At 47.4% G+C, this 71,559-nt stretch overlaps 1 protein-coding gene and 1 non-coding gene across 5 annotated transcripts; both read left to right on the top strand.

The window, feature by feature from the left end:
- The first annotated feature begins 11,039 nt into the window (after window positions 1-11,039).
- Window positions 11,040-11,114, top strand: TRNAT-UGU. The gene has a single exon. It is a non-coding gene; the product is annotated as a tRNA-Thr (tRNA).
- Window positions 11,115-29,364: 18,250 nt separating this feature from the next.
- LRRC3C (leucine rich repeat containing 3C) lies at window positions 29,365-55,324 on the top strand. Of its 4 annotated transcripts, none has more exons than XM_048517761.1 (4): window positions 29,365-29,760; window positions 33,216-33,374; window positions 46,947-47,059; window positions 50,911-55,324. In XM_048517761.1, exon 4 carries the CDS (start codon window positions 51,015-51,017, stop codon window positions 51,795-51,797), a length of 783 nt encoding a protein of 260 aa, XP_048373718.1. In that variant the 5' UTR covers window positions 29,365-29,760; window positions 33,216-33,374; window positions 46,947-47,059; window positions 50,911-51,014; the 3' UTR covers window positions 51,798-55,324. The 4 variants fall into 4 exon arrangements, with proteins under 4 accessions (XP_048373718.1, XP_048373717.1, XP_048373719.1 ...); XM_048517760.1 differs by lacking the exon at window positions 29,365-29,760 and adding an exon at window positions 29,780-29,931; XM_048517762.1 differs by lacking the exon at window positions 29,365-29,760 and adding an exon at window positions 29,953-30,187.
- The last annotated feature ends 16,235 nt before the right edge of the window (window positions 55,325-71,559 follow it).

The following is a 71,559-nucleotide window of genomic DNA, read 5'->3' as shown; positions in this document are numbered from 1 at the left end:
CCACGCCATTGCTGGGGTAATAAATTGGCCATAGCCATTTTATTCAGCAGAAGCGTGAGGCTAAGCATAGGTCTGGATCTGGTCATACGGGTAACGTGCTATAGCTCAGCAGGGTGGGTGCCCCATCCCGAGCTTCATTCTCCTGCGGGGCTCTGCCGGGCAGACGATCCTGGCCAGAGATGTTCCCCTTCGGCCCGGTTCAGCAGGGGCGGTCGCCTCTTGCCGCTGTTGCCGATCCCAAGGGGAAGGCGTAGCTCCCCAGCTCCCTTCCCCTTGCCCTTCCAGAGCCATACACATGCGCCAAAATGCCAAGCGTCTAGGCTATGACAAAATAAGCATGCATTAACATAGAAAATTAGGGAGAGGTGGGTGGGCAAATCGTCAACCGGCAAGCACATGGCCCGGACAAAGGTGGGCAAGCCCCTTTAAAGTCTTGGGTTGCCCCTCCTTTCTTCTGGTGACACTAGCCCATTTCTAGCATGGCTCCCCTTCCCCTCTCGCCCTTACTGGGGCGGCATCTGCTGGTCCCGCTTTTCCCCACCCCGAGCAGCAACCGCGCCTCGTGGGTGATTCACAGGCATCTTTATAGTTCACCTTTCTTACAGAGACACAAATGAAGAAAATGGTTAGGGCTGCAACTCCTGGTAGGGAAATATCTTGAGATTTGGGGGTAGAACCCAGGGTTTTTTGCAGGGGGAGAGCTTCAGCAAGGTATAAGGCAGTGATGGTGAACCTTTTCGAGACCGAGTGCCCAAATTGCAACCCAAAACCCACTTATTTATCGCCAAGTGCCAACATGGCAATTTAACCTGAATACTGAGGTTTTAGTTTAGACAAAACGGTTTGCTCTGAGGCACGCATTACTCAGGAGTAAGCTTGGTGAAACAACCGTGCAATGCTTCGAATGGGTGAATCACAACCCTAGGAGGATTTACTCAGAAGCAAGGCCAGCCTAGATATGTGTGTGTGTGTGTGTGTGTGGGTGATTTTCTGCTCCCCCTACATGACGAACTCTGTGCGCACGTGCCCACAAAGAAGGCTCTGAGTGCCACCTCTGGCATGCGTGCCATAGGTTCGCCACCACTGTCCTAGCCTATAATATGATATATCTTGGCTTGCATATCAGTAGGCCTCAGAAATGGGGGTCAGAAATGGCTGTTTTCTCACCAAAATATGGGAGGGAGAAGAAATCTCAAACTTCCTCAGCCTCTCTCAAATGTTAAAATCCACAGCACAAATTCTGTAGGATGAGCTGTTTCTGGTATGGTATTTAGAGAGCCAGCAAGGTATAGTGATTAAGAGCAGGCGGACTCTGTTCTGGAGAACCGGTTTGATTCTGCTCTCCTCCACATGAGCAGTGGAGTCTCATCCAGTGAACTAGATTTGTTTCCCTGCTTCTATGCATGAAGCCTGCTAGGTGACCTTGGTTCTCTCAGGACTCTCTCAGCCCCACTGACCTCACAAAAGGTCTGTTGTGGGGAGAGGGAGGGAAAAGGAGTTTGTAAGCCCCTTTGAATCTCCCCTTTGAGGTAGGCCATAAATCAGAGGTCGGATCCAGCAGGTTCTCACCAGTTCCCGAGAGTGGGGGTTACTAATTATTTGTGTGTGCCGAGAGGGGGTTACTAATTGGGTCCGCTTTTCCATCTCCACGCCCTCGCCTCCCCGAGAGGCATACTGCCTTTGAACGTGAAGGTTCCTTACAGCAATTGCGACTAATAATGTCACTCCCTGAACTGGGTTAATCCCTTTCAGGTACTGCAATTCATGGATTCTCAGCCTTTCGGACCTTTTATCTCACCAGTCTCTATCAAAGAACCTGTGTGTTTCACCATTGCTGTGTTCAGATTTGTGAGTTGGGGCATTTTCTATAATGTGATGATGATTTAGAAATGACCTGGTGCAAAAAAATTTTTTTGGGGTCGTGGTGGGGTGGCTGCCCATGGGGGGGGCATTCAACTCAGGTTTTGCCCAGGGCTCAGGTTTGCCTAGGTACGCCTCTGCCCCCTTTGCTGAGGGGGGGCTGGCGAGGGAACCTGTTACTAAATTTTTTGGATCCCACCACTGCCGTAAATCCAAATTCTTCTTCATTTTCATAGAACCAAAATAGAATGGAAATGTAAGGACAATCGTAGGCCTAAGATGGATAAACGTTGATTGTTTCAAATCCACATCTCCTGATGTACTGCATCCTGACGTCATGCATCGTCCCATATAACCTGCACGCAGAAGAGAGCTGCAATTCTTACGCAACCAGACCTGTTCTAATTTCTGAGCCCTACCAATTGGGGTCATGGCTGCACCCAGGAAGCTTACCAAAGCTTCAAATGGTCTTCCTACTATAAGGCGATATGTTGGGGCCATCCCCTGGGCAGCGATGAGTCCTCAGGGGATGAGTGGAGTCCAGTAAGCCCAGACCAGATTGGGAATCAACAAAGGCGGGCTTGGAGCAGCCGGGGCCCTGTAGGCTCTACAGGGTGAACAACAGGCAGGTCAGGACTCAGAACCAAAAGTGCCTCCAGAAGCAGGCCGTGCATCCAGCCCTGCTCCAGCTGCAGAGACTCAAGCATCTAGCTCACCTGAGCCCACATGTCAATAGAGGCAGCGACGCAGGGAGCTTTTGCAAGTTAAACGGAGAAACGCATGCCTGCTAACTCCAAGAAAGCACCTTCTGGAGTAGGGGGAAGCAGAGTCTCCACCATATGAAGACTAACATGCTGGAAGACCCTATATTAAGCAGGCTCACAGAGCATACCATCCCGCACCCAATGAAGAACGTGACTGCTGCAATGTTTCCTCTGACTTTTTGACTCTGTGTATTCTGACCCTCAGACCCTCTGCGTATTCTAACCTCTGATGCTGAAATTGACAGACTCTCTGACTAGACTCAGCTACCTGCTGTAACTCAAGGCCTCTGCCTGGCAGTCTAACCCAGGACACCATATAGCCCATCCTCCAAAGGAGACATTTTCTCCAGATGAACCAATCTCTATTGTCTGGAGATCAGTTGTAATTCCCCAGGCCCCACCTGGAGGTTGGCAACCTGAACATTATTCAGTCAGATATCTTGAATAATACAGTATACAGTGCAATACGATTAAGATTACAGAACGATTAAGATTACAGAACAGTGTAAATGCATAGCTGTCTGAGGCTTGATATGTCTTAATGAAGGAAGTAGGTGGCAAAGGTGGGTGACTGCAGTAAAAGCAAAGTGTTCCGTACGATAAATATTGCAACAGGCTACACATTTATTCCCTCAGAAAAGCGACCTCGGGACCTACTCCATTACACTACAGTTCTAATCCTTTTATAAAAATTCTCTCCTGAACAGTTCTGTTTTGCGCATTCTGCACGAGGGTAGGCATGTGGGACCTTCCCAACCTCCTCAAGCAGGTTTTCCCATAATGAGGGGGCCTCCACAGAGAATTTGTAGGAAGAAACAGCTGCTGCTCTTTACAGGGTGGAACTAGGGATGCCAGCCTCCAGGTGGGACCTGGGGATCCCCTTGAATTACAACTCATCTCCAGACTACAGAGAGCAGCTGCCGTGGAGAAAATGGGTGTTTCAGAGGGGGGACTGCAAGGCACTGTGCCCCACTGAGATCCCTGTTCTCCCCAAGCTCCACTCCCATATTTCCCGCCATTTTCCAACTTGGATCTGGCAACCCTTCCCCTCGTCTCCCATCGGTGGCCAGAGGAGACCTGGCAAGCCTAGGTGGAGCCTTCAGAAGACTTTGTTCAAATGAGCAAAGCAAAGAAAAGGGGATTGTTTCCCTCCATCTCTCACTATGGTAGATCAGTAGGTGACCCACTAGAATCCACTGGCGGAAGATTCAGGAAAACATAGGGCACAATATGCAGGTTTATGCAGAAGTGATTCCTAGTAAGTGTAGGAGCCCCATAAGAATAGGAGCTCTATGGCACAGAGCATTTTGCTGCAGTATGGCAGTCAAAGCTCTACCTGAGTTCGATCCTGACAGAAGCCAGTTTCAGGTAGTGGGTCCAAGGATGCCTCAGCTGTCCATCCTTCTGAGGTTGGTAAAATGAGTACTCAGCTTGCATGGGGTAAAATGTACATGACCCCTAACCACCCTGTAGACATAGTCTGCCCAGGAAATGACATGATGTGACATCACTCCATGGGTCAGTAGTGACGTGGTATTTGCACAAGGGTTACCTTTCATGCTGTATACAAGATTTCATACTTTGGGAATTCGTGCTCACACAGTGCTTATGACAGCTACTAACTTAAATGGCTATATAATAAACTTTTAAAAGGCCCCATGACACATTGCAGAGTACATATGCCAGGTTTGGGATATTCACCCTGTGTCCTGTGTAAAAGCCAGAGCATAGTTCCAGGTTCTCCCCAGTTTCCGCTTACACGCAGATACCAGGACAATTCATGACAGAAGAAGAATTCACGGAGGAGAAGTCGATCTATTATGGCTACCAATCTTGATCCTCCTTGATCTGAGGTTGCAAATGCCTTAGCAGACAAGGTGCTCTGGAGCAGCAGCAGGAGGCCATTGCTTTCACATCCTGCACATGAGCTCCCAAAGGCATCTGGTGGGCCACTGCGAGTAGCAGAGTGCTGGACTAGATGGACTCTGGTCTGATCCAACAGGCTCTTTCTTATGTTCTTATGTTCTTAAGTCACCAAAATCTCTCTAGTTTTGCTAAGCTACTTCATACCTGTAATGGCCGAGGAACCCGGTCTCTTGTTCAGCCCTTCTAAGACGGAGAGGGAGATTGTGTCAGGCCTCTTTGATGCAATCTAATTTGGCAATTTGAGGACAGACATCTGCGGACGTCTGCTCGTCTTCTGCCAAGAAAGCCCTGAGGACAAAGGGAGCCATTTCTCAAGCCTTCTCATGATGCGTCGGTTGTGTCAAATGTGAGCTGGGTTGTTTTTCAACATGCACTAACTTAAACAGAATGAAGTCAGATCTGGCATAAAATAAAGAAAGGCAGTAGTTCTGGGTAGCGGCAGAAAATGGCAAAAGAGAGACACAGAGTATTGTCGAAGGCTTTCACGGCTGGAATCACTAGGGTGTTGAGGGTTTTCCAGGTTGTATGGCCGTGTTCCAGTAGCATTCTCTCCTGACATTTTGTCTGCATCTGTGGCTGGCATCTTCAGATCCACATTTGCGCTATTCAAGTGAGGTTCTCCTTTGTTCCAATGAGAACTTCCTCAGGAGATTGTGCCCCCTGCTATCTATTTTGGAGAGGGGGGCACTCTACCTTCAGGCACAACGCGAGATCTGGGGGCCAGCCCTAGCACTGAGCGTTGTTTCTTAACAACCCCAGTTATGAGTCAACCGAGGTTCCGGCAATTAAAACCTTCCCTCTGCAAGCAGCCTCCCTTTTTAATTCCCTTTTGTAGTGCCGGGATTCCCCCTCCCAAGCATGGAACCAAAGTTCAAGCAGCTCAGAAGCCCAAGAGTGTTTCCCCGTTGCCTGGAAACAGGGGATTTGCAAGAGAAGATCAAAAGGAGCTTTACAGGCTTTTCCCAGAGCTCTGACTTCTTATTCCCCCACTGCTACTACAAGCAGCAAATTTCTCTCCCCCCACCCCCACAACATACTTCACCGCTATTACTACTGTGGCCTGTCAGAAAAGACAGCGTATTCTCAAATTAGCTCTTGATAGGAAAGTGGTGACTGCATGAATGAAGGGAAACCTTAACAAGGTTCTGGAAAGGAAACACCTGCCGCCGCCGCCACCCTGTTTCAGTTTAAGTGGAAACTAAAAATAAACCTGGTGTGTATTTACACGCTGTACCCCTTGACAAGCAGGCTGTTAGAAAGGCGAGTGGTCTGCCCTTCTCGAAAGCCACCAGGCATCACTACCTCACCCCCTGCCCTTTCACAGAGGGCCCTTTTATTTTTTATCTCTTTTTGTTGTTGTTGTTGTTGTTATCAAGCCACAGCTGAGTTATGGTGACCCAGTAGGGGTTTCAAGGCAAGAGATGTTCAGAGGTGGTTTTCTGTTGCCTGCCTCCACATCATGCCCCTAGTATTCTTTGGAGGTCTCCCAGCCAAATACTTGCCAGGGTCAAAGCTGACAGTGTGAAGACGACGACAACGACGACGACGACGACGACGACGACGACGAAGAAGAAGAAGAAGAAGAAGAAGAAGAAGAAGAAGAAGAAGAAGAAGGAGTTTGAATTTATTTCCTGCCTTTCTCTTTGACTCCTTGAGGAGTCTCAAGATGGCTTACAAACTGTCTTTTCCTTCCTCTCCTCACAACAGACACCTTGTGAGGTAAGGGGGGTTGAGAGAGTTCTGAGAGAACTGTAACTTGCCTAAGGTCACCCCACAGGCATCATGTGGCGAAGCGGGGAAATAAATCCAGTTCACCAGATAAGAGTCTGCCCTCATGTGACGGAGTGGGGAATCAAATTTGTTCTCCAGATTAGAGTCCCCTGCTCTTATCTATTACTCTACACTGCCCCAAGGTCACCCAGCAAGTGGGGATTGGAGCCTGGGCTTCCCAGATCCTAGTCCGATACCTTAACCATGATACCATGCTTTTATATATCAAGCTTAACATTGCTCATTATCCCCTTGGTATTCATCTATGAGCCATCAAGCAAGGAGAGGCATTTGTAATGCAAATGAGCATTCTAGTTAGATCTTCAGTTCCCATGATAAGCAAGAACTGTTATAAGCCTGGAAGAGGAACTGGACTTCCAGTTCTGTCAAGTTGAGCCTGAACCCAGGATCCCCCCCCCCCCCAACCCCTCAAAACAGTTTAGAATCACATGAACATTTGTATTGTAGAAGGCTTTCATGGCCAGAATCACTGGGGTGTTGTGTAGTTTCCAGGCTGTATGACTGTGTTCTGGTAGCATTTTCTCCAAAAGTTTCACCTGCATCTGTGGCTGGCATCTTCAGGGGATCGTATGTGCAGAAAGTCCACAACTGAAATATGATCCCACAACTTCATGGTTTCTCATGGTTTGATATTAGCCACATATTGTTTTCTGTAAGACAGAGTCCTATGCCGCACTCTCTGAAAGCAATGGCCCACGGCTGGCTCTGCCCTGCCCTTGCCCCAAAAGTTGCACCAGAAGGGCTCTTGCTTTCTGTGGGGGAAGCAAGATGTGTAGGCAGGGCAAGAGGATGCGCGTTGGGGCAAGATTTCTTGTCCTGATGCACTCCAGCTACCAGCGTGCAGCAGCTGACCCATGGGTAATTGGCCAATATGTGGCTAATATCAGACTGTGATATGAAGTAGTGTATCCAAAATATACTGGACAAAGGGGAAAATAAATACAGTGGTACCTCAGTGTTCGTTGCCTTCGGGTTTCGCCGAGTGCCAGCCGCCGTCTTCCACACTCGGAAGTTGTTGGTAGCCTCAGTTTCTGCTAACTTCGGAGGCTACGCAAACGCTGTTGCATGTGCGCAAATGGCGTTGCACGTACGCAAACAGTGTTTGCCCATGCGCAAACGCCATACCTTGGCGTTCACCGTTTTCGGTGTTCGCCAACTGTCACCAGACGGATTACCAGCGAACACCGAGGTACCACTGTACTGATGAAGTATATACTGGAGTTTACCGCACAGAGAAGTGGCTAACACACTGATTAAAAGGGAAAAAGTAAATATTTATTAGGAAATACATTTAGAATAGGAAAGAGAGAAGGATAGCACACTGGTGTCTTGCTAACTGGAAAAGTCTCTTTTCTAAATGCCAAGGAGAAGCAGGATATTAGACCTGAGAGTATCAGTCTAAGGACAGACAAGAGGTGACACAAAAGGACAGAGGGGACACTAACTTTGCAGCCCACTCTAGCTGACAACTATTCTGCCCCCTGCTGGGCCTTCTTCTCAGTTCCTTTGCACATTAGACATTGCTACATCCAACAGTAGATTTGTCATCACAAAATGGGAATTTACCGGGGAACCCGTCTCTGATGTGATATAGACGCGAGTCTTGGATTTTATACGGACTGGATTCCAATGTGGTTTGAAAATGGATTATTGTGCAAATCATTGCTTGGATGTTTTATGAACTTCTGGAATCATATTTTAGTTTGGGACTTTTTGAACATCTGATTGTATTTTGACTTGTTGGGTGATTATTATTAAAATAGCACATGTAGATTGAAATACTTTTTTGTGGCTGAGGTTCAGTTATTTGATATGCGTGATCTGGAGGGGGGACAGTATGGCATCATCGAACTCTGAAGTTCCCCCAAACTCCAGTCACTCCAGGATCCATCCTGCAAAACTCCAGGGATTTTTGTTGCCAGTTTCCTCCTGGCATCTGGTGGGGGATGGGGGAGGTGGGGTGGAGCTGGGGGGAACAGAGACCTCAGCGGGGTACAGTATCAGTGGTGTACCGCCTATGGGGACAGGTAGGGTCAAATGACCCCAGGCACAACCTGGGTCGGTGCCGGGGAGGCACCTAAAGCTGGCCTGCTGTCACGGTGCCTGTCGGGGCCACCTTCCTCCCTCCCCAGGCCCTTGGGGGTGGAGCTTCGGGGTGCTGCCGGTCTGCTGCCACTGCAGTTCCCATCCAAGCCGCCCTCAAACCCCACTCCAAGCCTCACCCCTGAGCGCGGGAGTGTGGGGGCAGGGGTTGTCCCCGGGCGCCATCCCCCCTGATATGCCTCTGGTACAGTGCCACAGAGTCCACCATCCAAAGCATCTCTTTCTCCAGGACAGGGTCTGCAACCTGCGGCTGATCCAGATTGGGCTTGCTTACATCTCGGATGAACAGAACTCCAGAACTGATCTTTTTAATGTATGTGTAAAGATGATCTACACCAGGGGTGGCCAACCTATGGCGTTTCAGATGTTCATGGACTACAATTCCCATCAGTCGCTGCCAGCATGGCCAATTGGGAACTGTAGTCCATAAACATCTGGGCCGCCAGAGTTGGACACCCCTGGTCTACACATATTGAGCAGGGAGGGCATTTGGACTCTGGAAGGTGATTGCAGGGAGGTTAGAAAGTCCCTTCTCACAAATGCAATGAATCTGATCTAGAGTGGCCAGTTGACCAAGATCAATTCCCCTGGAGAAAATGGCTGCTTGGAAAGGTAGACTCTATGGGAGTATACTCTGCGGAAGCCCCACCCCTCCCCAGGCTCCACCCCCAAAAATCTCCAGGCATTTCCCAAGCCAGATGTGGCAATCCTAGAGTAGACTTCCAGATTCTTGATTTCTTGCCCTTAAAAACAGAACACACGGCAAACAGAAATCAAACCTAATCTCAAAGAGATGTCTTATCGGCATCAGGTCGTCTTGGATCAGGGGTCTGCAACCTGTGGCTCTCCAGATGTTCATGGACTTCAATTCCCATCAGCACCTGCCACCATGGCCAATTGCAGGTGACAGACCATATTTAAATGTTCTCATGTGTTGTTTTAAATCCCTGCACTTAAGAAAAGTTCACACATCAGGAAGCGATATTTTAGTCTAACCCTGTTAACGAGACACAGCTTTCTGATAATACATGGTTCCTCTCTGACCTTTTTCCTTTCTCTTTTTAAAGCATAAATCAGCCTGTAAGCTCCAACCTATAACTTTTTCCTAACAGGGCCAACAGCAGCTTTGGAAAGAGTTGCCAACAGGCCTCAAAATGTTCCTTCAATTAAGTCTTAATGAGATGTTTTGTGCCATGTGGTGTTATTTACCTACCATGAAAAGCTCCAGCCATCCATTTCTGTGTATCAAACTTTTATTAAAGTGTGTGTGTGTGTGTATTAAGTGCCATCAAGTCGTTCCCACTTCATGATGACCCTTTTAATCAATGTCCTCCAAAACATCCTATTGTTAACAGACTTGCTCAGGGCTTGCAAATTAAGGCTTCCTTTATAGAATCAATCCATCTCATGCTGGATCATCCTTTCCTGTTGCCTTCATCTTTTCCTAGCATTATTGTCTTTTCCAGTGACTCTTGTCTGCTCATTGTCAGAGTTCTAGTCAATTACTTCTCACCCAAGTGCTCACTTTGGCTTTCTCTTGTTCCTCAGATCTGGCTATGGAAAAGTATGGTGCATGGCCTTGCATAGATCTTCAATAAAGACCACCATTAGCAATATCAGAGTGTGGTTAATGTCTGTTGACAGGCAACCTGACACCTCATGTGACCAAAGTAGAATAGTTTAGTCATTTTAGCTTCTAGAAAGAATTCAGGCTTGATTTCATCTAGAACCCACTGATTTGTCTTTTTGGCTGTCCACAGTATCCAGCACCACATATCAAAGGAATCCACTTTCTTCCTGTCAGCTTTCTTATTTGTCCAACTCTCACATCCATAAGAGACAGAATATTTTTCTCCAGGCCTGTTAACCTTGAATGAGGCACACTAAGTTGGATGTGGGGAATCAGTAGAGAAGAAAGAATTAAGACCCCTTCTCACCTCTGCATTAATCTCTTGTTGGGCATTAGAAACTAGGCCACGGGTCCCCAGTCTTTTTGAGTCCATGGGCACATTTGGCATTCTGACATGGGGCAGTTGGAAAAGCAACAAAATGGCTGTCACAAAATGGCTGGCGCAGGAGGCGGAGCCAGCCACAAAATGATTGCTGCAGCTTAACTTTCATTACGCAGTATAGATCCTTGATCTGTGTGGCAGGTACTGTCATTTTTTTAAAAAAATATTTGCACAGCCAACCCAGTCTCCAATGGTCAGTCAGAAGCCTTCCCAGGCAAAAGCCCTCTTGTGACCCTGCCCGCTTCCTGAAAACACTTGGCCGGTGCCACAAAAGGGGTCAGCGAGCACCACAGTGCCCATGGGCATCCTGTGGGGGATCCCCTGAACTAGGCTACTGCCTGAGAGCCAGTATGACACTAGTGGCCAGGGAGTCAGGCAAGGATCGTTTGCCATGGAAGCTCATCAGATGGTCTTGGGCCAGTTGTGGTTTCTCACGAGGACAAAACGGAGCTGGTGGGATCCCAAATTGTCAGCTATTTCAGGTCTCCACTAGGGAGAAAAAAGCAAGTGTTTAAATGTCTACAGAAATAAATAATAAAACCTGAATGTGAGCGGGGAGGCAAAGACTTCGTATGCCACTTGGGGAGGCGCTGTGGCTCAGTGGAAGAGCCTCTGCTTTGTATGCAGAAGGTCCTGGGTTCAATCCCAAGCATCTCCAGTTAAAAGGGGAAGAAAGTCAGTAACAGGGAAAAGTCCCCCTGACACCCTGGACAGATACAGGGTTATCACCTCTGGGTGGGGAAATACCTGGAGATTTTCAGGGTGGAGCCTGAGGAGGGTGAGGTTTGGGGAGGGGACAGACTTCAGCATGATAAATGCTGTACAGCCCCTCCCTCAAAGCAGCCATTTCCTCAGGGAAAGTGTTTTCTCTTGCCAGGAGATCAACTGTAATAACAGCAGATCCCCAGGCCCCACCTGGAGATTGGCAACCCGAGAGTCACTGCCAGTCAGCATAGACAATATTGGCGAGTGGTCTGATTCCGTATAGGGCAGTTTCATGAGTTATGCAGTGAAAAAGTACATATGAGATGTTTTAAATAGGCAGTTCCTCCATTTCTCAATCTGAAACAGTCCAGTCCCGGAAGAGCCCGGGCGTTTATTGCAAATGTCCAACGGGGCTGTCTTAGTCCTATCTTAATTTGCCAGATGCAGCGAAAGTGTTGCAGAGGAAGAAGCTCGCCCCAGAACCCCAGCGAGATGGTATGGGATAATTACATTTCTTCTTATGGATTTCTAAAAATGCCCCACAGGCCTGGCATATTTATGTGCCCTCTGGCTCCACTAAGGCACTAACCTATTTACTGGGCATCTGGCTTGGATCTCGCCTCAATTAAAAAGAACAAAATGTGACATTCAAGAAGCAGAAGCCCCAAGAGATGGTCAGGCCCAGAGACAGAATGGGCCCGGCCATTTCTTGAGCTGGCCTTTGACAGCTTCCGGACTATTATCCCCTTTTTCAATGAGTACTCAAGGTCCACGTAAGGTTGCCAACTCCAGGATGAGTAATAAGGATGCCAGCCTCCAGGTGGCACCTGGACATCTCCTGGAATTACAGCTGATCTCCTGACTGCAGAGATCAGTTCACCTGGAGCAGGGCCCAGGGTCTGCAAACAGCGGCTCTCCAGATGTTCATGGACTGCAATTCCCATCAGCCCCTGCCAGCATGGCCAATTGGTCATGCTGGCAAGGGCTGATGGGATTTGTAGTCCATGAACATCTGTTCTAGATACAACAACAACAACACAACAACACAAGCCTTTATTGGCATATAAAACGGGACAAAGTTTTAAAACAAAACAAGGTTAAGAAATACAGTTAAAATTGCTAAAATTACTGGGCATTTCTCAGTATAAATTTTGCAACAGTTTCTACAAAAGAGCACATCAGGCTAGCCATGGCATTCCAGGAGATTGGGTATCTTATAACACTCATGCCACTGAGAACATTTTCAAGAAAATGGGGAATTACCATGGCTATTTCATGTGCTGTATCTTATTGTATTTAGGGCATAGAAACAAAAGAATGGTCAAGTGTTTCACCAGCCACGTAGTCCTATCACACTGAACAAGACTCTTTTAGAAACGTTCCCATATTCTTAAATCTTCCGATCTCCAGAATAGAGCTGATGGCAGCACATTACATCTTGCAGTAGCCAAGGCTCTCCTCTGGGTGGGATTTATCAATGCAGACGAAGATATGCCACCTGCACCCACCTTACACTCCCATGCTCGCATGGGATTAATAATGTAGTCGGAGATACAGGTTGTATCTTGGCCGAGCACAGAGTCAAATGTTCATGAAAATCAAGATCCAAGAGCCTACCTTCTAGCCCAACTAGTCTGAGAGGCTTCCCACCTTTGTGATTCCATAAGGAGTGATTCCAAGGGAAACCAATAGCTTCAACCTTTCTAAAAGATCAAAGTATACCATTCTGAAATAAACTGATCTGATAACAGCAGAGGAATACCTAGCTATTGGATCCCACTAGAAATACTTGTATATGCAGACCAATATTTTATGGCCCTTATCCATGCCAAGGTTTTTCTACCTAGAGTTGTTTATGGCCCATCCTCAATTTTAAAGCACAACGCAGCATAAGGCACACATCTAGGAGCCCCATTAGTTTCAAGGAAAGGGAATTTGGAGATGTAATAAATTAAATGAATTTATTTTATTGGGCTGAAATCCAAATGGTAGGGGACCGTGACAGTAGCAAGGAGCCAATCCTAGCCTCAAAACCAAACCTTCAAAGCCTTTGCAGAGAATGCGCCATTGATTGCCTTTACTATAAAAAAAAAGCAATATATTATGTCATTGCGTTAGTAATGTGCCGTGAGAGTAGATTTATCTTTAAAATGCTTAAGTCGCTGTGAGGACCATGACAAATTATACCTATAGTAAATGCCAAGGTATCGGAAATATTTGACCTGCTCAATTTTGTGGCCCTTAATTCGCCAGGACATGGGCTTCCAACTCTTAGCAAAAATGAGAACTTTAGTTTTAACATAGTTAATTTCCAGTCTGTTCTCTTCGTGCTCTAGATACTCGGGAATCCAAAGGCTCCTTCTGGCTCCATTTTAGGTTTGAGATAGGGGCGCCAGGCTCCAGGTGGGACCTTTGATCCCCTGGAATTATGGCTCATCTCTGGAGTACAGATATCAGTTGCCCTGGAGAAAATGGCTGCTTTGGAGGGTGGACTCTATGGCCTTGTGTCCCACTGAGATCACTACCCTCCTCAGGCTCCACCCCCGAATCTCCAGGAGTTTCCCAACCTGGATCTGGCAAACCTCGCTTGGGAACTGGTCAGTGACTATTTTGAGAGAGAGAGAGAGAGAGAGAGAGAGAGAGAGAGAGAGAGAGAGAGAGCGAGAGAGCCCTTGGTTACCTAGGGAGGGTTAATGCAGGAGAAATGCTTTGGGGGAGAGAGAACTGCTTGACAAAGTCTGACCTCTGGAAGCCGTCCGCCAACTCTGCAACTCACCCTCCCCATGTACAATATTGTGGCTCCGTCAACAACACTGAACAATGGATTCTGGCAGGGTGTGGTTGGTCTTTGAAACAGGCCATTGATGATACCTGAGTCCCCTTGGTTGAAATACACTATCTGCCTCCACAAGCCCAATAGTCAGCTCTGGTCTGGGGAAACCCCACAAAGAAGATTATGCTTGCTTTGCTATTCTGTCACTGCTGCTGAATAGTGTTGTCCCTTTTATCCAGCCCTACGGCCATCTGCTCCCCACCCCCCACCCCGCTTGTCACCTGTCATAAAAACCCAAAAGCTCCTGTAAACCACCTGCCCATATAAAAGGTCCTTACAATGTTTGTTTTCAGTACTGTTTATTACACAGTTTGAAAACAGAGAGAGAGAGAGAGAGAGAGAGAGAGAGAGAGAGCAAGTTCTAGAAGTGGTGATACTTTCCTGTTCAAATAGCCTACGTACCTCTGATCAGATAGAATTCTTCTAACATCTTTTTGTGGTGCACAAGGGAGTCCTAGAGCCTGAACCTGCTTCCTCATCATGGGGTTCAGAAAGGGAAGGAAATGATGCCAGAAAACAGTTTGGAACAGCATCCAAGGATCAATTCAGACCTCCCAACAAAGCCCGATTCAGAAAGCCTTACCAGGGCTTGGTGTGACGTCTAAATTGTGGTATGGAATCACCAGCAACCCAGAAGTAAAAATCATCATTTGAAGTGGGTTTGCAAGCCATGGTTTGTGCTTGTGATGGACTGATGTCTAGGTCCTGACAATAGTGACTCAATTCTTGCAAAACTGTTAAACAATTTTATGGTCTGAATGCAAGCTACCCCACTAACCATGGAGAGCTAGAGTCTGTTAAACCAGGATCTGAAGCCAAGATCTGCCTTAGTAACCACAGTTAACCTCCGCCATGGTTTTGTGTGGTGTCCCGGTTCTTCTTTGGTGGTGATGCAGGCAACAGCAGGAAGGACATCAAAGGAGCATTTGTTGAGGGCAACCAGATCTGAGTGATTTCTGCAAGTTGAATCCTAGTTTCTGCAAGTTGAATCCTAATCTGCTCTAAATTTTAATAAAATTTAAAATAAACCGATCACACATGACATCAGAACCAAGGCTGTGAATTTTAAACATATTATGATTACTGAATGCAAACTACTCCACTAACTACATTTTAACTAGAGTCCAGGGAGGATCTCAAACTGTGGTTTGAAGTTGGTTTATGAACCGCAGCTACAGTTTGCTATGATGTTCCACTGGCGGGTTGTTCTCCAGCTTGTTTTCTGGTACCGCCCTCACACGCTGGTCAGAGTGAATGCAATGTAATCACAGGGCCTGGGGCCTGGGGATTCCCTGCAATTTGTGGAAACCACTAGGACCCAAGATGCCCTCTGAGGAATCATCTGAGTCTTGAAGTCCACCTGTTTCCCTCCCAGCGTTGGTGGGACCTTCCCCTGCCACTCACCTTGCTTAGCTGCAATTGGGGAGAGGTAATATTTTCTGTACTTTAGTCTGTAAGTAATGCCTTTTAATTATTCATTGGGTTTTAAAATATCTTAATATTTTGTATATGTATTGTATTTATTTCTTACTTAATGGGAATATCCTATATTGTGCTTATTATAATATTTATTGTAACTTTTAAAATAAGGTACCTACCCTGAAAAACAAGCGGCAATAGTTAATTAATTGATGTGCTCAAAGAGAATCTTTAAAAAACACATATTTAACTTCAAAATTATTCATCAAAGATGGTGGCACCAACAGAATAGAATGCCCCATCAACTGGGGTGGGTGGGTAGTGCAGAGTACAAGTAAGCTTCTTAATTGCCCAGGAACAAAGAGGAATTGCCCACCCCTGATCTGTCCATGAAAAATGGAAGAGCAGGATTAAAAAGATGGCCCCACAGTGACACTCTAGGAGTTTTCACTAATCTCTATGGGGAAATTCCTGGAACATTATCCAAAAGGGACACCACAAACTCCACTCCCCAAGTATCACCCACCAAATCTTCCCGCATTTGTCAAGGGGTTTCCAAGCATGTACAGTGCTGGACACTTCCAGTCACAAAATCCATATTCTGAATAAATCTAATTGTCTTAGCATTTCCTCCTAGATTTGTGTCTTGGTGGTCGTGAAAAGGGCTGTCAAGTCACAGCTGACTTACGACGACCCTGTAGGGTTTTCAGGGCAAGAGACATTTGGAAGTGGTTTGCCATTGTCTGCCTCTGCAAGGGCTAAGAGAATTCTGAAAGAACTGTGACTGGCCCAAGGTCACCCAGCTGGGAGTGGGGCATCAAACTTGGTTCTTCAGATTAGAGTCCACCTCTTTTAACCACTACACCACGCTGCCTGTCTGTCTCTTAGATCCCTGATCACTTCTGTAGCTATCCTCTGAATCTTTGTCAATATCTTCCCAGAACTTCAGTGTGTAAGTCTCTGGAACTCCAAATGAGATTTTAGCAGCACCAACGTAAAAACCGAAATCTGCTCTAATTGTGGTACCCTAAAGTAGAATTTCTCAGTTGGACCTCACATGCTGTTAATTTGCACTCAATTTCTTCTCCAGAGTGACCTTGAAATTACTTTTCAGAGGTCTTTCCGCCTTGCTCGTTACTGTTGGATCTAGCCAGTTTTCTAATGATAAAAATGAGGGGTGAGATCCCTTTGAACACCACAAAAATCTGTGCTGGGGATCCTGGCACCTGTATGTATGAAGGTCATGGGGGACAGAAGCAGGGTTGCCAAGTCTTCCACTATGATGGAAGACCTCCAGCCAGCGACCCTCTCTTGTTGGCCAGCAACTGGGAAAATTAATTATTGTTGGTGCAATGCTGGCCATTTCTCCACAAACCTTTGAAATGTTTTGAGGCAGGAAATAAAACGCTTTCCCCATGGAGTTCCACACTGTTTTTACCCCCAAACGTTTTATTTGCAGCCTCAAAAACTTTTTAAACGAATCCCCTTTTAAAATGATTCTCAGGATGAAACGTTTTGAAAATGTCTTCTGTGGCTGTGCTACCTATTGACTACATTTCCTACCCTTCTCTGCTTCCCTGAACTGCCTCTTCAGCACCATTTTCTGAGCTCTCTCCATTCCTCCTCACCTGTTTCATTTCAATTATTTGTTTGTTTTAATTTGGAGGGTTAATCTTCAGTGTTTCGAGTATACACGAAATAGAGAAACGTGGTGAGAAGCTTGGAGGCATTAAAGCATCTATTTAACACAGAACTAACAAACAAACAAAAAAAAGGAAAAATCATGTCATGGTGACCAGAAATTATTTTGAAGGGGTGATTGCAAAAATTCATTGTGGTAAAGGGGGGTTGAAAACATTTTCCAAACATTTTCGGTGATTTGTGTGGAAAGGGCCTGTGTGACATCACTCACAGGAGACAATCTGGAAGCGATGACATGCTGCTCTAGGAACTGAAATGATGTCACTTCCAGGTTTCCCCCAGAAGTGATGTCACACTGTCATGCCAGCAATGTCCCCTGTGTCCCTGCTTCCTCATCTCCCACTGGGGGCTGTAGTAAGAAAAAAAGTAGGGTGAGAATGAGTGAAAAAGCTGCCTGGCTACAGCTCTATATTTGGAGCATGACAATTTCAAATTATTTTGCTCATTTAGAGAACAAAGGAGTGAGAGGATAACGAAAAGTCTCCCAAAGCAGGTGATCTGACGAATGGCCCAAGGAGATGAATGGGAGAAATATGTCTTGGGGCACTTGGGACAGAAAACACTGCGTGTCCACACTAGGCCTGACCATGCTGATGAAAATCTGGCCTTCGCCAAAAAACTAGCCAGGAGGATTCTTCCAGTCTGCCAAACAAAAATCAGTCGGGTGTCAAGCATGTCGCTGTTACCATCTCATCCCTCTTCTTCTTATCAACATTGTGAACAATATTATTTATTCATCTAATTAATTTCTACTCCACGGTCTGTATCCCGAGGACAGTGAACAGAAGATGGGAACATTTGGATCTTTCCTGGAAGGGGCTCATAATAAAAGCAGGATGGATGAAGGGACTCCACGCCAATAAATCACAGGCCTGCAAATTATTCATGTGCCAATTATCGTTTATCTTCCTGGGATCCTGCTCTTCTTCCAGGGTGCACAGCACAGTTCATATGGAGTTCCTGGTAATTTCCCACCCAGTCTTTGCTGCAACTGCACTAGACGCCAGGTTGCTCCCTGAACAACCTCTGAGCTCATATATAATCTGTATGGAAATGAGGCCGGTTGAGCCGAGAGCCTCGATTCTGCTGTCTACACAAACAGAGCTGTGTAATTTAAGAAGGCAGGCCGTGCACCATAATCGAGGCTGCATGCAGTGAGAGCCCTCCTCTGTCTCTGCCAAGCATCTGCATGAGGCTTAATTAAAGAGCAGAGATGCTCTCGGCAGGTGAAAGCAAAGTGAACGTGTTGAATCACCAGGGGCCTCATATCCCTCCGGTTGGCCCAGGTAGGTTCTGATGTTTATGGGCCATGTACGGATGATGGATCTGGGCCTCTCTTGCTGCACCCACACAGAGTCGCCACTTTTTATTCCTGACAAAGGCTACTCGCTCGGCTAATCTGTCCCAGCAAAAGAAACCAAAAATCCAGAGGCACCTTAAAGACTAACAACATTTATTTTCCTTCAAGGCTTCTATATTGCCCGGGCAGAAATTTGATAAGCGCCACTCTGCTTGGTGGTGATAAAGAAATCCTCTTTGATTAGGTTGTTGCTTATTGGGCAGTTTTCAAAGGTTGCAGGAACTGAGTCTGAAAAGATGAAAACCCTAACACATAAAGTTGCAGGACACCCCCCCGCCCCTCAGTCACAGCTGACTTATGACAAACCCAGAGGGTTTTCAAGGCAAGAGACATTCAGAGGTGATTTGCCATTGGCTGCCTTCATGACCCTGGTATTCCTTGGCTCCAGATAGAATCCCATCCAGAAACTAACCAGCGCCTACCATTGTTAGCTTGTGAGATCTAACAAGAATGGTTTAGCCTGGGCTATCAAAGGCCATTTCTGCACGGCACAATTATACCAGGTTACAGTTGGTATCTTACAATCCGAGTCTATTTTATTCCAGTTTCTCCCTTCACATGGCTGCTCATTTCTGTGAAGTAATTGAGTGAAGACCGGGAGGAAATACTCCAGTTTGTTTCGCATAAGCCCGGGTCTTTTGTATTTACACCGCAAGCATATCCACGCATGAGCAAACATCTCTGGCGTCCCGCGTTCTGATTGGCTGTTGTTTTGGAACAGCAGCTTGAATGAACATCTCCACCCTGCCTGTTGAATGGCTCTGTGGCTTTCAGGTAGGAGCATGAAGCCCCCCACTTTTTACAGTTCTGGAGAGGGCCCAGCAAAGGCCTCAACAGCAGCAAAAAAACAATAAGGCAGAGCATCACACCACTTTCCCACTCACGTTCTCATATTTTTGTGGAAAACAAGAGACCGCCCCCCCCCCACCCGTGATATGCCCACTAACATTCAGCCCAAAGTGCACACCTCCCCAGCTACGTGCTCCGAGTAACCTGTACATGTACCAGGGGCGTAACGAGGCAGCCCTGGGCAAACTGTAGCCCTGGGCAAAACCTGAGTTGGATGCCCCCCCCCCCCATGGGCAGCCACTCCCACCAGACCAATTTTTTTGCACCAGGACATTGGTGCCTGCAGGGGGTGCATTTTTAGACATATCAGCACCACAATTTCGGCACATCATCAGGAGACTGTCCCTATGCTACTCCCCAAGTTTGGTGAGGTTTGGTTCAAGGAGTCCAAAGTTATGGACTCCCAAAGGGGGTGCCCCATCCCCCCATTGTTTCCAATGGGAGCTAATAGGAGATGGGGGCTACAGTTTTGAGGGTCCATAACTCTGGCCCCCCTGAACCAAACTGCACCAAACCTGGGGGGTATCATCAGGACAGTCCCCTCATCAGACCCTGAAAGTTTTGAGACTGTGCCTTCAGAAATGTTCCCCCCCCCCAGCCTTCAATCCCCATTGACAGCAATACAGAAAACTCAATGCAGAACAAAGATTCAGCGAGCTGGGATGTACCTTGGCGTATTTTTGGATAGTCGGCACCAACGTACCAGGGTATCATCTGGAAACTGTCCGGATGGTACTTCTGTTTGGCGCAGTTTGGTTTAGGGGTTCCAAAGTTATGGACCCTCAAAGGGGGTGCCCCATTCCCCATTCTTTGCTGGGGCAGAGATGGGGTTGTCTCTTTGAGGGTCCATAACTTTGGGACCCCAAGAACCAAACCGTGAATTAAATCCTGGGGGGGTGCCATCATCTCCAGATGATACCCTGAAATTTTGGTGCCAATACATCCAAAAATGCACTCCCTGCAGGAACATCCTAGAAATTTGCCCAAGAATCTTTGTTCTGCATTGAGTTTTCTGCATTGCTGTCAATGGGGGTTGCAGGCTGTGGAGGGCACATTTCTGAAGGCACAGTCTAAAAACTTTCAGAGTCTCATCAGGAGACTTCCCTAATGATACCCCCCAAGTTTGGTGCAGTTTGGTTCAGGGAGGGGCAAAGTTATGGACCCTCAAAACTGTAGCCCCCATCTCCTATTAGCTCCCATTGGAAATAATGGGGGATAGGGGCACGCCCTTTGGGAGTCCATAACTTTGGACTCCCTGAACCAAACTGCACCAAACTTGGGGGGTAGCATAAGGACAGTCTCCTGATGATGTGCTGAAATTTTGGTCTCGCTAGCCTAAAAACTGCGCTCCCTGCAGGCCGAAAATGGAAAACCACTAAAATACCCAAAAACGAACCCAGCATTTTGATGCCCCCCACAAGGTGATGCCCTGGGCAGCTGCCCACCTTGCCCAATGGGCATTACGCCAGTGACATGTACAGAAAAGAGAACGGGGACATTTTGGGACTCCACTCCTGATTAACGCAGGCAAAATGGCACCCGGTCGATACCATGAGCAGAAAACGTGCTTGGGGGCTGCAACGGTCGACGGCTCAGCAGAGTTGAAAACTGACTTGATGTCAGGCAGCTGGGCAGGAAAAATAAACTGGTTCAGCTCCCATGCTGTTTGCACAGTAGTGCGTTCACTGTGGGATTTTTTGAAAAGAATCAACAAATTGGTGATTTTTGAAAATCCTGGGATGAGGGAAATATTGCGGGGCAAACCTGCTTTAGGACCGGAAACCATGCAAACTTCTTGGCCAAACTGGGATATTTCCCTTGCTCAACCCAGGATATTTGGACCATGCAGAAACAACCAAAGTCAGGGCTCACTGCAATTAGCATAAAAAGCAACAAAAAGAGAACAGTAGAAATAATGCAGTAGAAACCAGTAAATAATGCAGTAGAAACCAGTAAAAAGAGATCAGGTGTTAACTGTGTAGTGGTTAAGAGCAGGTGGACTCTAATTTGGAGAACCAGGTTTGATTCCGCACTCCTTTACATGAGCAGTGGACTCCTATCTGGTGAACCAGATTTGTTTCCCCACTCTTCCATATGAAGCTGGGTGACCTTGGGCCAGTCTCAGTTCTCTCCGAACTCTCTTAGCCCCACCTGCCTCACAAAGTGTCTGTTGTGGGGAGAGGAAGGGAAGGAGTTTTTAAGCCACCTTGAGGCTCCTTACAGGAGAGAAAGATGGGGTATAAATCCAAACTACTACTCCTCCTCTTCTCCTTCGCCTCCTCAAGAGGCTGAGTGGTTGCTCCTGCCTTGGAGGGGGGGGGAAGTGGTGCACCCACTCCTACTGGAACCCAGGGGAGCTGAACAACCAGCCACCATTCTTGACTGTACCATTCTTGAGCAAGGGTGATTGAACGGGCGGTGGCTGAACAGCCTTGGAGATTCCTGCATGAAGCAGGGAGTTCAGACCCATCCCAATCTGGTTTCAGGGACTGAATGGCCTTGGTCGCCCCAGTGGATGACACGAGCCAAGAGACGGATGCGGGGTGTGTGTGTGTGTGTGTGTGACGGATGCGGTGTGTGTGTGTGTGTGTGTGTGTGTGGCCCTGGACCTCTCAGAGGCCCTTAATACCATCTATCATAGATGTCAGGACCATGCCTGTCAGTATCTTGATGTCTTGCTGTGTGTGATTTGCAATGGTTTTCCTGTTTTCCTGTTTCCCTCTTCCCTTCCTAGCAATCTCCTGTTAGCAATCTCCTGGCGCCAGCCCATCCTCAAAGAAGTGTGAAAGGTTCCCAGGTCCTTTGTAGCTTTGTAGTAGAAACTGTAATGGACATTTGGTGTGGGGTGAAATGGGGGGGGGGGATTAAAAGATATAAGATATATCTCTAGCTCAGATCCTGCTTTACATTGTTACTCTTCGCATCACCTGGAATAAACTGCTTTTGGACTTTCCTACGGTCTCTGTTATTTCCACGTTCGAGAGTCTGACAATAGAACCCCATAAGCCGCTTTGAGACTTCTTATGGGAGAGAGAGGTGGGGTATAAATCCCAATTCTTCTTCCTCTGCTCTTCTATGGTCGAGCTGAAACTGCACCTTTAGAAGCAGCCAGATGCATAGAAAATGTAGCAGTTAACTCCTCCCCCCAATTTCACCAGTGCAATAAGAACATCAGCTGCTTCTTTATCAGTGTCAGGGTACCGTTAAAGGCAGCCCTTGTGAAATCTCTGAACTTTCCGCTCCTCCATGACTGCAAGTCCCACTCCATTCATCCTTAAATGCTTTCTCCCTGCTTGCCACAGCTGGCTCCAGAAGGGGGCAAGGGTAGGTGGTTGCCAGGACCCCCAAGACCAGTCAAAATCTCTTGCTCTGTGAATTCTGCATGGAGCAGCCACACAGGGGGAGCTTTTGCAAACCCCCCCCCACACACACACACACGGCTACCAATCTCGAATTGGTGGAGTTCTCTTGGAATTACAGCTGATCTCGACTTCAGAGGTAATTCCCCCTGGAGGAAATGGCAGTTTCAAAGGGCAAACTCTATGGTATACCATAGACTCTAGGAGAAACAGAAACATCCCTACTGTTCTAGAGTGACATCACACCTGGTATTATGCTATCATGTTATGCATTGTATTATGTGTTATGCTATTACAAAATGTTATGAAGTGTTATGATGGTTGTGTTATGAATTGTTGACCTGTGATAGGAATATTTAGTATTACTGTGTATTAAGTATTATTGAATTACTGTTGGTCTATGTTAGGGTTTATTGTAAATTATATTGTTATTATGCTCATTATATTGGCTTATTGTTGTTTATCCATGGTTCATGCTAGTCCTACTGTATTAATGTATTGCTGTTTATTATTGTGTTGTACACCGCCCTGAGCCCTCCTGGGGAGGGCGGTATATAAATTAAATTTCAAATCAAATTAAAAAATCCCCCCTTCCCAAATTCCCAGATTAAGGGAGGTGAGCTGGCTGGCATCACTGATACTTCGCTGTATGAAGCTGCCAAGAGCCAGGATGCTGTAGTGGTTAAGAGCAGGTGGACTCTAATCTGGAGAACCAGGTTTGATTCCCTGTTCCTCCACATGAGCAGCGGACTCTCATCTGGTGAACTGGATTTGTTTCCCCACTCCTCCACATGAAGTCTGCTTTGTGACCTTAGGCCAGTTACAGTTCTCTCAGAACTCTCTCAGCCCTACAAGGTGTCTGTTGTGGAGAGAGAAAGAGTCTAGTTCGGAGTTTTGGGCTGCGGTGTCACCAATACGCTGATGACACCCAGCTCTTGTTCACAATGGAGGGCAGCCCGACCTCGGCCCCTGATGCTCTCCAACGTTGTCTTGATGCTGTGGCTGGTTGGTTGAGTGCAAGTCGGCTGAAGTTGAATCCCACTAAGACGGAGGTCCTGTGGCTGGGCCGGGGGGAGTGTCCGGTGGCCTTTGGCCTGCCTACCCTTCTTGGCAAGACGTTAAAACTAACTTCGTCCGCCAAGAGCCTGGGGGTGACTCTGGATCCATCTCTATCATTGGTGGTCCAGGTCACCCAGACAGCCCAGGCAGCTTTTTACCATCTGTGGCAGGCACGGCAACTGGCCCCGTATCTCTCCCGTTCTGATCTGGCCACTGTGATCCATGCCACGGTCACCTCTAGATTAGACTACTGTAACTCGCTCTACGCGGGCTTACCTTTGGCCATGATCCGGAAACTGAAACTCGTACAGAATGCGGCAGCCAGACTCCTTTCCGGAGCAACAGCGAGGGACCGGATTACTCCGGTCCTATACCAACTGCACTGGCTGCCGATCAAGTACCGGGTCATGTTTAAAGTTTTGGTTTTGACCTTTAAAGCCATTCGCGGCCTTGGCCCTGCATATCTAAGGGACCGTCTCTCCCTATATCGCCCTTCTAGGCCCCTCTGTTCATCAGAGGCGGACCTACTGGTAATCCCAGGCCCCAAGGCGATCCGGCTGGCCTCTACAAGGGCCAGGGCTTTTACGGCTCTGGCCCCTACCTGGTGGAACAGGCTTCCAGGTGAGATCAGGGCCCTGCGGGATTTACAAAGTTTCCGCAGGGCCTGTAAAACGGACCTGTTCCGCCAGGCGTTTGGCCAGCCGGGATGATATCAACCGCGATAAAAAGCAAACATCTGGCCTCCCGTGGGTTCATAAAAGGGGGAATAGAATAGCTGATGCCATCTCTAGTTTAATATTTTATGTATTTTATGTATTTTAATGAACTTATATATATGATGTTTTAAATTTTTATTTTGTTGGAAACCGCCCTGAGCCTTCGGGGAGGGCGGTATACAAATACAATAAATAAATAAATAAATAAATAAATAAATAAATAAATAAATAAATAAATAAATAAATAAATAAATAAATAAATAAAGGAGTATGTAAGCCCCTTTGAGTCTCCTTACAGGAGAGAAAGGTGGAGTATAAATCTAAACTCTCCTTATCCTTCTTCCTGACCTCTTTGAGTATGTCCTTCCATGAGGCGGGGACCACACATTTACAGGCAGTTGTTGATTTTGCCCATTTGCAGACTGGTACCTGCAGACTGGCACCGGTCTTGGATGAGCAAAGTGGTCGTGGTGGAACATAAAGGTCGAGAAGGTCTTAGAAGTAGGAAGGTCCAAGCCCGTGAAAGGCTTTGTATGTGATAGCCAATACTTTAAATTGAGCATAGTAATTGATGGGAAGCCAATGAAATGTCTGTAGGATGGAAGTAATATGGCCTGTGCCACCTGGCTCCCATTAGTAGCTGAACCTTCTGTACCAACTGGGGGGTTTCCAAATTGATTCTGAGGGGAGACCAATGTCCAGTGCATTGCAGCAGTCCAGTTTTGGTGTCATCATGGCTTAGATCCAAGTCATCGTGGCCAGTTCCATTTTCTCAAGGTAAGAGGCCATTTTGTGGGTGTTGGAAAAAAGCCTTTTTTTGCAACTGCATAAACTTGCTTCTTCAGCAAAAATGTCACATCCAAGACAACCCGAGGTTGTTGACTGCATTGGCAAGTGTCAGCTGAACGACATCAAAAGAGGGGAGCATAATATCCTTCAAGACCTTCACCTCCCAAACCAGTATTACTTCTGTCCCTCCAATGTTCAATTTGTTCATTCTTAACCGTTTAATGAGAGCCAACAGGCAGTAGTTTAGAACCTCTACTGCCTCACCATATTTGGGTAAGGAAATCATAGAATCATAGAGTTGGAAGAGACCACAAGGGCCATCCAGTCCAATCCCCTGTCATGCAGGAACACACAATCAAAGCACCCCTGACAAATGGCCATCCAGCCTCTGCTTAAAAACCATCAAAGGAAGACTCCACCACACTCTGAGGCAGTGCATTCCACGGTCGAACAGCCCTTACTGTCAAAAAGTTCTTCCTGATGTTTAGGTGGAATTTCTTTTCCTGCACCTTGAATCCATTATTCCTTGTCCCAGTCTCTGAAGCAGCAGAAAACAAGCTTTCTCCATCTTCCACATGACATCCCCTGAAATATTTTAACATGGCAATCATGTCACCCCTTAACCTTCTTTTCTCCAGACTAAACATACCCAGCTCCCGAAGTCACTCATCATAAGGCATGGAATCCAGACTTTTGACCATTTTAGTTGCCCTCCTGTTCCAGCTTGTCAATTTCCTTCTTGAATTTTGGTGCCCAGAACTGGACACAGGATTCCAAGTGAGGTCTGACCAACGCACAATACAGAGGTACTCTTACATCCCTCGATCTAGACGCTGCACGCCCCCAAAACTATAAATAATTTGGCCTACGGCCTTTCCCAAAAGTTAGAAGAACATGGGGGATAGGATTGCTCCCTGTGGAACCCCACAGAATAAGTCCCATACTTATGATAACTGGTCTCCAATGACATTTTTTTGGATCCAGTCTTTGAGGAATTTATTGAACCTCAGCACATCCAGTGATGCCAGAGTTTCAAAGCTGGGGGAAGCTCCTTATAACACCCTCACTCACTGTTTGGTTTTGATTTATGTAGATATTTGTACCCTGGTTTCCTCCTAATGTGGACCCAGAAAACTTAGATTTTCCCCTGTTCCTTATAATCCTCACAACAACCCTGTGAAGGTAGGTTAGATTAAGAGTGTGCAATCAGCCCAAAATCACCCAGCAAGCTTCAATGGCAGAGTGAAGATTTGGGCCTGGGTCTCCCAGATCCTGTTCTGACACTCCAAAGCACAAGGCCAAGCTGGCTTAAAACACCTTCCACTGAAGCCTGGAACATTAAAAACAAGCCAGTGCAAAAGGTGGCAGAACAATAATTCACACTAAAATATTAGTGGACAGTTCTAGTTTGGTCTGGTTTGGTTCACATCAGCAGTCTGGGGAACTCTCCCTGTTCAGAAAGTACGAACTTACCTTCTGAGAATGCTTTCTTTACTCTTTGATATATGTATGCAGTTGCCTGATAGGTGAGCAGCAGTGGTGTAGTGGTTAAGGGGTGAACTCTAATCTGGAGAACTGGGTTTGATTCCCTGCTCTGCCGCTTGAGCTGTTGAGGCTTTTCTGGTGAACTAGATTAGCCTGTGTGCATCAACATACACCAGCTGGGTGACCTTGGGCTAGTCACAGTTCTTCGGAGTTCTCTCAGCCCCACCCACCTCACAGGATGTTTGTTTTGAGGGGGGAAGGGAAAGGAGTTTGTAAGCCCCTTTGAGTCTCCTTACAGGAGAGAAAGGGGGGATATAAATTCAACTCTTTTTCTTCTCTGAACCAGGAATTTAAGAAACCACATTTTAAAAGGCACCTTTCTAGAATGCTGAACCTGCAGTCTTGACCAGCCCAATTTTTTTTAGCTTTTTAATGCAGCCTTAATACCAAGAAGATACATGATGGTAAATCACCGTCCCGACTGTCTGGTCCGGATTCTGTACCCTTGTCTCCTGTGATCAATGAGTATCAGTTTCCAAAGCAACTTGCTTCAGATGAAGCTCCCTTCCTTCAGGAGTCGGATGGGAAGATGAGTCCAAAATGGCTCCCAGAGGTGTAGTTAGTTTCAAGGTAGTTTCAAGGAAACAGGATATGTGATCTGAATATAAGTCCTGTCAAAAAGTGTGCTATTTTTAAATAGCCTCAGCAGGCTTTATCTGCCCGGGTTGGTTTTGGATCTATCTGCCGGAACTCTCAGCGACATAGTGTTGAGTCTGGCTGCCTTTCGTAAACCCTACATTTGCCACCTGAATTAAAGACGTGGGTTAATCAAGTGGGATCTCTTGCCAAAAAAGGAACCAGAGCCCTAAACTGGTGCCAAAGCTCTGAATTCAAAAGCTTCTGGAAGATCTCAAAATAAACAGGGGGTCGTGTGGCACTTTAAGAACCGACAAGACGTGATTGTAGCGCACGCTTCAGTGGCCCATTTGTTCAGATGGGATGATGTGGCTCCTCGGTATTTGAAAAATAATAATTGAAATAGATTAACAGGGCAGTTTCTCTGGAATTGTGATCCCAGAGCCCTCGTTGCTGTTTTTAGGAGGAAAAAGATCAGATTGAAGTTTTCCTTTCTAATGAGCAACATATTTTTCTCTGCCCAGTCTCTGCTGAATGTCCAACCCAAAGAAGACAGCTTCCCCAGGCCTGCCAGGTAAGATCCTCTTTCTAAGCCCAGCATTTCATTCTGCACCTAGGGAAATATGACAGGTCACCATCAAAGACGGGGCTTTTTAGTGGTGGCCGTTTACCCTGCGGAATGAACTCCCTTTTGAAGCTTCACCAGCGACCTCTTTGCTGTCTTTTAAGGGCCAGGCTGAAATGCTTTTTATCTAAGCTTTTATTGAGGTGTTCTGTCTTTTAAGGCTGCTTAACAGTTTGCTTCCAGCTTCAGGGCTGTACTGGGGATGGAATTCCAGGCTGGTGAATGTTGTTTTTATGGCCAGCATTTATTATTGATACTTTTAAGGTGGCTGTTTTTGTGATTTTAATGTTTTTATGAGCCACTTTGAGCAGGTTTCAGGAGATGTGGCATGAAAATATTCCAAATAATTAAATAAGCGAATTCTGGTGACTGGTAAGGTTTGCTTACCATCTCCCGGGGAGGTGGGACTCTGATATTAACTGGCTATTTCTCCTTGTACACCATATTTGATTCCCTGTCTTTGGTGCAGGTTGAGTGCAGTTTCTCTAACTTTTGCCTTCTGCTTTGGTAGTCATGGTAGACTTTGATTACTCTCTTCCCCCCCTTGGTATTACATAGAATGCAACAAGGAGCCGGGTTTCCTGCAGCCGTAGAGACCTGTTGCTCTCTTCCCCCCTTGATATTACATTGGGTATTGCCCACATTGGGCTACTGCTGTCCTGGTTAAGAGTGTGGGACTAGGGCCTGAGGGACCCAGGTTCAAATGTGCCACTCTGCCATGGACTTCGGCAGTTGTTTCCACACTGAGGGCAACCTACCTCACAGGGTTGTTGTGAGGATAAAAAGGAGAGGCTGGCCTAAATGATTGGGGCTGGACAGTGGGTTGGACTTGGCAACGAACTGTGTGTGGGAAACCCTGTGTATTGCCTGCCTGGAGGACTGTGTTTCATTAGTGCCCTGTTGAGGGGACTAATCAGGTTTTTTTGTTCTCTATTTATTGGTCCTGCCCTCTATTTCAAGAAAATACATAATTTAAAATGACACTGGGGCTCTCACGTGATTACCAAATTTTAAGAACCCAGTACCACGCTACCCGGATGAACACTAGCCTACCTCACACGGTTGGTGTGTTTGTGCGTCTGGCTCCCGATTCTGGGGGCAGCCCTGGAGATTGGCAGGCAGAGGTTCTGCAGGCGGAGGGAAAGTCTTTACCTGCGGCCCCCCCAATGGGGGAAAAGCCAAGGGGGGGGTATCATCCATGAGGCATCTAAATGCATCACCCCAGGCGGGGGAGCCGGCCCACAAGCGCGGGGGTCAGCTGGGCCTGAACCCACAAGGCAACACCGCAGGGAACAGCAGCCCCGTCCTCTGCCTGGAAGGCCAGCAGCCGCGCTCTCCGGGGCGGCCCCTCTGTGCCTGCGGGGGCTGTGGAAGCGGGCAGCCGCCCGGCACCACTCCAGGGCCCCCGGGACGGGGTCCAGCTCCGGCCCAATCACCTCCCCCCCCCCCGCCGCCCGCGAGTTGCCTCCCGTGCGCGCGCTCCCCGGCTCGCCCTCGCCCCGGACCGGGGGGGGGTGTCTCACTCCGCAGCCGAGGAGGGCTCGCCTGCCTCGGCCGGGCTGGTTCCGCCGGCGCGCCCATGCCGCCAGCAGCCGCAGCGCCGCGCTCCCCCCGGGGCGGCCCAGGGCCCGGCGGCCGAGCGCGCCTCCCTGCCGCCCCCCGGCCCGGCTCGCTGGGCTGCAGCCGCCGCTCCGGAGCGCCCGCGGCGGGGGGCGCCAATGCCAGTCGCGCGGCGGCCCTGCTCGGGACCCCCGGCCGGCGGCGGCAGGTGAGTCCGCGGCGGGAAGCAGGAGGGCCGGGGGGCCGGGCTTGGCGGGTTCAGCCGCGGAGGCGGGGAGTTCCGCCGGCGCAACTCGGAGCGCCGCGTGGAAAGTTGCAACCCGGGCGCCTCCCGGCCGCTCCCGCCACGTCAAAGCGCCGCCCGGCCCGCTGCATGGAGGTGAGTCTCCGGTGCACCGGCGCGGGCGGGATGATCTCCTATGCAAAGGCGCTGTGGTGGTGGGGAGCCTGCAATACCCCTCCCCCCCCCCCCCGCGAAGAAAGAGGAAGAGGAGGGTGGCATAGCACAGCGGAGGGGGGACATTCGGGGGGAGAGCAATACGGAGCCCCCTTCGAAAGCGCACCCGAGCTGGGGGCGGAATGGGCAATCGGGTTCCGGGGGCGCAGGAGGGAATGGGTGTGTGTCGCCCTCCCAGGTAAGGCACTCCTCCGCCCCCCCCACCCCGTGGCCAGGCAAGGACCTCCTGACCCCCTCCCTCCCTCCCTCCCTCCCTCCCTCCCTCCCTCCCTCTCTCTCTGGCTTGCTTGGAGCGATGATGGAGAATGGGGAAGTCGGGTGCGGGGTGGGGGGGGGTCTGCTCCCCTTGCCTCCATCGAGGCTGGAGTCTCCCAGGCTCTCTCGGTTCTGAATGGAAAGGCTCGCTCGGTTAAGGGATCGAGCCGATCTGGTGCCCTCTGGCGGCTTCCGGGGCTTGAGGAAGCTGCCTCCCGAAAGGGAGAGAGACGCCGTCTTCGGAAGAGCTGGCGGATTCTTGAACCGTAAGTTGAAAGGAGGGGGGGGGGGGGGCGGCTACGTGGCAAGGCAGGTTTACCTCTGTGCAAGCGCTTGCAGCGGCTTGCATGCAAATCTTTGCAGCAGCTAAGCCGATTCCCCCCTCCCTTTCCCCCCACACCTGATGCCCTTTGGCAGAAGAAATCTGAAATAGCCTTTTCCTGTTGCTGGAGGTCTTGCTTTCCGATTTGAAAAAAAGAAGCCCCGATCCATTTTCAGTATCTTGTCTCCAAATTCGCAGTTGCAGAGGTTAGCTCTGTTTTTGGATGAAGGATCTCAGACCTCCCCCCACCCCCTCATAATAAGAACTGATGGAACCGCCAAGACCCTGTAGATTGCATATCAAAGATCTGTGCTGTTATCTTCTTAGGAGCTTTGAGCTCAGACAGCATTGGTACAATCACATGGCATACGCATGATTCAAATTTGCCTGATTTCATTGCCAGGTAGGCTGCTGCTTATTGCATATCACACTCAATATACACCTGTAAAATACAGGGTAGTTTTAGATGGCGGGTCGGAAAAGAAGCCCGTCTTGGACAAATGCGTTTAGAAGGGGCCGGATCTGCTGCCTCTGCGTTCAACGAAACAGTGCAAATTGTGGCAGCAGCAGCAGCAACCAAAGAGAAAAGGGGTGTGTAGGGGGACGGGCCATTTTTCGGCTAACCGAAACCTGCAGTGTCTCCTCTGAAGTTTGCTTCCGCGCCCCCAAGGCAGAGGTGAATATGCTGCATTTTCAAGGTGCCTGCTGGAAATATGATGCGGAAAAAGTGGCACCCTTTGGGGGATGTGAACATTTTCCAGATAGACTTCTGAGGATTTTTGTCAAATCCCTGCCTTCTTTTGGAAGGGGAAGCACAAATCACAGTTCCTAGCTTGATGATGCAGTCAGGGAAGGCCTGGATTCTGTGCCAGGCCTCTTGAAGTCCAAAGCAGACTTTTGCTCATCAGTCAAAGCCTTTGTGCTGATGACCAATCAAATGAACAAACTGCCAAGTTTAGGGGAATTGCAAAGTTTTCAATCCTTGGGAATCAACCACCGCCATCACAGCTCAGCTGCACTCGTTCCAGAAGGTCAAGAGCAGGGGGGGGGGGGCAGCCTTCAGTTCACCCTTTGTATATCACCTTGTTGGCCAAGGGACCCCAAAGGTCTGTCCTTGGAACACCCCCCCCCCCCCACACACACACACTGCAGCATCATGTCCTGCAGCTCATACATAGCTCATGGTCGGCTCTATTGAGTCTCATTTATCCCTGAACATCTCTAGAATACACCCAGCATTTTTTTGGCTGCAAATTGCAATGTTAAGGGGGAGGGGGAGGAATAATTATGCCAAAGGGAAACTTGTCTTGGGTGGAAGCTTGCGGTTTAAATTTTTTAAATTAATACCTAAAAGCTATTTAACAACAAGCAAGTTATGGAAGCTTAACATTTTTAGGGCCTCCTTGTAAGAATGCTGGGGCTCCCCAGACGAGAGTTTGTAACAAAACCCCATTCCAATTAATCCCAGAGGACTGGGTGAGTGGGCAGGGGCCATTTAGTCATGGGGTCAAATGTCCTGGGGCTGGGGCCATTTAGTCATGTGGGGGGCGGAAAATCGCGCCCCCCACACCCCTCCTCCTTCCCCCTGTGGCAACACACAAAACATATGGGGGAGGGCAGAAAACTCAGATTTTGCACTGGGGTACATTTTTTCCTAGTTACGCCTCTGCTAGTGGGCCTATGTTTGTGCTGTAGTAGCCCATGCATTGTGTTGTAATAACTTCTATCAGAGAACGTAGTTCAAGGTGGGAAGACGTGAATCTGGTCCTCAATGAAATAATGCATTTGAATTTCAAAGGGATTTCCTCCCTCCAAAGAACTCAGCCCAGTTGTATGTTCTCCACCCCACCCTGTGCCAGTACATTAACCACTGTGCAGTACTCTCAGATCAGCTCTCTTGTTTGGCCTGTGTCTCCTGCACTTAAACAAAATCCAACTCCTGCACCCAGAAAGGCTCTTTTTTTGCAACTGGTATAAAACATACCGTGCATTGCAAGGTCATCCTGACCTGGACGGCCCAGAACTGCCCTCATCTCATTGGATCTCAGAAGCTAAGCAACCCTAGTTAGTGCTTGCAGAGGAGACATCCAGGGAAGTCCACCAGGGTCCCTACTCAGAGGCAGGCAATGACAAACCACCTTGAAATGTCTCTTGCCTTGAAAACCCTACAAGGTTGCCATAAGTCAGCTGTGACTTGCTGGCATTTCCTACTGACACGGCAAAGTTCTTCTGTTAGTTGTGGGCGCTAACAACTCTGGAGCCACCCTTTTTGCCTCCTGGAAGCCCGCTCGAAATTCCTCATGGGGAGTGGAATCTTCCTATCTGAAGAAAGCAAGTGCTGATGTATTTGGGTTTTCCGAATCCTGTACCTCTACAACATCCGATGCTTTATGATGCAGGTGCAAGACTGCTTTGCTGTTCATCTACACCAGGGGTGTCCAACTCTGGCACGTCAAATGTTCATGGACTACAATGGACAAATGTTCATGGACTACAATGCTGGCAGGGGCTGATGGGGATTGTAGTCCCTGAACATCTGACGCGCCAGAGTTGAACACCTCTGGCCTACACGTTGGCTCTGCACATTTAACATAATGTCCTTCACGTGCTTTTTCTCCCCTTCTTCCAGGTGCGCCTCCAGTGGTGTGGGGCACCATCGGCTCCTGTCCTACTTCTTTGACCTCACCAGTTCCACATACCCTTGGGTATTCCCCTGGTGACATGGGCCGTGTTTCGCAGCCAGCTGTTCCTTTCCGGCAGCTCGCAACGAGAAGAGTCTTGTGGCTTAGTAAGGACACCTGCTTGGCTTTTCACATTTGTATCTCTCTGCTGCTTTTCTCAAATAGAACGTTTTGAATAGACGCTATTGAGGCTTGCTTTCATGTATTCACAAAGTCTCTGGTTCCCACTAGAATCCTGGAAGCCATAGTTCACTCTTGAGGCATATCTCTTTTTCCTCGTTTCTCAACTTCAAAATGAACCTAGGTAGCTGAGGGTGGAAGTTTTGGAGGAAAGAGAATGGGGAAACAGTCATTGGTAGAGAAGAAGAAGAGTTGGATTTATATCCTCCTTTTCTCTCCTGTAAGGAGACTTGAAGAGGCTTAGAAACTCCTTTCCCTTCCCCCCTCACAACAAACACCCTGTGAGGTAGGTGGGGCTGAGAGAGCTCAGAAGAACTGTGACTAGCCCAAGGTCACCCAGCTGGCATGTGTGTTGGAGCATACAGGCTAATCTGAATTCCCCAGATAAGCCCCCACAGCTCAGGCAGCAGAGCAGGGAATCAAACCCAGTTCCTCCAGATTAAAGTGCCCCTGCTCTTAACCACTACACCACTGCTGTTCTCTGTGCTGTTCCCCCACATTTTTTTTAAAATCACAGCTTTTTGTGGCAGTTGTGCCCCCAAAATAATTTTTTCCCCTCTGCCCACTTTCTGGCCCAACGCATTTATAATCCTGATATTCTTAGGGAAAGAAAGAACAGCAAAGTCCAGGCCGGCTTTTTCCAGTTTCCAAAAGTTTCCCTATCTGGTCACCGGGGAAATGTTTAATATCCACCGTAGGTGACTAATGGCCCATTCAAAGGAGGGGGGAGGGCAAATCCGCTGTTGGGCGCGGTGTGGGGCTGTGCTTGTGGATTTGCCCTTCTTGGGAGCAGCAGTGGCATAGTGGCTAAGAGCAGGTGTCCTCTAATCTGGAGGAACCGGGTTTGATTCTCCGCTCTTCTGCCTGAGCTGTGGAGGCTTATCTGAGGAATTCGGATTAGCCTATACACTCCCAACACATGCCAGCTGGGTGACCTTGGGCTAGTCACAGTTCTCCTGAGCTCTCTCAGCCCCACCTATCTCACAGGGAAGGGAAAGGAGATTGTGAGCCCCTTTGAGTCTCCTACAGGAGAGAAGTGGGGGGGGGGGGTATAAATCCAAACTTATTCTAGATCAAACCACCTTAATACCCAAGCACCCCTTTCATGTCATTCCCCCTTTCTGTCTAGGGGGCTTCCGCCAGAGATGTGCTGGCTCAGTTACAGACTTCAGCGTTGAGTTTATTGGAGGAAGGGCTTTCCCATCCCTGCTGGCACTCTGAGATAAAGCTACTCATCATTTGCAAAGGCACTCAGCGAAATCCCTTGCATCACTTAATGGGATTGCCTCTCTGGCAAAGCCCTATCACTTGAAAGGAAGGAAAGACCCAGGCATCATCGTCTGGCTCCTTTCATGGATCTCAAGACCAAATTAGCTCATAAAACACACTGGCTCCAAACCTCTTATTGTTCCACAGAGCCCGAGGATAATTTTGTGAGTCTACTGCGGAGCATAATTGCGCTTCTGAAGTGGGGAGAGGCTCGCTGAGAGGAAGTTTGGGAAGAGCCGTCTCCTTCTCAGCAGCGCAATTTAAAACCACGCTGCACCTTTTGTTAAGGCCAACCAAAATTTTGCTCACAGCTCGTGTGGGACTTCCTATCTGCTGGAGTGGTAAGAATAGCGTGGAGCTGTGTGGACTGTCTCTGGTGATGGGGGCCTTTGGTGCTTTGGGTCACTTCCGCTTGTGCCTAGAAGCAAAACGGCAGCCAGTGAAGGGCTTCTCACCCTCAGCTGGTTGTGACTGGCATCTCCCGGCAGACTGGACTGCCGTGTTTTGAAGCAGCTGAAGGTCCAGAACAGCCATCAGAATTTCCATACAATGTAAATTGCACTAGTCCAGCCTGGACAGGATCAGGACGTACTAACTGAGCCCAAACCATCCCTGAAAAAATGGTTGCATTTGGTCATATTTAATTTCCATTGCAGCGCAATGATTCTTTTCCAACCAGTGCTGGTAATTGAAAAGCAAATGCAATAGCTCACCAGACAGATTGCTCACACTGACTAGCCAGGACAGCATTTGCAACTTTACACAACTAGCTACGACCGGATTGGCCCAGGTATTACTAGACCCCTTCCATTTTTGTAGCTGCAATACCACCTCTCACCATCTGCTAAGGTGGCACTACAGTGCAGCAAATACCAGGTGAGCAGCTCCTTCCTCCAACAGATCTCTATAGTGGCAAAGAGAGTAGAGTTGCCAACTCCAGATTGGGAAATTTCTGGAGATTTGAGGGTCCTACCTGAAAAGGGTGGAAATTAGGAGGGGAGATCAGTGGGGACTTTTGTTTCTCCTAGACTCTATGGTATACCGTAGAGTTTGCTCTCCATATCTTCCATTTCCTTTAAGGGAACTGATCTTGCTAGTCTGGAAATCGGTTACAATGGCGGGAAAACTCCTGGCCCCACAATAAGTTTGGCATCCCTACCTGCATTCCTAAGAACACTTTCCTGGGAACAAGACCCACTGAATAAAATGAGAAATACTTTCAAGTAAGCCTGCTTAGAACTGTTCCCTGAGGTCTGCTGCTGCAGCTCTTGTCCAAGACCCCTGCTTGGTGCTTTAAAGGAAGTCTTTAAAAGTTTCCTGCTCTTATTCCTAGCATAGCACAGACAGCTGCAAGAGTGTTGCCTACCCTGAACTGCTGAAGTCAATGCTAGATTCATTGATTGGGGGAGAGCTAACTAGTGCCCCATCAGTCCCCTGTTTGCACATGCTCAGTTGCACAGCTGGGTGTAAGGAATTCCATAGACGCAGAAATAAAAGGCTTTGGGAGTAAAAGTCCATTTATTAAGACATCTTAGAAAGCTCAAGTACACGCAGTGGCAGGAATGACACTTCCCGCCAGAAGCACAGGTTATAATACCAGTCACCCCATCCCCCCTTCCTGCTTCCCATGGGAACAGAGGCTTCATCTCCCGCGCAAAGATAAAGTCTCCGCCGATGCATCTGGCCCATCGCCCGGGCTGTGGAATGCACTCAAGGTTACTTCACCATCAACACTACTGAATCCTTTACACTCTTCTGCCTCCCTTAAAGAAGACCCCTTCCCCCCAGGTTTGTATGAAAGGCACGGGTGGAAAAGCATAATAAGGGTGGGGGCTTCAATGTTTTCGGAATAAACTCATTGATTATAATTCCAGAGGAAATATCCCACCTAAGAAACTAAATATTGCAAGCCGCTTAAGGAATAAAGCGAGAGTCCAGGATAGCGCCAATTTCAGAGTGCTTTGTGGCCATCAATAATAGTCGGTATTCTCCGGGCGGTCGTACAGGCATCGGAAGCGGGAGCCTCCCTCGAGCAAGCCGGAATGGAAGACAGGATGGATGTTACTAAGAGAGTTAGGCAAATTCAAGCCGGCAGTGACATCATTAATCACTTTAGTACCTGGTGTGCTGTCCCACAAATCTCTTGCCAAGTTTGGAAAATTTATGCACGCCTCTGAGATTTTTTTGTAGATAAATACACCCAGGAGCCCACACGCAGAGGGAAATCCGAAAGGTGCCTTTATCCGCCTGCAGTTTTTGGGAGTCCTTTGCTTGTTGTAAGGTATGGCCTGGACTCACTTCCATCCCTCGGCTAGGGATGAAATCCATTGTTGAAATTCTGGGGGGTCCAAGGCAGCTGCGGGTAGTTGTGGCAACGGGCGGGAAGGAGCCAATTAACACAATTTCAAAGGGGGTTTTCTTTGTACTACCATATGAACCGCATTGTTGTATGCGTACTTTCCAAACGGAATAAGCTCTCGCGACCAATTGTCTTGGTGGTAGTTGGTGCAACAACGTAAATCCTGCCCTAGGGTACTGTTCGTTATCTCGGCCTGGCAGCCACTTTGAACGTGGTAGGGGGCGGCGACGGTCACGGCCCCCAACAACCCTGGAAACGCTTTCCAGAACTTTGAGATGAATTAGTCATGGGTCGGAGACCACCTTAACGGGGGCGGAATGGAGACGTAAACATGTTGAATAAACAGCCATGGCCAACTTAGGAGCCGAGGGGATGGAAGCTAACATGGAATAAAATGGGCTTGCTTTAGAGAACAAGTCCAAATACCAACCCATAAGTAAAACCGGGTAAGGTTGCCATGAGGACTTTCGGGCAAATCTGTAATGAAATCCATGGAGATGACTTCCTATAGTATGGAAGCTACCGAGAGGCTGCAATAGTCCATGGGGCTTTCCCCGATGGTTTTGGCTTCTGCACAAACCGAGCAGCCTTTTAATGTATGCCTCAATGTCTTTGGCGCATTAAGGCGCCACCAGAACTGCCGGGCGGCCAAGCGCAGAGAGCTTTTCAAAGCCAAAATGCCCAGCCGAATCGGGCATCGTGGCAAGTGTTCAAGAACCTGTTTCTGGCGGAGTGGGGGAGGCACGCACCAACATTCCCTCCGCCTAAACTCCATTTCTCCAAACGCTAATAGGGAGTCCCTTCGCCGCTGGAGGCGCTTCACAGGAAGCCCCGCCTCCACCCCCCGCAGGAAAGGAGAGACGCAGACTGGGAACGGGGTGGAGGAGAAGTGGACGCTTGAGATCGGGTGGACAGCCAACCCCAACTGGGAGGGGGGGAAAGAACAGTGCGCGGAATGTCTCGTGAAGGCAGCTCCACCCTCCCCGGGTAGGCTGAGAGCTGCGTCAGCCAGTTTGTTGGCTTTTCCCAGGGAAAAAATGGACTGTAAAAGAGAAACGGTGAAAGAAATCGCCCAACGGTTGTTTTATGGACATCTTGGAGTGGGGTGGAAAAGAGCTGCCAGGTTTTATGATCCCGACCAAACTTGAAAGGGATGTTTAGCCCCTCCAGCCAGTGGCGCCAAGTGAGTGCTGCTTTGATGGCCGCAGTCTCTTTGTCTCCTAAGGTAGTCCGAAGTTGGAGCTCGCACCAGAGAATTTCTTAGACAAATAAGCATACCACGGAACCAGTCTACCATCTTTTATTTTTTCTGCAACAGGGCTGCCCTCAAGAGCTTTTGTCCGGTGGGCTATTCACGCGGAACCACAAACGGGAGATCCGTGTCAGGGTGCTTTAGGATAGGTTCGGTGGTAAACGCAGATATTTTAATCGCTCAAAGGCCGCTTGACATTTCTCAGACCAGAAAAGGGGGGCCCCCGGCTTGGCGTGATGCGGGATCCTTACCCTTAGTGCCGTATAGAGGTCTGTGAGAGGGAGAGTCAGTTCAGCAAATTGGGGTATAAAATCACGATAAAAATTAGCAAAACCAAGAAATCCACTGGAGTTCTTTGCGGTTGGTGGGGCAGGCCATTGGAGGATCAAGGCCAATTTTAGCAGGATCCATTTTAAGCCCTCGGCTGCGAAAGATCCGTAACCTTAAATAGTCAATGGAGGTCTGATGAAAACAGCATTTGGAGAGTTTGGCAAAGAGAGAGTTAGTCAAGCAAGCCGCTTTCAGCACCTCTCGAACCAATAATATTTCATGCTTCTTCTATCGCTTGCTGCGTAAATTAAAACGCCATCTAAGTATACAACAACTCCCTTTGTACAGTAAATCATGGAGAACTTCGCTAATAAGGGCCATGAAAGCCCCGGGGGCCCTTAATTCTCTCCTAACCCTAATGGCATTATTAAATATTCAAACTGTCCAAACTTTGTGTTAAACGCAGTCAGGTGTTCATAGCCTTCAGCAATTCTGACTCTGTAGTAAGCTTCTCTCAAGTCCAATTTAGTAAAAAATGCGTCCTTTGCCGAAGTACATCTAAAAGGTCCTTGATCAAAGGCAAAGGATATTTATTGACAGGAGACCGCAGATTGAGATCTCGATAATCTGTGCAAAGTCGTAAGCACCCATTCTTTTCTTTGACAAACAAACGGAGCAGCGCGGTGTGTGTTTGGTAGCCTCGCCGTGATGAAACCTTCGAGGAAGGTTCTTGTCTAAGAAGGCACGGGGCCTTCTCTTCATTGGGACTCATGCGGTAGATTCTACCTCCTTGGGTAGTTGCTCTCTGGTTGTATGTGGACAATTCTTACAGTCAGTGTCTCTGTGGGTGGCAACTGATCGCATTCTGCTCCTGAAAAACTCTGGCTAGATCTTGATATGCAGTGCGGGATGCCAATGGAATCGGAGCAATCACTGAGGAAGCCAGAGAGGGGTATGCGTCAGGAGACGCTGGGTTTTCTCTCCCAATTCATGTGTTCACCGCTAAAGGGAGGGTCAGTGAATTCTAGGATCCTTTCTTTCCAAAATGAATTTTGGTTCATGTAACAACAACCAAGGTATGCCCAAAACTATGGAGTGTTTGGCCACTGGCGCTAAAATGAAACTAATTTTCTCCCCAATGGTCGGCGCGAACGGAGGAGAACCGGCTGCGTTTTGAACTGGGCCTCGGGTCCTTTCCAAGCTTCCGAGGGGGCTGCCGTCCATTTGGGTGAATGGTATGGGCTTTAGCCAGGGGAATACCCGGTCCAGACCTAGCTCCTCTGCCACCTGGGGCCGCGATTAAGCAGTGTGGGGAGAGCAGCCGGAATCCACAAGGGCCGGCAGGCTATAATGCGAGTAGTGTTTAGCGGGGTTGGCCAGAAATGCTTGAACAGTAATGGGAGCGCTTTCGCCTTCACTCACCGCTGGCCAGGAGTCAACGCCAGCCCATGTCCATGGGGGCTGAAGAAAAGACAAACAGCTGCTTCCTCCTCTGGGTCGCCTTCTCGTCACCAATGCTTTGGACGCAGCCAGTGGGAGGCTGCCCTGACCTGCTGGGTGGTTTGGCATGACGGAGTGCGCCGGAGCTGGGGTCGTTGGTTTTTGCTTCTGGGGATTAATACAGTTGAAGGCTAGATGACCTGGCCCCTCCGCAGTAAAAGACACACACTCCAAGCTTCGCGCGACGGGCGGTCGGAGGTGGTTTCCGTGGGAGCCGCTGGGCTTGACTTGGTGGACACAGTAGGTGAAGTTTTAGGCTGCGGCGGCCTCCTTGACGGCAGCCGTGATTCCAAACGAGACGCCACTTGAGACCCCAACTGGATCCAATCTGCAATGGTAACGTAGGAACCCGAATTAAAACACCGCTTTCATCGTAGCTTGCCTGTCCACAGCATCCGAGAAGTATTCACATTTCATGCTCAGGCCACCAGGAGGAAGTCGCATAAAGCCGCAGACGGGGCATCTAAATTCACGGACAAATTCTGCAAACGGGCTGTTGCCTTGCTGGGATGGTTTTGATGGTGCTGGATGGCTTCATTCTCGGCGCCTGGATCTTGGAAAGCTGGCTTCTAAAGCTTCTTGGAGGAATGCGGCACTGTGCGAAAGAGTCCTCATCCTGTAAATCCAAAACAGTCACTTAACCAGTCGGCATTGCTGCCCCATCCAGGACTGGAAAGCCGCATAAGTCCCGTGATTTTTTTTCGCAAGGCTCAGACCGGCATATATAGATCATCATAGTCTTCCAAGTGGGCATTGAGCTGCAAGATGAAGTAGGGAAGTTTGGAAGCCGTCCCATCAAAACGGGCTGGTATCGGGGGGGCGATAGTAGCCCTTCGCTCGAATGACGTCTTGGTGCCTGCTGGGGAGGTGGTTGGGCGCCGGGTTGAGCAGGTGGTGGGCTGGCAGCTGTTGTACCGGGGAGCCGGAATCGGGGGCGCTGGCGGTGACGCTGGCGCCAGTGGCAGGACCCAGGTACGCGGGCCCCTGGCACCGGCATGATCAGTAACAGCATAGACTCCAACTTGGGGCTGCCCGTCTGCTGCCTCCTTAGTTCCTTCTTTCTCCAACGCAGCTGCAGATCCCTCTCCCTTTGGCGGCAGCCAATGCATCCTGGTGCGATGCAAAGCAGCTTTTTCTCGCTCCAATTTAGCCAGTTCGTCCCGCTTTATGTGGGCTTCAGTGAGCTCACTTTGCGCGGCGCGAGAGCCTGAACGCTGTCGCTGCTGCCGCGTAAATCCAGTCTGGACTGTTCCAGGACTTTATCATGGACTCGACCGATTCTGGGCATATTGTCGCTGGAGCCAGCCTGGCTTTAGCACGGTCCAACTTCGAGCTGGACTTCTTTGGCGCTGTTGTTCCCGGTCCCTCTGCAGGTTTTCGCGCTTTTGCTGCAACAACTGTGCCCGCTCTTCCTCCCATAGCTGGCGCTTCACGGTTCCATGCCGCTAGCCGGCTTCTCGCAGTCGTCTCTGCACTTCATCCCAGTCCTCCCTCGATGGGAGGAGAGAAACCGGGTTGGCTGGGAACGCAGGCTTTCTTCGACTCTTCGCCGCCTGGAAGCCGCAGGCATCGGCATGACACCGTGAAGTCGCCGCGAGCCACCGGTGGCTCCTCGAGGCACTTTGCGCGGTCGCTGGCCCGGATTAGGGGGGGGGTCCGATTGGGAAGCTGTACGGATACCCCTCCCAATTCCAGGTTTAGTCCCGGTGTCCTTTGGACGGGCTCCCAGTGCTGTGCCACGGTGGTTCTTTTGGGAGCATCACCAAAATATGAGTCCAGAAATCGTTCAATGGATTCCTGGGTTGCCGCGATGAAAGTAGTGGTCAAGCCCGCCTCCTCCATGACAGGTTGCATCTGAGGTTTGTGAATCCACATGAAAACGGTAGAGATCCGGATCCACAGGCGCCGATCCATAGACAGCTACCAAACGACTCTCATGGCCGCTGCCACGCCCCTCGCTCCAACGGGAGTAAAAGGAAGACTCGTACATGACATTGGTGGACGGGAAAGAGCCACTTCAGCGAGGCCCGTTCTCCTGCTGGTTCCTCCAGATCCAGAAGGGAAAGGTCGGAGCTCCTCTTTGGGGGCTACCGCGACTCTTCCTCGCAGTAAAATTCAACCTCTCCATCGCTAGTTGGACAAGAGGTCCACTGCACAGGAATATCATAGATGAATTAGGATTCCTCGCCACAATGTAAGTGGAATTCCATAGGACGCGAGAAATAAAAGGCTTTGGGAGTAAAAGTCCATTTTATTAAGACATCTTAGAAAGCTCAAGTACACGAGTGGCAGGAATGACACTTCCCTCGGGCCAGAAGCACAGGTTATAATACTCAGTCACCCCATCCCCTTCCTAAGCTTCCCCATGGGGAACAGTAGGCTTCATCTCCTCGCAAGTGCTGAAGATAAAGTCTCCGCCGATGCATCTGGCCCATCGCCCGGGCTGTGGAATGCACTCAAGGTTACTTCACCATCAACACTACTGAATCCTTTACACTGGGCTTGCTTAGAGAGCCCCTTGCAAAGGAGGAGTTCCAGATCACAGAATCATAATAGTTGGAAGGGGTCATACAGACCATCTAGTCCAACCCTCTGTTCAATGCAGAATCAGCCTAGAGCATCCCAGACAAGTGTTTGTCCAGCTGTTGCTTAAAAACTGCCAGTGAGGGGGCAGTTCATCACCTCCCTAGATTGCTGGTTTCACTGTTGCACAATTCTTACTGTAAATTATTTTCCCCTAATATCCAGTTGGAACCTTTCTGCCCATAATTTAAACCCATCAGTGTGAGTCCTCCTGTCCCCTGCTGCCTACAGGAACAGCTCCCTGCCCTCCTTTGAATAACAACCTTTCACATACTTGAAGAGAGCAATCGTGTCCTCCCCTCACCCTCCTCTTCTCCAGACCAAACATCCCCAAGTCCCTCAGCCTTTTCTCACAGGGCTTGATCTCCAGGCCCCTGATCATCCTCTTCTTTGCACCTGCTCCATTCTGTCCACATCCTTTTTCAAATGAGGCGTCCAGAACTGTACACAGTACTCCAGGTGAGGCCTGACCAATGCATTGTATAGTGGGACTATGAAATCTTGCGATTTGGATATTATGCCTCTGATGATGCACCCCAAATCGCATTAGCCTTATTTGTTGCTGTGTCACACTGACAGCTCATATTCAACTTAGTGTCCACCTGTACCCCAATATCTTGTTCACACACACCGCTACTCAGTAGTGTATCCTCCATCCAGTATGTGTGTTCCTCTGGTTGTGTGTGCAGGGGGGGCATTTTTTAAAAATCCAGTGCAACACAATGGCTCAAGAGAAAATAGATGCCAAAAAAAAAATCAGGCAAGTTTAGCATCACCTGAATTCAGTCTCTTGGAGACTGTCAAATGTCACCCTTGGAATTTGATTTGAATAGAAACTTTTTTATTTGTGTATATGTATTTGTTTAGACATTTCTAGCTCATTTTCTTCCCAATGGGAACCCAACATGGTTTACACTATTATTCTCCTCTTCTCCATTTTAGCCTCACAACAACCCTGTGAGGTAGGCTAGGCAAGATGTGCAACTGGCCCTAGATTACTTCTGAGACAAAGTAGAGATTCAAACTTGGGCCTCCTAGATCCTAGTCTGGTACTCTAACCACTTAGAAAAAGGAGACAGATCATTGAGAAGCTGAAGTCTGTAAGAAGAGTTTGAATCCCTTCCCCTCCCCATTTTGCCTTTAGATATACAGTGGAACCTCGATTTTCGTTGGTAATCTGTCCGAAAAGAATCGATGAAAACCAAAACCGATGAAAACCGAGGCAAACTTTTCCATAGGAATCAATGTAAATCCAATTAATCTGTTCTAGGCACTCAAAAAAACATACCAAAAACACATTTTTGGTGAATAAACATGGTGTTTAATGCTGAAAACAGTAACAAACAATAACACTAGGACCAGCTTCAGAGCCAGTGGACCAATGTCGCACCAGAAAGCTGTCCAAAGAGGCCTGTTTCTGATGCCTCTTTAAGATTTGTCTGAAATAGGGCAAGACATTGTCATTAAACAAGTTGCAGACACAGCCTGCAACAGCTTTGTCCGGGTGATTTTTCTCCACAAACCCCTGCACCTTACTGCAAATCGATGAAAACCGAGTCAAATCAATGAAAACAGAGACAAATTTTTCACAGAAAAAATCGATGAAAACCAAAACCAATGAAAACCGAAGGCAATGAAAACCAAGGTTCCACTGTAGTTAAAGATACAAATGTGATCTGCCTGTCAGACTCTCGAACGTGGAAATAACAGAGACCGTAGGAAAGTCCAAAAGCAGTTTATTCCAGGTGATGCGAAGAGTAACAATGTAAAGCAGGATCTGAGCTAGAGAGCTCAGATCCAGGACTTATATCTTTTAATCCCCCCCCCACCCGGTTTCACCCCACATCAAATGTCCATTACAGTTTCTACAACAAAGCTACGAAGGACCTGGGAACCTTTCACACCTCTTTGAAGATGGGCTGGCGCCAGGAGATTGCTAACAGGAGATTGCTAGGAAGGGAAGAGGGAAACAGGAAGACAATTGCAAATCACACACAGCAAGATATCAAGATACTGACAGGCATGGTCCTGACACTGCTATCTCTTGCCACCCCTTCCTTTCCACAGCTTTTCATTTGTGACCCTCTGGCATCAAACTCTGTGTTTCTCCTAGTGCCTGCCGGCCAGTATCTTTCATGTTCTGCTTCTGGCTGACGCTGCCTGACAGAGATTCTTTACTGTAGTCCTGCAATTTTTAAATGTTCTTAAAACTTACTATAAATGATAAACTTAATAATAGAATAACTGTAAACATATAAGTGTCCTTTCTGGGAAAAGCGAGCTTTTTGTTTTCAATCACAGTGGGGCCTAGGTTCTTAAAGATTATATTCACCTACCACCACCACCACCCCCCCCCCATCAAAAACCGTTTCTATCCCACCTTTCTTCTTGGTTTCTCTTTGATAGAGTGAAGTGGTGGAAAATGAGACATGAAAAACTGACAGCCACGGCCTCAACTGATTTGGCACAAGCCTTCCTCCACAAATTAGAAATGTTCTAAATACATGTGTTGTTAAAAATCCTTAGCAAATCACAGTGAAGAACTGGCATTCCTACCCTGCCCCTTCCGGACCCTCGGGTGTCCAAGCACTGCAGCTAAGGTTTGTGTAGAATCCATGTGGCTGTCATCAGCTCTTGAAAATTCCAGGAAAAGGGCTGTGGCATGTTGGCTTGGTTCCCACTTGGATATGGGGTCCCATGGCCCCCAAAATTATCCCAAATACTGCTCCTGGAATATGGGGTAACCCCAGGAATAACTGAGAAGGGGAATCAGAGCTGTCCCACTGGAAGTGGGGTGGGAGGGAGCAATGAAAATTGTTCTTCTTGGACAATTCTGGGTGGCAGCTAAGACATTATTATATCTCAGCAGGTTATGTGGGGACAACCTTATTCCTTGTCCCATGTATAAGTTATGTCCAATTTAAACCTTCCCAGCTCTATATGGAATATTTTTATCCCTTCCTCCAAGGTTCCCTATTTTACCCTCACAATGACCCTGTGAGGTAGGGAGAATGGGGAACTGGCCCAAGATCACTCAGGGAGCAGAGGGGAGGTTTGAGCCCTAGGGGACTATAATCCTGTCCACCACAATACTACAAACATGTCACAGCTGCTGTAAGATGAGTAAAGTGGTATGGCATCCAGTATATGTTGTGTTCTTATACCCAGAGGAAGCTGTTAAATAAAATCAGGACACTACATCTGTAAGAAGGCAAGGCGATATCTGGTGCCATTTTGAGAGCCAGCATGGTGTAGTAGTGGCTAACCATGGCCAACACTAATCCAGAGAACCTTGTTTGATTCCCTACTCTTCCACATGAGTAATGGAGTTTTACTGGTAAACCAGATTTCCCCACTCATACATTCTTGCTAGATGACCTGGACCAGTATAAGCATAAGCATTTATTGTCATTGTGCACGCACAACGAAATTTACAGCAGCATTCCTCGATACACACAATTTCAGACTCATACCCCATCCTCACTTTCTCTTTCTCCACCCACCCCTACACAGCCCCAAACACATCAACACGAAGCCGCGGAGTTTAGCATAGCCACAGCTCTAGAGTAGAAGCTGTCTCTAAGCCTCTTTGTCCTAGTTTTGATAGACCTGTATCATCTGCCAGATAGTAACAGTTCAAAAAGAGAGTGTGCTGGATGAGACGGGTCTCTCAGAATATTTTGGGCTTTCTTTAGGCTTCGGGAATTATAGAGTTCTTCCAAGGAGGGGAGAGGGCAGCCGATAATCCTCTGAGCAGTAGTGATCACCCTTTGGAGCGCCTTCCTATCTGCCACTGTGCAACTGGAGAGCCATACATATAAATCCAAATTCCTCCTCCTCCTTTTCTTCTTCTGAGAGCCAGCATGGCGTAGTGGTTAAGAGCAGGCGCACTCTAATCTGGGGAACTGGGTTTGATTCCCTGCTCTGCCACTTGAGCTGTGGAGGCTTATCTGGTGAACTAGATTAGCTTGTGCACTTCAACACAGCTGGGTGACCTTGGGCGAGTCATAGTTCTTTGGAGCTCTCAGCCTCACCTACCTCACAGGGTGTTTGTTGTGAGGGGGGAGGGGAAAGGAGATTGTAAACCCCTTTGAGTCTCCTTACAGGAGGGAAAGGAGGGATTTAAATCCAAACTCTCCTCCTCCTCCTCCATTTTCATCTTTCTAGGTTCTCCCACCTTGCTGTTTTCCTTTTTCTGTTAATGTTTCCTTTTCCTGCTGATGTATTTTTTTTTAACTTGAGGGGTGTTTATTCTTTCAAATGCAGGTGACTAAAGGGAACCTCCACATTCAGAGGCAGTCGGCCTCTGAATCCCAAGACCAAGAGGCAACGTCAGGGAAAGGCCTCGGCCTCTGTGCCCTTTTGTTGGCTCTCACAAGGTATTGTTTGGCCGCCGTGTGAGACAGGATGCTGGACTAGATGGACCACTAGGCCAATCCCATAGGGCTCTTCTTATGTTCCAATAATCAGGTAGAGAAGAAAATTGTAAGACCTTTTCAGGCATCGCTTGGCATGTTGGCAGCTAAAAACACTGACCCACGTTTTGCAGTGGCTTGGTTGATAAGGAGGGGCTGGTCTGGATTCTCTTTGCCTGAGAATCTTGTTTTCTTTTGAAAGGCAGCTAAAAAGACTTTGCTCACGATTTTGAGCAACAGGAAGGTGCCCCAGCAAGGCTGCTGAGAGGAAAGATCTGTTGAGGTATGTTGAAGGCTAGCAGGGGATGCGTCAGATGGATAAATGAAGCTGCCTTCCACTTAGGCTAAGGTCAAACAAGGTCAGTATTGCCTATTCAGGCTGGCAGTGGCTGTCTAGCGTCTCAGGAAAAAGTTTTTCGCGTTGTCCTCTACCTGTTCCTTTCCACTGGAAACTGAAACTGGGACCTTCTGCATGGCCCCACCTCCTTTCAGAGGTCTTTTCAGAAGGAAGTGCAGTGGCGTAGCTATAAGGGGATGAAGAGGGGCTCTGTGCACCAGGTGCATGCCGGTGGGTCATGTGGGGGGGGGGCAGAAAATCTCCCTCTTGCCCCGCCAGGCTTGGCCCCACCCCACCAGCCTGGCCCAGAGCAGCTGTTTCCAGCCATCAGAAAAACATAAGTGGGGGCAGGGCTTCAGGGGGGCACTCACTGCCCAGGCGCCATTTTATCCCCCTACACCTCTGAGGAGGTGTGCATAGTTCTTTGGAGGTGGGCCACTGTCATGATCCACAGATGTCGCAGTTACAGTAACAGACCAGAGGTCAGCCATGATATCTCTGTTGGCTCCTCTGGTCGGCTACCAGCATCATCCTTCCCTCGCTTCTGAGCTTCACGGGCCAGCAAGTGCTGACAGGGATCATTTTGTGAGTTCTTGGCTTTGTCACCTGAGCCCTTGTTACGGTTTCATTGACAACCCAGAGCACAGTTTGTAATCTACTAAGTGGGGGGAATTTGACACTCTGGCATGGAATTTCACTGGGTGCTCTAGCATTTGAAAGTGAATTCGTTAGCAACTGGTTTGCAATTACCACTTCCTGCATTCTTCCTTTTTAACAAAGGTTGTTGGGAACCTGCCCAGACTTATATGTGGACTTTTCTGTGCTGTGGTATCAGTTTGAAACTGGAGTTGGCATTGCCCACTTGCACACCCTTGGGATGCAAGAGATCACAGTGCTCCATGTGCATGCCACACACCTACATTCATGCTTCATGCATAAGCAGCCCAGTTAAAATACCACTCTGGCCACATCGAGCTCTACAGACATAGTTTCTTCTTTCCTTTCTTTCCTTTCTTTCCTGTCCATTGTCATGTGTAAATTGAAATGCTACCCAAATGCCCTGTTTGTTAGTATAGTTGTTGTTCTTATTAATAACTATTAATGATTAATTATTATTAATAATTATTATTAACTTTACTAATAAACAGGGTATTATTATTAATTATTATTAGTAATAATTAATGATAATAATATTATTATTTATTATTATTACTATTTATTTATGGCTTTTTGCCAATTAAAAATATAAAACCTACCTATACACCCTTGGGATGCAGGAGCATCTAGGACCATGGTGGGCATATTTCCATAAGCAGTGGATTGTTTGACTACAGTTCCTCCCAGCATGGCCAATTGGCCATGCTGGCAGGGACTGATGGGAATTGTAGTCCATAACATCTGGAGTGCCAAAGGTTCGCCACCACTGATCTAGGAGCAGCAGTGGCGTAGGAGGTTAAGAGCTCGTGCATCTAATCTGGAGGAACCGGGTTTGATTCCCAGCTCTGCTGCCTGAGCTGTAGAGGCTTATCTGGGGAATTCAGATTAGCCTCTGTACTCCCACACACGCCAGCTGGGTGACCTTGGGCTAGTCACAGCTTCTCGGAGCTCTCTCAGCCCCACCCACCTCACAGGGTGTTTGTTGTGAGGGGGGAAGGGCAAGGAGATTGTCAGCCCCTTTGAGTCTCCTGCAGGAGAGAAAGGGGGGATATAAATCCAAACTCTTCTTCTTCTTCTATACGAAACAAATTACAATAAAATTAAAACAAGTAAAATGGAATTTACGGGATGAAATCATTGAAGATTCAATAAGTCTTCGGGCCTTAAGTAATATCACACAATATTTTGCACCCCGGACCATAATTGGGGAGTTTATCTCTCATAAGAAACTTTTTAATCTTTTGATCAAAGTTATTGTACAGTTATTGTATAGTATAGTTATTGTAAGTAATCAGAGTTGAAAAATCAGCAGTAGTTAATATCTGGAGATGCTGGTACCTGGTTAAGAGTTAAGAGTTCAAGGAAGTCAAAGGGAGAAGAGTTACTCAGAAGGCTTGTCACAGACAGAAGCCCTTTTCAGATCTTTGAGCTGCAGCTAGATCATCCCAATACATGCAGTCACCATCTTGTATGAAAACTGGAGTATTTACAGTGCATACACAGTTCTTGAACATACAAGCCACCCGCTGCGTTTGGACTATTGTTATTTATTTACAAAATGTGGTGGACCTCACAGTTCCTGTACAGGGTCCCTAAAGAGAACAGTTTCTCGAGATTAGAGTCCACCGCTCATGTGGAGGAGTGGAGAATGAAATTCATTAAAGTCAGTAAAAGAATAAAAGTCATTAAAATAATCCCCACCAGTAAAAACAGATCCAGAGAACAAGTCAAATCAATCGATGATAGCGAGTCAATCAAACTGTGCTGACAGAAGACAGCTAATAAAAGCAAGCCAGGCTATAAAAGCATATAAGTCAATAGTGTAGTAGAAGAGGGTGAGTTTGGATTTATACCCCTCTTTCTCTCTGGTAAGGAGACTCAAGGCGGCTTACAAACTCTTTTCCCTTCTCTCCACAACTGACACCTTGTGGAGTAGGTGGGGCTGAGAGAGTTCAGGGAGAACTGTGACTAGCCCAAGGTCACCCTTCAGGCATTATGTGTAGGAGTGGGGAAACCAATCCAGTTCAGGTAGTGTGTCAAGCTCTACCTGTTGGACTGCGAGCTATCTTTAGACACCTCCAGTTTTTCAGGTTACCTTTTGGAAGGATCTGCTGCTAGCGCACATGTGCAGTGGGCAGGGTGCTGTGGCTCCTGCTTCTCTTTGCCTGCACACTTAGAGGAGCCATAAGACAGAACAACAAGCTCACCCAGTAATTCCTCCATGACTCTTGATTCATGGCTCATCGCTCACTGCAGGATGCTTCCTCTGAAGCCCAGCTGCTGCTTCCTGTCCCTGGCCCTCTAGCACTGCCACCCACAGTCTTGATCTTGACACTAGGAGCCTGCGGGCACATTTGGAATTCTGACACGGCCTGGTGGGTGCACCAGCAGAATGGCTGCCGCAGGAGGTGGAGCCGGCCACAAATCAAGTGCCACAACTTCACTTCAGTCACGCAGTGTAGATTCTCATGCTGTGGTGACACCTGCTGCCATAGGAGCATTTTAAAAATCAAATCTCCAATAGCCAATCAATGGTTTTGCTGGCCAAAAGCCCTACCTGGCCCCACCCACTTCCAAAAAATGCTTGGGCACCAGAAAAGGTGTCATGGGCCCCATGTCACCCGCTGGCCCCACACTGAAGACACATGAGTTAGTTTATAATTCTGGCTGTCCACTTTATTCTGGCGTGCTTTCACAGCTCATCTGGTTCTGGCCCTGGAAAGGTTGAAGACCGCTGCCCTAGGCCATAAGATCAGTTGTGAAATGTCTTTGTGAAGTCAGAAGGATTGTTCTAGTTTTATCTTTGCCGTGTCTTTCACAGATGGTGCTCGCCCAACAGTTGTCTGCGGGGCTCCCTAAGGGGCAGAGAAGTTGCAAGAGGTGTCTGTTTACTGAGTAGATGCCCAGTTATCCAGATGCCCCAACATGCCTTTTCTGGACTGGTTCTTTTACCACTCAGTGGCCACGTGGCTGCTTCTCCAGAGCTTCATCCTGATAGCCTTTTGCTTCCACTCAGCCACCACCTTTCCCAAGGGCTGCTACCCATCCAGCGAAGACGGTTTGAAAACTTTCCGTTGTAGCAAAGCTCAGCTTACGATTATCCCGAAGGATATACCCAACGACACCAACAAATTGTTCCTGGATTACAACCAGATCTCTTTCCTACCCAATGATGCCTTCCAGAACTTGCCGCTTCTGATGGAGTTAGACTTGTCTCACAATGTCATCAGCCGGGTAGAGATTGGGGCTTTCCGGGGCTTGCCGGAAAATCTGCATTCTTTGGACTTGTCTTCTAATAAGCTGGTGTCAGTCAACAAGGACGTCTTTAACCCACTTAAAGCCAAAGCCAACCTGTCCAGCAATCCCTGGCTATGTGACTGCACTCTCCAGCAACTCATAGAGAGGGTAGAACTAGTTGCTGGCACTTCCGATGGCATCTTGTGTGATGCATCTGTGCGGAAGGAACACATCGGCAAGCCGTTCCTACAACTTGTTGGGGATGTAGACTTCTGCAACATCTATAAAAAGACCACAGACATTGCCATGCTGGTCACCATGTTCGGCTGGTTCGCCATGGTGATCTCATACCTGATCTATTATGTCCGGCAAAATCAAGAAGATGCCCGACGTCACCTAGAGTATCTCAAGTCCTTGCCCAGCAAGCAGAAGAAGTCAGAGGAGTCTTCGACAATTAGCACTGTGGTTTGACCAAAAACAGTCTGTCCTCCTGAACTACCCCACCCATGTCTTCAGAAAATCATAGATCTGCTGGAATAGATGGGGAGGTTCTCAGTCTAATTCTGGTGGATCATGCTGGAACGCACAATGGCTGAAGAGACTGTTATTCAATGAAGAACATCAAAGAACCCTACTGCGGGGAGGCAGAGCCTCGTTTGTATAAAATGCCTGCCTTAATATTTAGCTCTCAAACATCGAACAACAAGCATCATGCCCCAGTTAAGAGCCATGACTGAATTCTTCGACATACAAAAAAACGAGAGGTCGAATCGACTGTTTCCCAGGCCTATGGTAGAGACTCCGTCATGCACTCACCTCGTAAAACACCTTCACCTGTCCCTCCTCCAATGCTTGGGATTAAAAACCTGGAGCTTTGCATCCTGGGATATATTCCCATCATGCAGTGCCCCAGAAGTATGATTGAGAGGGAGAAGGTTGTGCTCAAGCTCTGATTTAGGACAAGTCTTATAGGAGTACAACTAAATCCTATGTATGCTGACTCATAAGTAAGTCTGTCAGTCTTTAGTAGAGTTTACTTCTAAGTCTGTCTATGCAGGCTGTAGCCTTAGAGGTTATTTCAGGGCCTGAAGCACAAAAGCTGAAAATAGTTTTAATCTAAAGTAATTACCAAGTACTGGGAGGCTGTCGGGCCTCTCATTAATGTGTAAGATTAGAGAGGAAGAAACAAATTACGCTGACCCGTTAATGCTGAACGTTCATCTTGAACGTGCTCTAACAGCACTGACTCTTCCCCTCTTAGGTCCTTTACATTAGGACTTTTTTAAAGTAATTCTTTTTATTCTTTACAGAAATCCATTAGAACATTAAGGAGGGGGGGGAATCCACATTTTGAACTTTCTGAATTGTTCTGTCACAATTTCTCCCTGCTGTTACAGAAGCCTATTTCAAGAGTCTCTTGAAAGATGGAAAATCTGAGCTAAAGGATGCTATAAAAATGGGGCTCAAAAAGGCAGGCAGAAAACCCCAGATCCAACAAACAACAGGGACATCTGAGGGCTCTGTGATCCATGTAGTGCTGGGGGTCACATCCAAGCTTGGGCCCAGAACCTCTAAGGAGTGGCATCTTACCTGCATGCCTGGGTCAGCACATTGCTGATGGAGGTCTTTCATCCCGTTTCCTACACTAGGGATGGCAGGTTCCAATATCAAGTTGGTCCCAATCAGTTTTCTGGTGATGAAAAGGAGGAGTCACCTTTGACCATCCAAAAAGGCTATGCTGGAGATTGTGGGACATGCATAGGCTAAAACCATGTGAAACAGGCTGTAATAAGTAGACGAACTGAGCGACTCGGAGTGAAAAAACTGACTGGATCCAACTAATGAAAACCTCTTTTTACAGGTGAATTGCATTACCTGGTCAGGGAGGGATTGTGCTTAGGTTTTTTCTTATTACAGGTGGCTGCATCCTGACGGTAGTAATCCAAGGCTCCCAAAATGCCTGTCATTCACAGAATATTTTTATCATTTTGCCGAAGTAACTTTTTAATTTTTAAAAAAGCAACAGAATTCCTAAGCAGAACCATCAACTCGTAGCTGAAAATATTTGTAGAGGTGTTTATAGGCAAAACATCACCTTACTGAGAAATATATAGCATCTTTCAACATTTTTGTGGGGGGGACATGGTGACTTTCTTTTCCGACATTTTCTGGACTGCAGAAAAAAAAAGAAAGAAAATCCAAACATAATTTCATTGGTTTTCAAACTGACTCTTTTATAAGCGCTGTAGCAATAGCTGGATATCCATTTTGCTGGAATGCCTCATTTTTCCTCCATGGAAGCGATCAGAATGAAATGCATATGGACCAGTAGTATATATATGTGGCAAAACATGACTTATAGAAAACACATCTACGTGTAAGGTATAGAATAGCATAATGGGGTCACGTTCTTGGAGACTTTTTTTTTTAAAAAAAATGAAAACAGTTTCAGACCCAAGTTTGAAAAGAATTTACCCAGGTTCCAGAAATGTTCTTGTTTTCCTTCTGTTTGTCTGAACCAGAAATAGAAAACTGCAAAACAAAGAGCCTGAGGAGCGGGGCCATTTGTCTGTTGCTGTTGTTTTTTTTCCACTCAGGGGACTGGCCTACTCATGTGAATGGCGAGATGTCGGAACAGTGATGAAAATCGGATTTTGCATTTTTTTTCTGGAACTCCTATGAAGTCATTGCAGAACTTTTAAGCTCTGCAGCTGAAAGTTTGCTCTGAACTCCAGAATGACTTCACCGTTCTGTTCATTCCAGTTCCTTCTTATTTACATCTCTTCTCCCAGGCATCAGCTGTGACAACGCCTGCAATCTCCAGAGATCTTAAATGCCCCTTACAGATGGTGAGTATTGCCGCAGCTGAGATGCTCTCTTCCAGTTTATATGCGCTCACATGAGTAGGCCACTGTTGTCAATGAAGAAAGGAGTAAGAAAGGCTTGCAATGGCCCAAGGCGAGATGTACGACTGATGGAAAGCGCCATCCAATCTGATCTCTCTTGCTGTCCAACTTCGCACCATCTGTATACACCAATGTGCCACATGGAAGGGTCATTTTTGTCAAGACTTTCCCGACTGCCGGAAGAAGTGAGCATCGAGGACCTTAGGGCTGGGGAAGGTATCTCTACTCAGTCCAGACTTTGAGGATGTGAAAACTGCAAATGGAGCTGTGGGCAAGAAACACGTCTGTAGCACACCCAAGACCTCAGATGTGACCTGGACGCGCCCACCTGTATTCCTCATGTGCCTACCTGGTTTCTGCTTGGGGGGAACGATGCCCTGCCAGGTTTCCAGACCATCCAATACTCTGCTCTGGCCCAAGAGGGGCAAGAGATAGAGGTTCCATCCACCTGCCATACTCTCAAGTGCTCTTTATTGAGAGGCGCCTCCTCCAGAGCTTTCGTAGTCTGGTGTTTTAAGGCAGGGCTTTCCTATGGGTGGACGTTGTTTTTGCAAGTCCTACCTACTTTGTAGCAAAATCGTTCCCCTCGTTCTCCAAGAGGCTCCTCCTCCTTCTGATCCCTTGCCAATAAAAGCCGAAAAGCCTTCTTTTAAAGAAAGAGAACCTACCATCTGCTTAAAGGGGCGTTGGTCATCGACAGTTTTAATTTTGAGGACCCAGGAGTCAGCCGACCTTCCACTGTGACCGTGCGTTGAGGGAACACAGAATTTTCGAAGGAAGGCCCTGTTGTACAAACTCTCTTTCTCCGCTGATATGCAGCCTTATGCCTTGAGCTCTTCAAACTCAATACCTCTTCTCTACATTCCCAGAATGCGGAACGACTTCTCCGTCGCAGTTTGGGCAGCCAAGCAGAGCTGCATTCAGAGAAAACAGAGAGAAACCAAAATGGGTGCCGAAAACCTACACAGAGTGCACAAAGTGGGTGGGGGTGGGGGAGAATATACCCAGCTAATAAAAATCTGTCCTGTTTTTTCAAATGTTATTTAACTTCTCCCATGAAACAAGGCAAATAAACAAAAAAGTTCCACAGGCCTTCTGTGTCTTTGACAGTGTGCGTTTCACCAAATGGATGTGCAGCTGGTGTGTTCTGATCTCCGCACCAGCAGAGCCTGTTCTGGGTCCACACCACTCGAGCAACTTCTGGGGTGGTCCAGCGAGGGGGTTCCTGATGTGCTGCAGAGTTTTTGTTGGCTCCTAGGTGGCAACTGGCATCCTCCTGGACCACTGCCAGTCCTGGCCACAAGAAGAGATGGGTATTCCTTGCTGGGGGTGACCCAATATTGAACTGGCTGTGGGCACAAGGCATTTTGGGCAACTGAGGTGGAAAATCTGGACCGTATCCTCGTCCTACTAATCAACATGGGTATTTAGTGACGTTCTCATGTTCTTTTTCAGTGACCCAGCTGTCACCAGGTACTGCTATGAGGACGATGTATTCCCCACAGTCTCAGGGCGGGTTACAATAAAAAATGGAGGCTGAGGAATTTTTTAATTGTTGCTTTTATATGTAACTGGCAGAGGCATATGGCCTCTAGGGACATGGGGTCACCCATGTCCCCCGGGCGCATGCCTTTCTGTCGCGGGGGGGGTGCGCTGCCCCCCCACATGTCAAAATGGCGTGTGCCCCAGCCTGATCCCCCACCTCTCTGCAGGCTGGCTCCTGCTGTACCCAAGGCCTGCATGGAGGCCAGGGGGCAGGGATTGGTTTGAGCCCTGCCCCCTGGCCCCACGCTCTCCGCAGGTGGGATGTGGGGGGGGGGGCACCCAGAGGAGGTGTTGTTTCCAGGTGCCGCTTCCCCTCGATATGCTTCTGGTAACTGGGCAGCAACACCAGAAAGCCTGCACAAAAAAGGGGGGAGGGGCTGTTCTTTTGCATTTTCTGCATTCTGCATTTTGTCTGCCTTGAGAGCCCCTTGCTGGGGTCACATAGCCGGGTGCGACTTGATGGCACTTTACACACAAAGGTGTTTTATTATGTTATTTTGAAAGGTAGCATGAAAATCCCTAACTAAATAAATAAGCAAATAATTCCTTTTATGCAGAACAGCCCTGATTCATCAGTAATCAAAACCTGAGCGTACAGGATAGAGAGAACCATTCATAGATTCTGTTTTGAAAGAGATTGCTTTAATCCACACTGGCAACATCTGGTGACCCACCTGGTGAAGTATTTTCCTATTTGGGGGAGGGGCGGGGAGAGGGATTGGGCAGCACACTTGCCAGTCAAACCTGGCTGAACTGACACCTTCTTTTCCTCTTTGCGGTTGGAAAATTTGAGAGGGAAAGTGGCACCGTAATATTGTGGGTGAATGAATCAGGAAGGAAGTTGGAGGGGAAATGAACAGCATATAACCCTTGAATCACAAGCCCGGGAATGCAGTTTCCAAATCTCTTGATATTATTACCCTGCAATTCAGAAATCACAGTACCCTATACCTACAGTCGTCTATCAAACATTATTTCATACCTTCTTTAAAAAATTTTTTTTTAAAGACATTCAGCCTGTAAGTCAGTCAGTTTATTGCAGTCATAGACCAGTATATTAAAAAAGTACACATTTCAGGAAATGCATCAAAAGACAAGTTTAAAAATCAATTTCTATCAATAAAACATAGGATATAAAAAGATTAAATGAAATTTTAAACCACATCTTTACCAAGTTTCTCATTTGAATCTTCTGTGTGGTTTAAGTACAAAACACTAAACTTGACAAAGCACTAAACTTATTCACCTGCAATTAATTTCTCGAGGTATACTTTATCTAACCAACCTTGGAAATTAACTAATAGTGGATGCATAATCTTCGATTGCAACTCACTGTTAAAAGGGCAATAGGAAAAAAAAGTGTGCCAGAGACTCTATTTCTTCTAAGCCACATGGGCAAATTCTCTCTGCATATGGTGTCTTACAATCTCTACCTTCAAGCACTGCCGATGGCAAGGCATCCCTTCGGGCTAGAGTGAAAACTCTTCTGAGCTTCTTGACATCCACTGTGGAAAAATACACTCTGCCTGTTGGAACAAAATTAACAGTGTAAATGAACCGGAAGAAGACACTCCTCACATTCTGCAACAATGTTGAGCCTTCTTAATTTTGGGGAAATGGACTTGAACTGTAGCTGATGTTTATAATGTATTTTGACACTTTTTGATGGTTCAAAGTGCTTCCCTGCTATCGCATGAGTAATCTATGTAACAGGTAAGTCCCCTACTCCAGGCAAAAGATGAGGAGAGAATTCCTTCACATACATCAGCTTAGTGCCTTCTCAAAAGTTGTATCTTGCTACTCTTATTATATCATCCGTCAAGAACTGTGGCCTTTGATTAAAATGAACTCCCTCCAGAATCTAAGGCCCATTTATTAAGAATGTAAAACCTTTTATTAAGATTCACCAACACCCCACCCCCCTTCATTTTTCAAGATTTTGAATCCACCAGAACACTTCATCACATTGGATGTTTTAAAGGAGGGGGTGATTTTTAGTAATTAAGAGCAGTGGAGTCTAATCAAGAGAACGGGGTCGATTCCCCCCTTCTCCACATGAGCAGCACACTCTTATCTGGTAAACTGGATTTGTTTCCCTGCTCCTACACATGAATCCTCCTGGGTGACATCTTGTGAAGTAGGTGGGCTGAGAGAGTTCAGAGAGAACCATGACTGGCCTAAGGTCACCCAGTCAGAACATAGGAGTGGGGAAACATCTAGTTCTCCAGATCAGAGTCCGCCCCTCGTGTGAAAGATTGGGGAATTAAACACAGTTCTCCAGATTAGAGTCCACAACTCTTAACCACAACATTGCTCTGGCTGTCCCCAAAGTTTGGGGAGCCCTGCTATAGACCAACACACCTATCACCCCCTTGTAATGTTTTACAAACTTCTTTAAGAGGACAAGCAGCTTGTTCTATGTATATGTGGTTTTATTTTGATGAATGTTAGGCCCTGCTCCCCAGGTTCTGTACAACATGCAGTTATGGCTGCCCTCTGTCCAGAGACAAATAATTCTCAGAAAGAGATCGGAGCTGATTTCATTCAATAATGTGCAGTTTGCAAACTCCCTGGATGTTTTAACACCAATTGTAGGTGGCTCAAGAAGTAAAGTTGGCAACTTTCCAGCAGCGGCTGGAGAGTTCCTGGGATTACAGCTGATCTTCATGCAACACAAGTCCTTTCATCTGGAGAAAATGGCTGCCTCGGAAGATGGACCGTATGGGAATAAACCCCATTGAAGTCCCTCCCCAAACCCCACCCTTGTCTGGATCGCCCCCCTCCCCCCAATCTCCAGGTGTTTCACATCACAGAGCTGGCAACCCTATTAAGGAAGCAGGCGGGAATGAGAATCAAAAGCAATTCAAAGAAGCAGGTCCCCTCACAGCACAGTAGAGATTTCTTTGGGGGTAGGGCGGTTTACCAAATCGAATAAATAAATAAATAAATAAATAAATAAATAAATAAATAAATAAATAAAAGTGTGGACTTCCAAAGGCAGCCAGTTTCTGTATTTTGCTAATGCATTACAGCATTAAGACTGACTCCTCCATCATTCATGGACTCAGTAAACTGATTCTTCACACCATCTTTGTATGCCAACTGTTAAAGTGGGTAGCTTGCTCCAAAAGCTGCCTTGGGTCCTGTTTGAAAGAGAAAGTGGGGAAATATCCCACTCTTCTGCCAGGCTAGATGAACCTTACCTAGCATCTCACACTCGTGTCCAGAGGTTTAGAAACAATACACCTTCATTCGGCTTGTGGAAGTCAGAATGTAATTTGACCCTGTCCCTGAATGAATAAAACAATACTAGCCATCGGGCTTTTGTGAACACAAGGAAGAGGTCAGGATCAGAGCTGGTAAGATCTTGTTACAGCTTTGAAATCAGCTAACCAAAATAGTCAAGGGTTTGTGAAACCAAAGGTTTATATGTATTTTGTCATTAAGTGACAGCTGTAGGATTTTCAAGGCAAGAGATGTTCAGAGGTGGTTTGGCATCACGTGCCCCGTGTCATGGTCCTGGATTCTTTGGAGGTCTCCCATCCACATACCTGCCAGAGTTGAGCCAGAGAGCGAGTGACTGTGATCTAGCCCAAGATCACCTGGAAAGTTTCCATGGCAGACATGACGAAGGGAACTGCGCCTGGGGGATGAACTGCCCAAGCACCCCCTCCCACCCCCTCCCGCTCCCCACGCCCCAGCCCCCAACACACCCCAACACACACCCCCAACACACACACCCATGACTGCAATGTCGACACCCATGGCAAGCCACCCCAGATATTCCCATTGCATCTGTGCTTCTGATGGCAGAGTGGGGAATTGAACCGGGGTTTCCCAGATCCTAATCTGACGCTTTAACTACTACCAATATGTATTGTTTTCTTTCCATGTTTATCCTCCTGTTTAGCTAGTAAATTCATTGAATTAAAACTCACAGGTATTTGGGTCCAAATCCAAATACCTTTTATTAGCATTGTAAAAGACTCATTATACAAGACAATGCACAATATAGTAACAAAACTAATAAAACTATACAATCTAAAATACAATATTGTCTCAGCATGGTTTGAACCAAGAATCAGTTGTTTGGTGCGTATACACATCAAGTTCTTGTATTTAATTGTAAATGTTGTTTCATAGCAAAACACGAGAATCTTGCGACCTTTTCAGTTACAACGCAAGACTCGTTACTTAGTAACAGGCAGATTTTCAGTTGTTCCGTAAATCCGTCTTTGCTGACCAAAAAAGGGGTCAACAAGGAATATCTAATTGCGCTGTAAAAAGGACAATATAAAAGTATGTGACCAACAGTTTCTACATGGCTTGCATTGCAAGCACCTGTTCTTTCTTGATAGGGATTTTTGAACATCTCCCTAGCATAACTGTCGATGGTAAAACATTACATCTTGCAAGTGGCAGCGCTCTGCAGCAGTTGGGCAGAGTTAATTCTACCTATATATACTTATTGGTTCCAGGTAAGCTGCAGTGGTGGGATCCAAAAATTTTAGTAACAGGTTCCCATGGTGGTGGGATTCAAACAGTGGATTAAGACACAAATTCATTAAAACATGGATCCGATGGACCATTCCTACTGCATAGGCATATTCAAGAGCTAGATATCAAGGCTACTGCCAGGATACACAGGTCATGACTTTTTAAAAAATTGAGCAAGCATTAGTAGTTAGTACCTTTAACCTTCACTTACACAAAATGCTTTGTAATCCTTTAGCCCCATAAAATACTCTTAAACCAGTTGTAGCTCTAACGCACGTGGTCAAAGCAAGAACTAGACGAGACGCTGGAGATAACATCTGGTGGAGATCGCCATGGCTGGCTCTCCCGAGGTCCGCGGTTCTAGCTTGTGCCCCCCGCTGGTTCCTGGCAACTTTTATTGTTATTCTATCGGGCGCAGGAGGGAGGACCGGGTTCCCGAGAGCGGGAGGCGGAGGTCGGAGATCATCATGATGCATGATCTCACCATAATGCGGCGAGAGCCGTAAGCCGCCTGGTTTCAATTCCCCACCCTGGGGTGCACCATTGTCCCTGCTACCGTGACTGAGCCTGTGACAGTTCATGACCCGCACTGGATGAGAGGAGTGGGGGTGCGTAAGTGCACTGTATGGCCGTGAGGGTCCATGGCCCAACGTTCTACCACGGTGCTGCTGGGTCAGCAGTGCATTACTACACCAGTCATTAACATTCCCTTTTTATTCCTGGGTGACCTTGGGCTAGTCACAGCTTTCAGCCCCACCCGCCTCACAGGGTGTTTGTTGTGAGTGGGGAAGAGCAAGGAGCTTCTAAATCCTTTTGAGTCTCCTGCAGGAGAGAAAGGGGGGATATAAATCCAAACTCTTCTTCTTCTTCTGATTAAAATAAATAAAAAATAAACCAGAACATCATCCATTGTGAACTAGAATTCGCAATCCATACTGTATATTCTGCAAATATTTCACATTAATTAATCCAGGATTAGAGACACAGATTAGCATAACATTCTCACATACAGGAATACAGAGCTTTTAAGCGGCCAAGCATCATGGTAAATCACAATTTATCATAAAATGAACGGACAGAGTGCCAAAATAAATAGCCTACCAAGCAAGGAAAGAGTCCCCTGGACCCAATAGTAGTTAAAGGGTCCCTCCTTTTACTAGCCAGCAAGCTCCAGGCTACGATAAAGAAGAAGAGAGGGGGAGGCGAGGGCGTGGAGACGGAAAAGCGGACCCAATTAGTAACCCACTCTTGGGAACTGGTGAGAACCTGCTGGATCCCACCTCCACCCTCACCCCCTCACCCCTCCTCCTTCCCCTCAGTCCATACTGACTGTGACTGGGAAAGGTGGCTCGGGAGAAGACACGCAGCTTGGAGGGTGCAACTGGCAGAGACAAGCTGGAAGGGCTGAGCCAAGCGCCCCGCTCCCTAAGTGGACTTGGGCAACCAGCAGGCCCGAGGACAGCCCCTATGGCTGACAGGGAGGCCATAAGTGGGCTGGGGGGGGGGGCTGGCCGGGGGGGGGCACGGAGCAGGAGTGGCTGAAAAATTAGGTCTTGCCCCGGGCTTCATGGGTTGGCAGAAAACTCTGGTCTTGCCCTGGGTGCAATGCCCCCCACCCCTGAAAGCTCTGGTCTTGCCCTGGGCACCATTTTCTGTCAGCGCGCCACTGCCCAAACCTCCAGGTATTTCCTCACTTGGAGCTAACAGTCCTACTCACAGTGTTGTTGGGAAGATAAACAGAGAAGAGGAGAACAAGTTGTGTCCCCATTTGGGGAAAAGAGGCAGTAGAAAGGCAAATAAATTCTATGGCAGGGCTACTTTTATATCGTTCTCTTTATAATCTCCTCTTATGTAGCTGAAAGCGTTTGGGGGTTAGGTATTTAGAGGATAATCTAATCTGTTGTGAGATTACTTGTTTTTATTAACCTCCCTGTCTATGAAAAGAAAAAAACTATTCCACTCAGTTTACTCACAAAAGCTAGACAGGACAATGTATTGCATGGCAATGATTACCACACCAAGAAAAGCCTCAGACGATGAATAATATGAAGGGAGGAGACATACTCAAACAGTGAGAAAAAAGATGTTGCAAGCAGCAAACAAAGCTGTTTTCATCTGCAATGGTCCGGGGGTTTGTAAAATTCAAGTATGCTGAACAACAGTTCTTTATCGAGGATATTCAGGGGCAATTTTGGGCCTAACTGTACTGTTCCTGGGCTGTTTTGAGATTTACTTTTGGAGGTGAGGGGGGCATCCTGTCCTAGAATTCACTGCAAATGCATTTACAGCTTCTGTTGTTATCCTAATCTAATTTGATGAAGCTTGGCTAGGTAAAATAGGGGATGGAAAGGGATGGTTAGGGCGGCTCATATTGTTATGACCTGGGGAGATATGCCGTGAATCAGTAATTTTGGCAAAATCAGTCATTTTGGTCTCACAACCCTGTTCCTGTGTGTACCATAAGGCCCTCAGGACATCAGCTGTGGTCCCTGCCTTTCACTTTTCCTCTTCAGAGGCCTACTTTGTTCCGTGTCACCAGTGGGCACCCGGAGATGCCACCCCATCACCTGCAATGTGATTCTTAAAAGGCTTTTTCTCCATAGCAGCCACCCAAACTGGTAGTGACCATTCCTCTTGCCCCCCAGAACCATCCTTAGTCAGGGCAAGAATCTTCCCCTCTTGGATTAGGAAATTTCTAGTAATGTGAGGGCTAAACCTGGGGGTGGTACAGTTTGGGTGAGGAGGAACCTCAGAAGGGGTATGATGTCATACCTTCTGTCTCCACGAGGACTACAGGTTGGGAAACTCCTAGAGATTTGGGGAAGGCACCTGGCAAGGGCAGAGACCTCAGTGGGATATACCTGGAGGATGACCAGTTTGTTAATAAATAGACCTCTATACTTAACAAATGTTCTCATGACCAGATGGTATTTATAAGTGAGAAGTCTACGTGTTTAAGTATTTATTGAATATTAGAGATATTGGCATGACAGGATCATTAGCCATACAGGTGCTTGTTCGGATTGTTGCCCACCTGGAGTTTGGCAATTGTGTCCACCACAACCAGTGATGGAGCTACCAGGGGACAGGGGGTGCGCCACACACCAGGTGCACAGCTTTGGGTCACGTGGGGGGCAGAAAATTCCCCCTGACCTCTCCCCCTTCCCTCCACAGCGCTCCCCTCGCGGCGCCCCCCCACTTACTTTAGCAAACCGAACAGGCTGGAGAACAGGCCTGCCTGTGTTCCCTTCCAGGCAGCAAACGGCTTGGTGGGAACTACATTTCCCAGGGTCTCCTGGGAAATGTAGTTCCCACCAGGTCATTTGTTGCCTGGAAAGGAACACAGGCAGGCCTGTTCTCCAGCCTGCTCAGTTTGCTAAAGTAAGTGTGTGTGGGGGGGGCGCTGCGGGGGGGAGCCAGAGTGCGCACCGGGTTCACTCTGGCCTAGCTACGCCTCTGACCACAACCACCCCATTTTTGACACATGCTTGCTGTCAGCCTTCACATCAGAGTCACCAGCTACAGCTGCAAAATACCTGGAGATTTTGGGGATGGAGCCTGGGACAGGGTTGTGGGGGGGGGGGGGGGAAGGACTTCAGTGGAGAAAAATGCAATAATGTCCACCTTCCCAAGTGGCTATTTTTTCCCAGGTGAACTGATCTCTGCTGCCTGGGGATCGGTTGTAACAGCTGGAGACCTCCAACCTGGGGGTTGGCAACCCTACATCATGCTGGCCACTTCCTTGCTGGTATGCTGCACTGGTGGATATTGGTTTCCTTTTGCCTCTGCTCAGCTCAATCTGGGCCAGTCGGACCTGCCCGGTTTCAGCAGAAGAATGCTCTCGTGTGCCTTCAAACCATTCTCTAGTTTTATCGCTCCAAGAGGTTCAGAGTTATCAGCTGCAATGGCCCTGATTCGGGCTTCCAGTCAGGAACCTCGTGGGTGTGTAATCCAAAAGGACTGACAGAGTTGCAAGACCTCTTGCATCATGCAAGTAAACGGCTGTGCTCCGATTGCACAATCGCTTCCTCTGTGGTGGCCTCACTGAATCACTGTCTTTGCCTTTTATGGCTTTTCAGCCTTGGGCTCCCTCCCGTTTTGTTCCATGAATGGCTACTCATGATTGGCTGCTAGAGCTGCCAATTCTGAGTTGGAAAATTCCTGAAAGCTTGGGAGCAGAGTGTCACCCATCTCGTATCTGTGCACTTCATTTTTTCCTGCTTAAGTGGAGTATACATTTCTTCTATTTATCTCTGTTTACATTTTGTTAGTTTTGGCCCAGCTCTCTAATCTGTCCAGGTCATTTTGAGCTCCAGCCCTGACCTCTAGGGTGTTAGCTACCCCTCCTAATTTGGTGTCATCTGAAAATCTGACTAGCATGCTCTCTATTCCATCATCCAGGTCACTCATAAAAATATTGAGCAGCACTGGGCTCAGGACAGAAACCTGTGACACTCCACTAATTTCTCTCCAGGATGAAGATGAGCCACTGGTGAGCACCTTTTGGATTCGGTCAATCAACCAATTACAAATTCATCTAACAGTACCATTGTCTAGCCCATATTTTACTAACTTGCTTGCAAGAATGTCATGAGGGATCTTGTGAAAGGCCTTACTGAAATCAAGGTATGCTGCATCCACAGCATTCCCTTCATCTACCAAACTTGTCACTCTATAAGAAAGAAAGAAAGAAAGAAAGAAAGAAAGAAAGAAAGAAAGAAAGAAAGAAAGAAAGAAAGAAAGAAAGAAAGAAAGAAAGAAAGAAAGAAAGAAAGAAAGAAAGAAAGAAAGAAAAGATTAGTCTGGCATGACTTGTTTTTAAGAAACCCCTGTTGACTTTCAGTGATCATGGTAGTCCCTTCTAAGTGCTTGCAGACTGTCTGTTTAATGATCTGCTCTAGAATCTTTCCTGATATTGCTGTCAGCCTGGCTGGTAATTGTTTGGGTCCTCCCCCCTTTTTTTTGAAGATGAGGACAACATTAACTCTTGTCCAGTCTTCTGGGACTTCTCCTGTTCTCCAGGAATTCTCAAAGATTATTGCAAGTGGCTCTGAGATTACTTCTGCCAGTTCTTTAGTTATTCTGGGATAGTAGTTCATCCGGCCATGGAGATTTGAATTCATTAAAAATAGCCAGTTATACCTGTACTACCTCATTTATTCTATGCTGAATCTCCCCTACTGCATCTTCTGTTTCATTTCCCCCTGGTAGAACAATGTTTTCCTTTTGGGAGAAGACTGAGGCAAAGAAGGTATTGAGTAGTTCTGCCCTTTCTCCATCCCCTGTTAGCTGAGTGACTTGATATATGTTCATGGTTTGGTTTGAATGATCCAGTTCACTCTGAGGAAAGTCAGTGTTCTGGCTTTGAACTGCAATTGGCAAGTGTACCTCAATACAGCTATGAGTAGGGATGTGGAGGTATTTTTCATAGACAGGTATAACGATATTAGTAGCAGCAAGTTCCACTTGACTATCACGGGACCCTTGAAAATTATAAAGCAGATAGAAACATGATCCCCAAAACGGGTGGCCCGCCAGTGTGTTCCCTGATGCTCATGTGCTGTTCCCACTCCTTCCTTACCCTTTTCCAAGTTCCTGTTTTCTCTTTGTCCTCCTTCACCCCTGCACACTCCTTCCTTTTAGATTGTCTGCCACCTCTCACATTCCTTCCTTCCCCTTTCTCTGTCCCTTTTGCCCTGATTAGTCTCTCTGTGTGTCTGTTAAGTGCTGTCAAATCACTTCCAAATTATGTTGACCCTGTCAATTAATGACCCTTTTTTGTACAGACAACACTAATGGGTTAAATGAACCTGTGCTGCCTGTCTCGCCATTCACATGGCAGGTGCTAGGTCCTCTGGGATCGCTGGGACCCTGGCAATAGGATGCGGGATGTTTCACACAGGAGATGCTTTGTTTCCCTGTGGACGTGCATCTGAGAATCCCTCCACCCAAGAATCCCCCCCACAAAAATACCAGCATAAAATGGTAGCTGCCTACAGAATCCACTCTAATGGCAGCTGCCTACAGAATCCACCATAATGGTGAACAGAAGGGGGAGGGTAAACAGAGTGTTTCCTGCTTGCCGTAGTTCTCACAGGCAAGCAGGAAGAGTGTGAAGCTTGGGTTGAAGGGAAAAGGTCACTAATTTAGTGGCTTTCATTTAACCCGGGGTTCAGCAATATAAAACGGATTGGAAGCATTGTGGGGGGGGGGAGTTCTGTGGGAACTTCTCCCCCATAAAGTTTATTCACAGCCTTAACCCATTATTTTTTGCCTTTGCGGAATCACCCAATGACCACCCAGCTGTTCTATTACTAACAGCCTTGCTCAGATCTTGCAAACTAAGGGCTTGGATCACACCAATCCGTCTCATGTTGGGCTCAGGGTGGCTCACATAGAACCTGCTGATTTGTCTTTTATGGGCACTGGGAAGAGAAAGGCCCTGGCTCTGGCTTCACTGCCCCTTTTTGCTAGCATCAGCCAAAGAAGAGGAAGGAAATGAGACAATTCCCCAGATGGGGTAACCAGCTGGTTGTGGCTATTATTAGCCCAGCAAGCTGGGAGGCAGAACATAATTGCTGGGGAGGGGGGATTGTTCAGAGCAGGCAGGGGTGCCGTCCTAGAGCTGTGGCCTCTGCTTGGGTGGCTTTCAAAAGGGAATTTGTGGAGGAGCGATTGAGAGCTGCCCTGACCTGGAAAGATCTGAGAAGCTCCACAGGGTCAGGCCTGGCTAGTATTCCATGCATTTATGTTGCTTTTGTTTTCAATTGTTTCATCATGTATTATGGAAATATTGTCAGATAGTAGGACAGAGGGGTGGGGTGCCCTGGCTAAGACAGGGGCGTGTAGTAGATTCCTTTGAAATGTGGTGTTAGATGAGAGTTTTACAGGTACCATGGACCATCCAAAAGACATTTAGAATACTTTCATGCGTGTACCTCAAATGACACCCTCTGTACGCAGGTTTAGAGACATCCCAGGACTGAATTTCACATTTCCACACTGGATTCCCCAATCCCACAAAGAGAAATGCCAACTGAGAGTACCCAGCCCAATATTTCTCAGTTGAATGTGTGCACATGTGTATACATGGCCTAGTAGTGATTAGAGGTTTGGGATAAGATCTGGCAGACTCATGTTTGGATCCTCACTCTTGCTGGTTGACTGTGGGGCTATCAACAGCCCCTCCTGCACAAAACTTTAAAAACATTTTGAGGCAGAAAATAAAACGTTTCCCTCCCTTTGGTTCTGAAAGTGCTTTATTTCCAGCCTCAAAATGTTTTCAAGTGAATCCTCCTTTAAAACAATTCTTCAGTTGGAATGTTTTCAAAATGGCTTCTCTTGTTGTGTGATCTAGTCACTACATTTCCCATGCCTGTGCCTGAACTGTTATCAGACTGACATATGGTGGTCCAAAGGGATCCTGTTTTTGGAATATAGTAGCATCTCTACCACCTCAGCCAACCCTTGGGGCGCCTAGCAGCGCAGTGCCAAAATGGGGGAGCCTGGTTAGGGCACTGGCTCAGTGTACCTACAAGGACAAAGAACTTCGTCTGAACTCGTCTCCCTCCACAGCAACTTGCGTAATGCAATCTCACACGCTCCCTGTCACAATTAATTAATTAATTGCATTTCTTATTCCGCCCACCCCCAAAGGGCTCTGGCGGTTTACAGCATATAAAATTCAACAAGATAAAACCCAGCACACATATAAAACCACTTAAAATTAACAAATTAGCAAATACATGGCAAGATGGCAATCCTGTTTGGGTCACGAGGGCAGACACGGTGGTAGCAGCACCAGATTATGCATAATTCGCCCACCAGTTGGAATAAGTCAGCCCAAGGACCTGGCCTTGGAGAGAGTTCCCACCTCCAGCCCTGGACCACATGCCCCAGTGAAGACAAAGGATGTGCTAATATGATGACCTGCCCAGTGTTGTACTAACTAATGTTTTCCTCCTCTGACTAATACTTTTAGTGACCACCACCTTATTTTGCATTGTCATTGTTTCACAGCTGTCATTTCATCAGCTAGCTTTAGATACACTTCTGAGCCTGGAAACATTAAACTGATACCTTAGTAGGAATCGGGCTCTCCAGATGTTCAGGAACTACACCCTATCAGCCTCAAGCATAGCCACTGGGCTAATTAGCTACGACAGGGGCTGATGGGAATTGTAGTTCCTGAACATCTGGAGAGCTGCAGGTTCCCTACCCCTGCATTAGACCAACGACCCAGTTATTTGATGTATGTCCCTGGTCCTTCCGAGGAAAGGCAGGAACTCATTTTGTCTAGGGAGATTAAGGATCACTCTGCATAACCCCGAGGGTCCCTATAAGAAACCCACTCTCCCAATAGATGATGCTTAGTATCTCTGGACAACTCTCTGTCTGCATACTGTTCCACAGGGCTGTTTCAGCCCCAGAGATAAGCATATGGGTCACTTGGTTATGTCTACATTGGACCATTCCGCTTCCATATATTCTTTTTATCTGTTCCAGACCTATTCCCTCACAACTGTCTATGTGTGTGTTCTGCTGCTTTTGTAAATTCTCTACTATCTCTCTTGATAAAAAAAAAATTGCTAAACTTTATTTGCTCTCCTGTGGGTTTTTTTGTGAAAAAAGCTGGTTCACATATATAGGCAATCAAAGTTCCACATTGGTCCAGCCTTTTTTGCAAAGCCAAGAGTCTGCTTCTGCCAATTCCTCCTCAATGTAAAAAAGGAGAGACTTCCCACCAATTTGGGTGACACAGAACTCCTTGGCACCATATTTTTTATCATAAGTTAGCTGAGCTCATCCCTTGCCTGTTTATTTTCATTATTTTTAGTTTGTTTGTTTTTAAATTAGGGGCTTAATCTTTTAAAGAGGACAAGATTATATGAGGTGCAGAGAATCGCAGCAGCTGAAGCTGTGAAGAACTGGAAGCATCAATCTCCACAAACTAACCTCCGCTAAAAAAAAGGGGAAAAACATGTAATAGTGGCCATGAATTGTTCCTTTGGGGTGAGTGCAGACACTTATCATGGGAAAGGGGGGTGACTGACAACATTTCATAAGTGCTGGGTAAAAAAGCTTTGTGAGGAAAGGGATATTCTCTTCATAGTCTAACCTGCCTCCCGGATTGCCATTGAAGGAATGAAATGGAGGAGGGGGGGGAATAATATTGTAGGAGATATTGTGTGAGAAAAGTAAGACATGAATATCAAAATAAATCAATAAACTTTGTACAATAACTACACTCTTAGCTCTGTTTTCTTGTCCTCTGCACAACACTGGTATCTCCTAAAGTCTCAGCCCCACCCTAAATTCTCTTCATTTAAATCCTTCTTATTTTAAATATATATATGTGGGATAGTAAGGACCAACTGTCCATAGCAGCCATTTTGGAGTGGACCATCCCTCACTCTTCCTCGCTAACATTCTGTAAGGCATGACATAATTCCTCAATGATGTGAACTCAAGTTTGACCTATCGCCTAACCTGCAAGTGCTCCTACATCCGTGAATCTGACGCGGGTTCATCCTGCTCTGCCCTCGCTCTGGCCATTACATTTCTCGACTCCACCTCCCAGGTGGGGTGAACCGCTAAGCTAGGGTTGAACTCGCTGCCGATCGGGAGTGGGGAATCTTTGTCAGGTTGATTCGCCCGCCGTCAGCCAATCACAGATGAATGTTTTGGGTATGCGAGAATGGAAGACTTGCGCCCAGCAAAAGCTGCAGGCCTTCCCCGCCTCAGAGATAACACCGACAACCATGCGCCTGTAACGAAAGGCAGATTGCACGCCGCCATAGCAACAAAACGGCAACATTTTTTTCCCTTCATACAGCACCGCGTTTCTCACCAATCAATCGCGACTCTCATCCCTCCCTCCTTTATAAACATCTGCCTTTCATTTTGGAGGGATGTCAACGCTACGTGAAGCTGTAATGTAAAAAAAAAAAAATTGGAAAAAAAAGGACGCGACGCTCGCGATTCCTCACCGTAATGCAGCAGAGCTACCATCAGGCATGACGCACTGCAAAGCGATCCCGCCGCTCTGAACTCAGCTCCGCAGGACAACCTCGGCTGCTGTGGGATGTTACGGGGATTAACATAGGTCAACTCCTTTCAGCCCGATGAGTCGCATCTCTATGTCAATTCCGCGCAAAATCGCCTCTAAGTGGTCAGAAGCTGTGCAAAGTTGAAGATCCCTGAGGTAAAGCATATATGGCTATTCCCCTGGGCAATTATACCTTCGCCTACTCTTCTTAAAAAAACTATTGGCCTGAAAGAGCCAGAAGTGTAATTCAGACATAACAAAAAAAAAAAAAAACATTGACGTGGAACTTTGACTGTTGCAAACTTATATCCCAAAAATTTTGTTAAGCTCTCCAAGGTTGCGTTACTGGGATCTCAACATAAAAAACCATAGTTTCTTTGTGAAACCATGATTTACCTCACTTATACCCCCCGGTTTGTCCTGACAATGACTGGATTTCATTTCATTTTCTGTTGCCTTGGGAAGGTAGCACTAATGAACAACCCAGGATTGCAAAAAAACCAGAACCCAAAGATAATGTCTTCATTTCAACATCATCATGCATTGTTAAGACTAACTGGCGGTTGATAAACCAAACCTGGTTTCATATAGATCCTACTAAATCATAGTGGCTCGCTTTAAGGCAATTCTACCAACCATAGCTTTCTGACCATGATATTGAAAATGAATTCGATCTTGAAATGAATTAATTGCTGAAAACCTCTGGTTTTGTTTCTACAAACACTGGTAGACAATTCAAGCTTCACCTTTCTTTTTGCCTCCTCCCCGACACCTGGTCTATTGCAGCCTGGGGCATTATTTTGGGAGGAATGAAGCTTCCAGGACTCAAGAAATTTTTTCAAGACAGGCCTTGTCCTTGACCTGTTTGAACTCCCTCACCTTTGGATGAAGATAAACACAGCACCCTTTGCTCTCTGACCGAACAACTTGTGAGTCACATTTTAAAAAAGAGGTGGAACTGAACAGGGATTTCTGAGTAACTTCCCTTCCCAGCAGAAAAAAAACCAAGAGTCTGACATTGCATTTTCACAACATAAACGAGTTCATCTTGAAGGAAGAAGCGTAAGAGACTGTTGGGTTCTGAGTTGCTGTTAACAAAGTTCATTAAAAGAAATCTGAAGGCTTGACAAAATTCTGGTAAGTCAAACCAGGTGTGTGTGTGTGTGTGTGTGTGTGTGTGAGAGAGAGAGAGAGAGAGAGAGAGAGAATGGTCAATAAGAGAGATGTGAAATAGTGT

The sequence above is a fragment of the Sphaerodactylus townsendi genome, linkage group LG15 (genome assembly GCF_021028975.2).
Source record: "Sphaerodactylus townsendi isolate TG3544 linkage group LG15, MPM_Stown_v2.3, whole genome shotgun sequence".
Lineage (NCBI taxonomy): Eukaryota > Metazoa > Chordata > Lepidosauria > Squamata > Sphaerodactylidae > Sphaerodactylus > Sphaerodactylus townsendi.
The sequence above is the reverse complement of the archived record's forward strand: the minus strand, read 5'-3'. Positions and strand labels throughout refer to the sequence as shown.

Excerpts from the sequence above, each read along its gene's own strand:
- LRRC3C (XM_048517761.1), top strand. The coding sequence starts at position 51,015 with ATGCCTTTTCTGGACTGGTTCTTTTACCACTCAGTGGCCACGTGGCTG.